Source organism: Coenobita brevimanus, chromosome 97 (assembly GCF_032717465.1).
Source record: "Coenobita brevimanus isolate Jiangsu-jjx chromosome 97, ASM3271746v2, whole genome shotgun sequence".
Lineage (NCBI taxonomy): Eukaryota > Metazoa > Arthropoda > Malacostraca > Decapoda > Coenobitidae > Coenobita > Coenobita brevimanus.
Window position 1 is genome coordinate 3127779 of NC_137050.1, and position 72089 is coordinate 3199867.

A 72089-nucleotide genomic window follows, 5' to 3' on the forward strand; every position below is an offset into this window, starting at 1 on the left:
GAGGTTAGAGATAAGGTCATAATGAGGTTCAGTATTTGGTCAGATAAAGTGATAGGTCATGTGGGAGTCAAAGGGCAAATGAAAGGTCAGATAAGGTTAACTTGATTAGAGACAGAATGTCATATCCTCTCTCTCTCTCTCTCTCTCTCTCTCTAACTATGTGACGTGAGTTAATTTTATTTATATCAAATATTAAGGTCGGTCCACTTAGAAAGGAAAGTAATATTTGCTTAGTTTGGGTGTCTCTTATCTACCTACCTACCTACCTATCTATCTACCTATCTATCTATCTGGCTATCTACCTATCTATCTAGCTATCTACCCTTGTACATATTTATCCATCTATCAATATCTATCTATCTATATCCATCATTATACGTTTATCAACCTATATCCCTATCTATCTATCTCCCTATCTATTTATCTATCTATCTATCTATCTGTCTACCTACTCACCTATCTACCTGTCCATCTCATCAACACGACACACATAAACAAAATCTCCCCATCTTCCCACACACTGTCACCCATCGACCTCTCCACGCAACCTCATCCTCCCGCTCCATCTCCTTGGCCGCTTCTCAAGACCTGGCCACGCTTCCTTATGAGATGCGGCGATTCTTCCTTATGAGATGCCGCGATGGTGTCATTTAGTGTGCTGATAAGGGGGGTGAGGGAGATATGGCGGTGTCAGAGGAGAGTCAGAAGGGTTATCAGTGTGTAGATGGCAGTGTATGAGGGGGCACTATGGAGGTTATTTAGGTGAGAGAGAGAGAGAGAGAGAAAGAGAGAGAGAGAGAGAGAGAGAGAGAGAGAGAGAGAGAACTAGATATGAATAAAGGCAGCGACAAGAGTGTAAAATCAGCACCAACACACACAGATAGATATAGAGACAGACAAACAGCTAGACAGACAGACAGACAGACCAACAGATGCACAGATAGAGAGACAGTATATGCTTCTATGATATACTCTAACAAGAAAAATGGCAGCAAGAAAAATACTCACAATATTAACAAAAAAAACACCAAAATTTTTACAGTTCTATCCGCACCACACTATGAAACCTGAGAGAGAAAATGAATAATAGGATAAGCTTAAGTTTTTTTCTGTAGCGCCTCCAGTTGTCATGGTAACGTATTCTCTTGTAACCTGAGAGAGAGAGAGAGAGAGAGAGAGAGAGAGAGAGAGAGAGAGAGAGAGAGAGAGAGAGAGAGAGAGAGAGACGCTACGATCGCTACACCGGGGTATCGGATAACGTGTGGGCATCGGATACCGGGGGGAGAAAAATGACCGTAATCTGAGTTGCTATTGCTGTTGTTGTTTTTGTTGTTGTTTAAGCCTTTGTTTGAGAGCTAGGATTGAAATACACACCACTACATACATGCGTATATACATGCAGTCATTCACTCATTTTTTACACGTCTTTGTTCATTTACACACACACACACACACACACACACACACGACAGGCGATATTACTGAGTTAAAAGTAAGTCATAGGAGCCAGAGATTGTTAATATCCACCTCGTTCTCGGTCTTTCCCTCCTCCTTCCTCCCTCTCCAACAACAATTAGTCTTGAATGAGCCAATTAATAAGGACGGAAGCAACTTTTTTCTCCTTTATTTAACTTTCATTTTCTCTTTCTTTATTGTTCTAACTTTTTAAATGATGGATAATATTATCCCTCTCCTCCTCCTCAGTCTTCTTCTTCTTCTTCATCTTCTTCTTCTTCTAAGTCTACTTCTTCTTCTGCTTCTTCATCATCTTCCTTTTCGTCGCTTCCTTCTCCTTATTTTTCTTTTTCTTTTACTTCTTCTTCTTCTCTTTCTTTTTCTTGTTGTTGCTGTTGTTGTTGTTGTTGTTGTTGTTGTTGTTCTTCTTCTTCATAGATCAATCACAAGAACACCTGTGCCAACTTGACAACGATCACAGCCACTTTTTCCCTCCTCTTTTTTTTTTTTTTCTTTTTTTTTTCACTTTCTTCTCCAGGCACACACTTGGAGCTTTCTTAATGAAGTCTCTTGTTACCTCCACCTCTCTCTCCACCTCCATCTCGGTCTGCCTCTTCTCCTCCTCCCACATGAGTTAATTTCACAAGGTCTAGGGAACTCTTTCTGTATCCTTTTTGTATTTTTTTTTATTTATTTTTTTTTTTTCAATTCTGACAAACTGTTAATGCCGTCTGTTTTATTTCCATCCCCCCCCACCTCGATCTAGGTCAACCTCTTCTTCGTAATGAGTTAATTTCAAAAGATCTCAATAGTTTTTTCTGTCTTTTTTTACTTTTATTTCCCACAGGCAAAAATGGAGCTTTGGTAATGGAGTCTGTTATCATTTTTTTTATTTTTTCATCTTCCTCCACCTCTCTCTAGGTCAATTTCAAACAATTTCTGCAACTTTTCTTTTTTTGTTTTTTGTTTTTGTTTTTTTTACTTTTTTCTTCCGCCAAATGTTGAAGCCTCGCTAATGAAGTCTGTTGTTCTCTTGTTATCTCCATCTCCCTCCACCTCGATCTCGGTCTACCTCTTCTCCCTCATAAGTAACCTTCAAAACATCTCAATAACTTCTTTTTTTCTCACGATTTCCTGCCGGCGAACTCTTGGAACTCTGCTAATGAAGTTTGTTGTTATCTTCACCTTCATTCCTCTCTCTTCACCCAATATTCTCGTCACCTATTTTATCCTCGTCTTTAGCTGATAGATTAGTTTTGTTTATTATAACCTTCTCTATACCAAAGAGCCACGAAAGGACCAACAGGTTTTTTGCTGTCTGCTTTCCTTTGTGCTCCCTCCTTGGTCTGCCTGCCTCCTCCTCCTCCTCCTTCCTCCTTGGTCTGCCGCTTCTTCTCTCCTTGGTCTGATCCCTTTCCTCCTCCTCCTTCTCCTTTTTGGGTGTTCCTCTTCTCCTTCTCCCTCTTTGGTCTGCTCCTAGCCCATCTCTCTCTCACTGGTCTGGTTCTTCTTCTTCCCCATGAGTCAACTTCTGAGGACTGTTGTAATTTTTTTCTTTTTTTCCCCTCTGCTGCAGTTTTGCTGATGAATGCAATTACCACCATCAGGTAATTGCATTCATCAGTAAATGTCTCACTCCAATCTCCAATGTCTCACTCCCAGCTGAACAAAATCGCCTGGTGTTAGCTGGGTTGGAAATACATGAGCTGTCCCGAGAATGAGAGAGTTATCGATGCCCGTATTAACACGTTCGGGCTCCTATCACTCACCCTCGGCTGAAAAAAGTCGTCTGTCTTTAGATGGAAAAAAACAAAAAACAAAACAAAAACACTAGACGTAACCATGACAAAATTTTATCCTCCTATCCTCCGCGTTCTCGGTCTACTCCTCCCTCTTCCTCTTACCCCTCTTCTTTGCCATCCTTGTCTTATTTCATTTATTTCTTTATTTATTTATTTTGTTTTATTTTTATGCGCTTTTTCAGACTTTTATGATCTCCCGGCAAACTGTTCGACCTATATTTATAAAGACACACACTCTTACCTTCGTCTTTCTCGGTCTACTTCTTCTTCCTCTCCACGACACGAACGATTAATATTATACCAGTCTCAGCAACGTAGCTTCTGAGTTTTCTTTTTTTCCCCAACTTTCATTTTCTGCCGCAAATTGTTGGAACTTTGCAAATGGTAGTTTTTTTTTTCATTTTCGTATCCCTGGACCTCATTCTCGGTCTCCCCTTCCTCTCCATCAAAAAAAAAGTCATTAAAAAACAAAAGATTGCTGCTTCCTTCTTGTTTTATATTTATTTAATTTTATATCTTTTATTTACAGCCAGCAAAGTGTCTATTAATAAGGACTGTTCTTACTCATACTCATTCTCGGCCTATCTCTTATCATCATCATCATCATCATCATCATCATCATCATCATCATCATCATCTTCTTCTTCTTCATCTTCTTCTTCTTCTTTCTCTTCTTCTTCAAATTAACTATTAAGTCAGTTTTTAAGAAGTCAATTTCCTCCTTACTCTTTACGTTTCTTTATTTTTCCAACCTCTGTTTTCTGCCAGCAAACTTTCTCACGCTTCTTAATGGCGACTGTTCTTACTCCTCCTCGTTCTCGCCCTACCTCTTCCTCCTCCTCCTCCTCCTCTTCTTCTTTTTCTTCTTCTTCGTCACACCAATTACTATGTCAATTTAAAAAAGATTACAGCAACATTCTCCTTGGTTTCCTTTTTTTTTTTCTTTCAAACTTTCTTTCTTCCTGGTAGCAAACTTTGTGAGGTGTATTAATGATGGCTGTTCTTACCTTCCTCGTTCTTGGTCTACCCCTCCTTCTTCCACGTGAGTCAATTTTCAAAGATCCAGATAACATTTTCTTCCCTAATTTTCGTTTCTATTGTTATTTTTTTTCATTTTCAAATTATTTTCCACTAGTAGACGGTAAGAGATGTAAAAATGAAGCCTCCTCCTCCTCCTCCTTCTCCTCCTCCTCCTCCACCTCCTTCTCCTTCTCCTCCTCCTCCTCCTTCTCCTCCTCCTCTGCTTCTTCTTCCTCGTCATCACAACAAACAAGTCAATAAGAAAAAGAAAAAGACAAGATCACTGCAACTTCTTCCCTATTTTCCGTCTTTATTTTCTCATCATTTATTTTCTGGCTGCAGCTCACATTATTATCATTATCATTATTATTATTATTATTATTATTATTATTATTATTATTATTACTGTATTGCTGTTACTGCTGTTCTTGCTGTTAGCAATATAATTATATATTTTTTTACTATTATTATTAGCATTATCTTTTTCTCTCCGCCTCATTCTCAGTCTACCTCTTCTTATTAGTACCGTACTGCTATTATTATTATTATTACCCTGCCCTAGGGTGCGAAAGGAGGTCAGGATAATGATGATGATGATGATGATGACTATTATTGTTATTATTATTATTATTATTATTATTATTATTATTATATTATCTCCCTCTCATTCTCAGTCTATCTCTTCTTCTCCATCAAAACAACTGTCAAAAAAAATACAGCCACTTCCTCCTTTTCATTTTCTTTTTCTTTTTTTTTTTCTTTTTTGTCTTGCTTTTATTTTCCGGGTGCAAACTGTGTCACGTTCGCAAATGGAGAGTGTTTTTACTTGTTCTCGTCCTCGGTCTACCTCTTCTTCTCTATCACATTAAGTAAGTCTATTTCTATCTATATTAAAGGGATCACAAAAAGCTTTCTCCCTGTTTTTTTTCCCTTTTATTTTTTCTCCAATTTTTATTTTCTGGGAGGGAAGTGTGTCAGGTGTGCTATAGAAAGCTGTTGTTTTTTATTATTATTATTATTATTATTATTATTATTATTTTTATTATTATTATTATTATTTCTCTCCACCTCATTCTCAGTCCATCTCTTCTTCATCACACCTAATTTTTAAAAAGACTACAGCAACTTTCTCCTCGTTTTCTGCTTTTGTTGTTCCACCTTTTTTTATTTTGCTATGTGGGAAGTGCGTGAAGAGTTTTAATGAAGATTTATTATCACTGTTTTCCTCTCTCACTCTAGCTCTCTCTCTCTCTCTCTCTCTCTCTCTCTCTCTTTCTCTCTCTCTCTCTCTCTTTCTCTCTCTCTCTCTCTCTCTCTCTCTGCACCTCATTCTCTGTCTATCTCTTCTCCTTCATCACAATTGTACTCATTTTTAAAAAAGATAACAGTAGCCTTCTCCTTGCTTTCTGTTTTTGATCTCATTTTACTTTGCTGTGTTGGAACTGTGAGGTGTGTTCACGAAGACATTATTATTATTATTATTATTATTATTACTATTATTATTATTATCGTCATCTTTTCTCTCCTCCTGCATCAAGTTAAACTATTTTTTAAAAGATCATAGTAACTTCCTCCTTGTTTTTCCTCCTCCACCTTTTATTTTCCTGTGTTGGGAGTGTGCAAGGTGTGCTAATGAAGGCTGTTCTTCTGCCAACTCGCCCCCAGAGCGGAAATCAATGGCACTGCAGCGGTCATTACCAAACTCATTAACCCGTTCACTGCGACCGCGCTCGTGTCTAATTTGCCCTGCCTATTTCCGGACGATTTACCACGGCTTAGACGATTTACTACGGCTTAGGAAGGAGACAGCTGGTATTTGAAGGTGTCTCAGTCTCCATTAGTTCATTCAACAATATAACATGCTGCATATTTCGTTCCTCTACCCACCTGATTAATGTCCTTTCTCTCTCTCTCTCTCTCTCTCTCTCTCTCTCTCTCTCTCTCTCTCTCTCCCAGGCTGGTAGTGAAGGGATGAGAAATAGTCTCCACTAACCCCTTCAGCACAAGGACGCTGGCTTATATTAAATTCTTGCTACCATTTAACTGAATAACAAACTGCATTCAGCTTGAGAGAGAGAGAGAGAGAGAGAGAGAGAGAGAGAGAGAGAGAGAGAGAGAGACCCCAGGTTGTACAGGGGATGAAAAAGCATTGTGACATTTGACTTTCCAGGTCAAAGATCTTGTCAGCAGGGCTCCTCGCATGTCACACACGGGACCCATCGACCACTTCAGTACGATTACAACTTTTACTTTTTATTCTTCCTACCGTCAGACGATTTTATTCAGCTTGGGAGACAACCCTTCCTGGTGAAAGGGTTAAGATCTCCAACTTCTTATTTCTCTACCAGTAAGTGAAATAAAGCGAGAATGTGTGAAAATAAAGCTAGGTAAATAAAGCTGATCCCTGCATAACTGTGAGTTGGTAATATCCCTGACGTACAGAAGTGAAACGTGGAGTGTATTAAAAGGGCGAAGTCAGTGTTAGGAAGGGTATTGCCTCGTCTTTTAAATATGAGGTATCTAAGTATTTCGAAATGAACGGGGCTTGAATATGTGGAGTTACCTTAGTAGTGTATGTGGGGTTACCTGAGGGATGCATGTGTAGCAGTGCATGCAGAGTTACCTAAGGAGTGCATGTGGGGCAGGGTATGTAGAGTTATTTGAAGAGTGCATGTGGAGAAGTGTGTGTACAGTTATTTGAGGTAGGCTAGTGGGGTAGTGTAGATGAGGGTACCGGAGGTGTGTATGAGAAGTTACCTTCGGACTGCAGATGGAGTTACCTTGTATATGAAGTTACCTAAGTGCATATGGAGTTACGTGAGTGAATGTAGTTACCTAAGTAGTGTATGTGGAGTTACCTGGTTGTCTGTGGAGTTACCTGAGGAGTGCATGTGGAGTTACCGTACCTGGGGAGTGCATGTGGAGTTACCTTGTATGTGAAATTACCTGAGTGCACGTGGAGTTACCTGAGGAGCATAACCTACGTCAAAATACACACAGCCAGCACTGCACACCCCTCGCTGCATCCACCACGACGCTAAATTAGAGAAAATCCACACAATGAGACACATCCCTGGCCACGCACACATAAGGCCTGGCTGGATCTTTCATTACTCTTACCCCCACTCCACACCGCCTCCAGACTCCTTCAAAACATCCCCCTCATTATATTCCACAGTCGTTCCTGCTTCCTCCTGCCCACGGACGTCGTTACACCCGCGCGTGGTAGTGCAGGTGAACATTTTTTGGTGGGGTCGTGTGTGTGTGTGTGTGTGTGTGTGTGTGTGTGTGTGTGTGTGTGTGTGTGTGTGTGTGTGTGCGTGTGCGTGCGTGCGTGCGTGCGTGTGTGTGTGTGTGTGTGTGTGTGTGTGTGTGTGAATCCTATAACTTTTATCCGATCTGAGTAAAACACGGTGGAAGAGTTGAAGGTCAGGCAAGGAAGAAATTATAACTCGCTTTCGCCAAAGGTCAAGGTCACAGGCGAAGGTCATACGTGCAGGTTATGGGCATTTCACTCTTAAAATCTGCTCATCATTTTAAATTTCTCTTTGCAACCAACAGAGGACTTTTTAATATCAATGAAGAAATTTGATTACGGTGGGGTTAACGGAAGCCCTGTCAAACCCCTCCAGTTCATGTCGACTCTCTGAGGCTGAAAAAAATCGTCTGACAGCAGCAAGAACTTAACAGAGACGCCATCGAAGGAAATTGTCTAAGAACTACTGCAATACCACAGCCATCTCCTTCATTCCACACCGCCCAGACTCCTTTCAGAAATATCTACCTAATTATCTTCCCCAGTCTTTCTCTTATCTATAATGAATAAAATCATTTGCAGGTAACCACGTACAGTCGCGGACAATATTATCGGTACACTTTTTAGTCGAACGATTGTGAAACTCGTACACAGTATCAGGAAAAGTCAACCGGGCTCCGAAGGTCGCATAGACTACCTGTTTTTCGACAGCCATTATTCAGTGTCTCGTTGATTATCGTACTGATGTGTATCGATATTTATGTTTGCGACTGTGCATGCTAAAAACCAAGACACCATTGTATAGAAACTGCTAAAAGTCAATGCATCACGCTTACTAGTTAATTATTTTACATGCATGCACGTTCCTCCATATAGAAATACGTAAAAACGAATATCAAGGTGTAAGTGGCAAAATAAATCGCTAACGGAAGAGTGCTAAGAAGCCTACTAAGAACCACCGCATTTCGCCAGCCACCTCCGCATCTCCCACCGACCCATTTCGAAAAATATGAACCTCATTATATTGCCCAATCACTCTTAATTGCAGTGGATAACTCCCTCTCTCTCTCTCTCTCTCTCTCTCTTCCCCCCCCCCTCGAGCTAAAGCCTCTTACAGCACTTGATCTCATTAGATTTAATTGCCCTCGCTAATAACCCAAGGATCTAATACTCCTACTGCGAAGATTAAAAAAGATCTGAGTATTCTTCCTCTTTGTTATCGCCCGCTTTTAGCAAGGCGAGGCGGTACAGTTTTGTGTGTGTGTGTGTGTGTGTGTGTGTGTGTGTGTGTGTGTGTGTGTGTGTGTGTGTGTGTGTGTGTTTGACCAAAATATCTCGAAAAGTTGTGGACGGATTTTCACCAAACCTTCAGGAAATAGCAACTATATGGACAGGCACATGTGAATAACTTCTGGTGAGAATTCGATCAAGAAGCCATATATTAAACTGCATTTTGGCCAATATCTTAGTAAAGGATAGATATGTTTTTTTTTTAATTTGGTTTGTAGACAGCCTGAGGCGGGCGATTAGCATTCGGCCCCAGAATACTTTTGCGTCCTCGTTTTTCTCTGCTTCTGTTTCCTTCATCTCTCTCTCTCTCTCTCTCTCCATTTACCTATATACCCACCTATCTACCAATCAATAAATCGATCTATCTATCAATTAAGCCATGAATTTCTTAATCTACCACCCAAATTTAAATCGCTCTGGCGTTCATGGGAGGCGATTAAAGATAACAATGTGTTTTTAATTTCAGACAATTTTTTCGAGTTGCTAAATTGTCAAAAATACCGAAAATAATTGGGAAAACACGGCATGAGGAGAATTTTTACTGTTATTGTCTTTAATGATCAATAAAAACAATACCACAACACGAGAAAGAAATGAACGACACAGGGAAAACGAAATATGTATCCCAGCACAATGGAAGCCAGAACAATAGTGCAATACTTTAAAATCAAACCAAAAGGGACGACACAAAACAAAAACAATATCTACCACAGCACTATAAAAAATAAAAAACAATAATAAAAACTACAAATAAAAATAAACGAATCAAAACAACAAAGCAAAAACAAAATCTATTAAGGCACAAAGCAAGAGGCAAAATAAATCTCACCACAACACAAATCAAGACAAACCTACACCAAATCAACACCAGCCACACATCAAATAACAAAAACTGCACTCAAACAACACCACCAGCCACCAATCAAAACAAAACTGCACCAGAACAACAGCCACAAATCAAAACAAAAAAACAAGCCACCCCCAGCAGGAGACAAAAGCCTATCGCGTGTGATAATTTTCCCGGTAATGTGTTAACTTTAGCACTTGTGAGGGGAGACTGACGTAAGATGGTGTGTTCTCTCCCACTCTTTTACTGGGCTGGAGGTTTACGGGTCGGTGGGGTGTGTGGGTGGGAAAGTGGGTGTGTGTGGGTGGGAAAATGGTGTGGGTGTGGGGGACGTGGTGTGTACTGGTGTGGGTGGGGAGAGGGAGAAATGGTGTCGGGATGCTGTGGGCATGATGGTGAGGATAAGGACTGGGTATGTGAAGGTGCTCTGGGGTGGATGTGTGTGGGTGTGCTAGTGTGGGGAGAGGAAGTGTGGGGGTGTGGTGGTGAAGGTGAGGAGATGGTGTCGGTGTGTGATGGTGTGAGGATAGAAAGTGGATGTGTGATGATGCATGTGTTGGTGCGGGGAGGATAGGTACCGTAGGAGTGTGTTTGGTGTGCAGGTAGGAAAGTTGGTGGGGTTTGGGGACAGGGAATAGCTGTGTGTGTGTGTGTGTGTGTGTGTGTGTGTGTGTGTGTGTGTGTGTGTGTGTGTGTGTGTGTGTGTGTGTGTGTGTGTGTGTGTGTGTGTGTGTGTGTGTGTGTGTGTGGTGCAACATGACAGGGCGTGGGAAGGTGTATTTTGGTGTTGTGGCCATGCGTGCGTTGATGTTTGAGACAGCTTGGAATGTATGTGTGTGTGTGTGTCAGTCTGGGGTGAGTGGGTGTGGAACGATGTGGAAATTGTGTGTGTGTGTGTGTGTGTGTGTGTGTGTGTGTGTGTGTGTGTGTGTGTGTGTGTGTGTGTGTGTGTGTGTGTGTTGCAGGGGTAAGTGAAGCAAGCAAGCTGGTGTTGCCTCTTCAGCCCTTTTACGAGACACCACTTTATGTGTTGGTGGGGGTAACCCTTCTGAAAGAGAAAAGTTGGTGCTGTGTGTGTGTGGTGGGGGAGCGGGGAAGGAGAGGGTCATTCTGGTGTGTGTGTGTGTGTGTGTGTGTGTGTGTGTGTGTGTGTGTGTGTGTGTGTGTGTGTGTGTGTGTGTGTGTGTGTGTGTGTGTGTGTGTGTGTTTTGAAGTGCTGTATGTGTGTGCTGTGTATGCTTTTCTGCAGCGTATGTGTATGTGTTAGTGTGTGCATTAGCATGCTGTGTGTATGTCCTGTGTATGGTGGTTTCTCTCTCTCTCTCTCTCTCTCTCTCTCTCTCTCTCTCTCTCTCTCTCTCTCTCTCTCTCTCTCTCATAACCCGTCTTTTCTCACTTTTTAAACACTGAATGAGGTTCTTTGGTTCCATTACACTGCTCTTCACTCTCTTAACAGCGCTCTCTCACTTTCTCATTCTCTCAATTTTGTCTTTTCTCATTTTTCCCTCCTAATTTTTCACTCTCTCACCTTCCCACCTTTTCCATTAGCACCATCATTAGCTTCATCATTATCTTCATCATTATCATCATCATCCATTATGCTGATTTCTATATTTTTCTCATCTCTCTCTTGGCAACTTTAATATCTCACTTCCACTTTCTCACTTTCATATGTGCTTCCTCTTGTATATCCTCGACCCAACTGCTCACTGTTCCACTCTCTTGCTTTCATTCATCCTTACTTTACCTCGACCGATTGCTCTCTCTCTCTCTCTCTCTCTCTCTCTCTCTCTCTCTCCTAAAGTTACACGAGGAGGGCGAGAGAGAGCAAAGTATTTTACCCTCACAAACTTTTAAATATTCTCTCTCTTTAAGGCGTAAGTTCGCTAAATGCAGCGGTCTTTAATACTTTCCCATTCTGGCTCACTTTTATATTTTCTCTCCTTCTCTCTCTCTCTCTCTCTCTCTCTCTCTCTCTCTCTCTCTCTCTCTCTCTCACACACACACACACACACACACACACACACACACACACACACACACACACACATTAAGGTAACACTGATATCTTTTATCGTACGGTAAGGTTGGGTGAATTCTGTGGTGTTGATTATCTCTCTCTCTCTCTCTCTCTCTCTCTCTCTCTCTCTCTCTCACAAGCGATAATGTCCCGTGTTTATTGTGGTGCAGGAGAGGATAAAACTTAAAGTGGCCGCTTAAAGGTGCTGCCAACAGCTGAGGCAGGGCTTAGGCAGGTGTGAGGCAGGTTAAGTGGAAGGAGGCAGGAAAAGTGGAGGAGTTTGGCACAGGTGAGGCAGGTTCAGTGGAAGGAGGCAGGAAAAGTGGAGGAGTTTGGCAGGGGTGAGGCAGGTAAAGTGGAAGGGCGAGGCTGGTGTGAGGTAGGAAAATCAGTGTCAGGCAGAAAAACTAGAGGAATGTGTCAGGTGAGGGAGGTGTGAGGTAGGTAAGGTGGAGGATATAGGTAGGTAGTTGGTTAGGTAGGCAGGAATGAGGTAGGAAAGAAGGTAGGTAATACGTTAAGTTGACGTAGGTAAGGCAAAGGTGAGTACAGGCGAGGTAATGAGGATGAAGCAGGCAGAAGTGAGCCAGGCCATGGAGAGGAGTACGGTAGGTAGGTAGGTAGGTAGGTAGGTACGTGAAAGAGGTAAGTAGGTTAGAAAGTTTGGTGAGGCAAGAAGGTGAGGAAGTTGGTTGGAGGAGGAAGTTAAGGTGAGAAAAGAAACTGGGTGAGGATAGTGGGTGGGGAGAAATGGATGTCACACCCTATCCAACTTAACCTCCTAAAAAAAAAAAAAAAAAAAAAAAAAAATGACTTTTTATCTCGTCACGTATTTATCTCTTTATGGATGTATTTATCTATCTATTTAATCTATTTATTTATCTGCTTATGCCATAAAATTCTATTAAGCTCAGAAAAAAAACAATGCTAATGTCAAAAACAGAACCAACCACAAAAGCAGAAAAATCCCATTTCTTTTCAGGACACCAAATTAAACAGCCACCCAAACTCAAAAACACAAAGCTCAAAAATAATCCTCAAAACTTTAAAAAGTCCCCCCCAAAAAATCCCAAAACTCAAATAAATCCCCCAAACAAAAATTCCCAAAACCCCCCAAAATCCCCAAAACTCAAAAAAATCCCCAAAACTCAAAAAAAATCCCCAAAATTCGAAAAAATCCCCCCCCCAAAAAAAAAATCGCTACACCCCAAAGGCCAAAACATTCATAAATCCCTCCCAGCCATCACTGAAGGTTGAGAATATGCTGTGTGAGATGGAAGGGAGAAAGACTTTGAATAGCCTGGATTTCTGAATGGTTGCCTGGTCGAGCTGGATGGTTGGCTACGAAATGGCTTCCTATGCTTTTGTGTGCTCCTTTGCCTGTGTCTGGGAATAGGGTTAATGGTGGTGGGGTGTGGTGGTGTGGTGTGGTGAGGTGTGGTGTGATGAAGTAAGGTGTGGTGTGGTGTGGTGGTGTGGTGTGGTGTGGTGTGGTGTGCTGTGGTGTGGTCTGGTGCGGTGATGTGTGGTGTGATGGTGACGATGACGAAAAGTTTAATCATAATAATAATAATAAATAATAATAATAATAATATCCGTAATAATAATAATAATAATAATAATAATACTGACGACTGAAAAAAAAATAATGACGGTATAATGATCACTGATGATGATGATGATGATGATGATGAGAGAAAATGCCAAAATAATGTTGCCAATGGATGAGTGAATGGCTGTGTGGCGCATTGCACTGGCTACCCCGAAAGGTCTTCCTCTGCTTCTGTGTCTTGCCTTTTCCTGTTCCTGGATCCTGCCCACCACATTAACAGTAGTGGGAATACGGTTGAGATGGTGGTGTGGCGTGGTGTGGTGTGGTGTGGTGTGATGTGGTTCGGTGCGGTGCGGTGCGGTGTGGTGGTGGTGGTGTGGTGTGGTGTGGTGGTGGTGGTGTGGTGTGGTGTGGTGTGGTGGTGTGGTGTGGTGTGGTGTGGTGTGGTGATATTCAAAAGCATGATGACTGTGATAACTGTTGATATATTCTGAATAATGATGATGATTAATTATAATACCAGTAATGATGATGATGACAAATATTTTTATTATTATTATTATTATTATAATTATTTTTATTATTATTATTATTATTATTATTATTATTATCATATTATTATTATTATTATTATTATTATTATTATAAATTAAGAAATTAATTATACTGATAGTCATGAAGAAAATAATGTAATTGAGAAGATTATACTGATGACTAATGATGAAAAATATCCTGAATAAAAATAAAAATTAATCTGAAAAGAGTCACGACACCAAAAGAAAAAAACCAAAAACACAAAAACCATTACAGACACATTTCAAAATGCCACAATACCAAAAAATAAATTGTAAAAATGTAAAAAAAAAAAATCCGACCCCATGTTTCAAAAATAAGTTTGGAGGTAATGGAGAGTGAGAGTGTATGAGAGTGGGGCGGCGGGCAGGGAGAGAGAGAGAGAGAAGGAGAGGAGGGGAGATGATGGAGGGGAGAAGGGGGAGGGGAGATGATGGAGGGGAGAAGGGGGAGGGGAGAAGAGGGAGGGGAGAAGAGGGAAGGGAGGGGAGAAGGAGAGGAGGGAAGGGAGGGGTGAAGAAGGAGAGGAGACGGGGGGGGGGAGAAAACAATTGGAGATGAGGGAAGGGAGAGGAAATGCGGGAGAAGAGGAAGGGGAGGAGAGAAAGGGGAGATGAAACGAAGAGAGAGGGAAGAAGAAGAGCGAGGGGAACAGAGGGAGGGGAGAAGAGGTAGGAGTGTGTGTAAGGGAGGGTGGTATCGTGGGAAGACGGGTCGTTACTGAGTAGGGAGGGAAATCTGAGGATCCCTGAGAGCAATACCCCTCACTAGATGCAAAGTTTGGGTAACAGATAGACAAATAGACAGACAGACAGGCTGATAGATGGTTACATGGATTAACAGAAACAGAGAGAAATTCACAAACTGGCAAAAGGAGAGAAAGATAAATAGATAGACAGAGATACACAAAAACACAGAAAAAAAAGTTAAGACAGAAGAGATACAATGTTAGACAGCTAGATATAAATACAGACAGACAGACAGATAGGTAACAGACAGACAGACAGATACACAGCAAGACAGTCCACAAATTCACACACACACACACACACACACACACACACACACACACACACACACACACACACACAATCCGTCCGTACTAAATTGGTGGCCCTTCTTATATTCTGAAAAATGTCCTCCTTCATTTAAACCTCACCACATTTTTCACTCACATCCCACATTTCTTCACTTAATTTGTATATTTTTTCATCTGAAGGTCTCTCTCTCTCTCTCCCTCTCTCTCTCTCTCTCTCTCTCTCTCTCTCTCTCTCTCTCTCTCTCTCCGTCTCTCGCTCTCTCTCTCTCTCTCTCTCCCTTGCATCTGGATTTTTCTTCTTTTTTCACCTTGAGTTGTTTTTCTTATTCATTTCTTTTTTTTTTTATATATTTCCACAGCACTTCTTCGTGACCAGCATTACATTAACTGGCAGGGAAGACAATGCTACGGCTCTACATCCTTTCCGCTGCACTTCTTCGTGACCAGCATTAGGTGGTAGAAAAAAGAAAATACTACGGCTCCACATCCTTTCCATAGCACTTCTTCGTTACTAGCACCACATTCCAGTCTCAACATACCGCAACAACTCAGCATTCAGGATGGAGAAATGGAAATTTTTGGCCAAGTTAAGGTGAAAAGCGTATTGTCAAGGGATTTATTTAATGTGATCCTCCGCTCAAAAAATAATACATAATCCCCTGAAAAATCTCATTAGGGAACGTTTTAGCGAAGTGAATTACAGCCAGGATTAGCCTTTGTGCTGACGTGGATTTATTTAACCACTTCAATACGATGATATTATTTGTTTTTGCTACTGTTATCTCCAGTTATTGTTTTTCGTTCTAAATGTTTTTATTTTTTCATTATATATATCCATGTGACTGAGTTTTAAGATTTATATTTTTTTGAAAACGAAAATATAATGACCTGTTAGTGGCGTCTCCTAAACTGAGAGAGAGGGAGAGAGAGAGAGAGAGAGAGAGAGAGAGAGAGAGAGAGAGAGAGAGAGAGAGAGAGAGAGAGAGAGAGAGAGAGAGAGAGTCTGGTGGCAGCAACTAAATAAGCAAATAAAAAAAAATAAACAATAAAAAAAGAAGCCACCGTAACCAAACATTTTAAACGGGACCAACAGGGAGGTCAAAAAGTATCGTAAAAAAAAAAAAAAAAAAAAAAAAAAGCTCCTTCCTTTCGTCCGACACAGGTGGCCGGCCAGGTGTATTTTACCAGGTGACACAAAAACAGGGATTAGGTGGAAAGGTCAGCCTGTTGTCCATTCATAAAGGTGAGGTGGGGGGAGGGGAGGGGGCCCTATGCTGATCCAACCCCTTCACCTAACCCCACAACTGAAAGAAATCGTCCCCCTAACACCTCCTCTTTCGCGATTTATTTCTAGCATCTATACACAAGGCCCTCCCTGGCGTTTCGTGAGCGGTACTAGGGATAAAACTGACGAATTATTTTATATTGATACGATAATTGTACGATTATTATTATTATTCCTTTCTCGTTTGATTTTCCTACACCAAGATTTTTTCACTCACTCCTAGAACGATTTTTAGACTAGGAAGGATAAGATACAGCCTAACTTAATCCTGTAAGTAAAATCCTGTATTAAAAATGGATTCTTAGAGGTTAATTTGGCTAGGAAAGTGAACAAGGTAGCTACGTTTACCTGCGATGGAATATAGAGCAGGTAAATGTGTCTCTCTCTTGGTTTATTGATGACATGTGGAAAATGTCGAGGAATGTGAGACACGCATTAGGTGAGGTGGGAATTTCGCTATCTATCGCCATGTGTCAGTATTTTTTGGACAATGCGAGGAAATTAGGAAAATGTGTGTGTGTGTGTGTGTGTGTGTGTGTGTGTGTGTGTGTGTGTGTGTGTGTATGAGAGAGAGAGAGAGAGAGAGAGACTAGTTACATGGGGTGGATGGCGTGCAGCAAGGAATAATGGACAAGTACCGGTATAAGGAGTAATACAGATTATATATATTACGTACAACAGGAAGGGGGTATATAACACACACACACAACACACACACACACACACACACACACACACACACACACACACACACACACACACACACACACACACACACACACACAGAAAAAACAGACATATATACACGCAAAATAAAAACACGAACAGAAAACTATTGATATGGCACCTTCCTGGAACCACTGTTTTTTTAACATCATGCTGACTCCCCCTCCACCACTCCCCTCCCCTCCCCCTCCCCCTCTCTTCCCCTCCCCTTCCCCCTCTCTTCCCCTTCCCCTCTCCCCTCCCCTATTCCCCGACTCTTCTCTCCCTTTCTCTCCCTCTCTCATCTCTTCCAGTTTCCTCCTTCTTCTCTCTTCTCTCTTCCCTCCCCCATTCTCCCCCTATCTCTTCTCCCCTCTCATTATCTACCTCCTTCTCCTTTCTTTCTCTTCCTCTCCCCCTCCCACTGCTCCTCAACCCTTTCAGTTCCCCTTCTCCTCTCACTTTCCTCTCCACTCTGTCTCATTCCCTTTAACTCCTTCTCTCAAAATCATCCTCATTATCCCTTCTTTTCTCTTCGCCTCCTTCTTTCCCTTCCCCCCCTTCTCTCTTCCTCTCTACCCTTCCCTTTTCCTTTCCCTTCGCTTATTTGGTCTCCCTTCCCTCCCTTTCCTTTTCCCTTTTTCCCTACTCTCACCAGTTCCCTCCCCTCAACCTCCTTTCACCTCCCCCTTTTCCCTCTTCTCACCCTTTCAGTCAACTCCTTCCCCTCTTTCCAGTACTCCTTCCCCTTCCCTCCTCTCATCCCTCCTTTCCTCCTTTCCCCTTCTTTCATCCCTCCTTCCCTCCTCTTCCTCCCCTCTCATTCCTCCTTCCCTCTTCTCCCCTCCTTCTCTCCCACATCCCCCTTCTCCCCGTCTCCCTTCCTGCTCCCTCACCCAAATCTCCCCTCCCTTTCCATTCCTTCTCCTCCATTCTTCTCTCCCGTTTCCCCTCCACTCCACGCATTTCCCCCTCCCTTCCCTCCACCCATCCTCCTTTCCTCTCCTCCCTCCCCCTTCCCCTTACTTCTCCCCTCCCTTCCCCTCCCCCCACCCTCCTCCGCTCCCTTCTCCTTCCCCCTCCCTCCTCCCCCCCTCCCTCCCTCCTAGCCTAATTAAGTCAACAAATGACATGGCTCCAGGCAGTCGGAGTTGTAGCGTACGTCTTAATTGACTTAGCCATAAATTATCTCACGCTAATTACTTTCAGGTACAACAATGAACTCAATCACAAGGGTTGATGTAGTGTGGGGAGCTGGTGTATGTCGCACCGTAGTATTGACGTACACAGATACACACAAAAAATCACACACACACGCACGTAAGCACCCACGCACTCTCTCTCTCTCTCTCTCTCTCTCTCTCTCTCTCTCTCTCTCTCTCTCACACACAAACACACACACACACACACACACACACAAATATTCTCATCTCAGCATTTCTTCCTCAGTTATGAAGAAACAAAATTCCTCTCAGTACCACCCGCATTGCAGTGAAGTAATGCTTTGGGCCAAGTATGTCTGTGTCTGTCTGTCCATCTGTCTGTCTGCCTGTCTGCCTGTCTGTCTGTATAAATGTATGTATGTATGTACGCATGTCCGGGCTCCATCTCTTAACCCTTCAAATCTAACAAGGCATTTTTGTTCTTTCCTTGCAAGATTTTTATTCAACTTACAAGAAAGATCTCCACCACTGAAGGAGCAAATGAGGACTTTATTTTTCTCCTCCAGCTCAAGAAATCCATTAATCTAAATAAAATAAATCTGAGCTAGTAAGAAGAAAGCGGAAAATACCTCACATGATGAAAAAGTTAAAAGCCCTGACCTGAAACCCGTCTTTTCCCAGAGGGTTTGTAGTCACTGATCACAGCAAGGCCAGACTCGAAGATGAAGGTCAGGGGTCAAAGGTCAAAGGAAGTGGAGGGGAAAAAATCTATCTCTTGCTGTCTTCTTGAGGATATACAGGTTCTCTTGGGGATATTTTTTGGTTTTCGTTTACTACTTTCAGACGATTTTATTCAACTATGGAAAAGATCCCCCGTTGAGAAAGGGGTTAGGGAAAAAAAATCTCAATATTCATCTAAAAATCTGAAGCCTAACAAAGTAAATAAAAGACAAACTCACAGGTGCCCAGACAGGTATGGAGAAGGTAAAGATCCGGGTCAAGTGTTGATAAGAAAGGAGAATTTCTTGGATAAGGTAAAAGATAAAAGGGAAGGTTATAATTAATCCATATAAAAGCTGTTAAGGATATGGGCTAGACACACAGGTAGATAATGAGGACTGAGAACAATATTAGGTGAAATGCGTAGACCTATACTATACTAGGTGGGGATGGAAAAAGCTAGAAACTAATAAGTCAGGGTGGAGAGAGCTAAGAGATGACTTTGAGCTACAATGGCACATGATGATGATGGTGATGATGATAATGATGATAACGAGAATGATGATAATGATGACGACTACGATGACGAAAATGATGATGACGATACTGGTGATAATAACAAGAATGGTGATAATGATGACGACTACGATGATGACGATGATGATGTTGACGATGATGCAGACGAAGACGATGACGAAGGTGATGGGAAGGAGGAGGATGCCCGAATTTTTAACGCCGTGGGAGGCAAAGATATAGACATGCCCCGAAATTTTGACGGGCCATTTTTCGAACACCTGCGCGATCTTAAGATGTATTGTGCCTTACCCTTACAGCACACTAAGACGAGAGAGAGAGAGAGAGAGAGAGAGAGAGAGAGAGAGAGAGAGAGAGAGAGAGAGAGACCATTAGTTCCTTTTCTTATTTATTTATTCCTCTTCAGTTGCCCAATATCGTTTGACGGAATAATAATAATAATATTAATATTAATAATAATAATAATAGTAATAATAATAATAATAATATTATTATTATTATAGTAGTAGTAGTAGTAATAATAATAAATAACCACCACCACAACCACCACCAACAACAACAACAATAACAATAATAATAACATAATAATAATAATAATAATAATAATAATAATAATAATAAAAATAATAATCTCAGGATGGAGGTAATATTTTCCTTTGACCCGCTCTGATAATTCACCAGCACAATAAACAAACAAATAAATAAATAAATAAATATTCTCGTGCTGAAGGGGTCAATCTTATGTGGCAGAGGACGTCCTTTAACAATTTATTTCCTTTGGCAATTTATTTCGTCCTTTAGCAATTTATTTCGTCCTTTGGTAATTTATTTCGTCCTTTAGCAATTTATTTCGTCCTTTAGCAATTTATTTCGTCCTTTGGCAATTTATTTCGTCCCTTGGCATTTTATTTCGTCCTTTAGCAATTTATTTCGTCCTTTAGCAATTTATTTCGTAATTTAGCAATTTATTTCGTCCTTTAGCAATTTATTTCGTCCTTTAGCAATTTATTTCGTAATTTATTTTGGCTATCAATATACGTCCACTCCGCCGCTGTGGAGAACCGGCCGCTAATTGAGGCTGCCAGGGAGAAAGCTGAGAGAGAGAGAGAGAGAGAGAGAGAGAGAGAGAGAGAGAGAGATCTGGCGATAATGATGGCAATGAGTCTTATAACCCCTAGATCCTTTCACTCATTATCGCGATATAATTACGCTCAACGAAGATAATTTTTACTTACCCACGAGATAATGAGTAAAAAGACACAATTTCGTTCTTACCAGACACTCACTTCCAAAGCAGGGGAGAGGTGTGTTAGTGATGGAGGGTAATGGGGAGTGAGTGGGGAGGCGAGGGGATGAATGGGGGCAATAGGGAGTGAGTGGCGAGGCGAGGGGATGACTGGGAGTAATTGGGAGTGAGTGGGGAGGCGAAGGGATGAATGGGGGTAATTGGGAGGGAGTGGGAAGGCGAGGGGATGAATGGGGGTAATAGGGAGTGAATGGGGAGGCGAGGGGATGAATGGGGGTAATAGGGAGTGAGTGGGGAGGCGAGGGGATGAATGGGGGTAATTGGGAGTGAGTGGGGAGGCGACGGGGTAAACGGAGGTAATTGGAAGTGAGTGGGGAGGCGAGTGGGGTAAACAGAGGCAGTGAGTGGGTAGGCGAGGAGGTGAACACAATCAACGCCCTACCTGTGTGTGTGGCAGGTGATGGGCTTGGCCAGGTGAGGACCCCTTAGTGAGGCTCTCGGCTATTGTCCACTCTAATTTGTGTTAACTCCCAGGATTACTTGATGCCTTTTCCTTAGTGATTTATTTTGTGTGCTGCATCTTACTATCCTTTTGTATGCTCGTTACGTCTTTTGAATAGCGTTGTAATTTTCAGGGGTCAAAATAACATGCAAGAAAAGATTTAATTGTTTGCAGATTACAATAGGCATCTGTATTCTCTTGGGCTCTGTATTCTGTTCGTTTTACCTTTCCTGTGGCGATTTATTTTTCATGTTACGCCATAAATATCTGCGTCTATGTTTCTGGTGTAAAGAGTGTCGATATGATTAGGAGATTAATAACATAAAAGAGAATATTAATGTTCCGTGTGGCGAAATAAATAGGAGGGGAAGATGGGCTTGGCAGAAACTCTCTCTCTCTCTCTCTCTCTCTCTCTCTCTCTCTCTCTCTCTCTCTCTCTCTCTCTCTCTCATAAACTCCTCCATCTCGCCTCACACCCTCGTTCTAGGTCTCGTTCTCATTCTCTCACATTCCTCACTTCTCTCCGTTCTTTACCTGCATACGAAATGTCATTAAGGTGAGAGAGGAAAGGAAGGAAGTTTTACAGACGTCTCTCTCTCTCTCTCTTTCTCTCTCTCTCTTCAATGTATGTATATATGATTGTCTATGTGCTTGTTTGTATGTATGCACGTATGTATGTATGATTGTTATCCATCAATCTATATCTATCCATCTAACTTCACCCAAGTACATATCTATCAAGCCATATTTCTATCAATTCATCTATCTATATCGACGTCTATTTTACTAACATTCTCTCTCTCTCTCTCTCTCTCTCTCTCTCTCTCTCTCACACACACACACACACACACACACACACACACACACACACACACACACACACACACCCTCCTCTTTCTCAACGAGGTGGTGTCACAGAGTTGGCATTTGTTTACATTGTCTCCCATTCATAAACCACAACCCTCGACATGAATGAATGGATCAGCTGTGTGTGTAAACAGAGTTGTGAAGGCCAGCTGCTTTCATTCATCAGAGCACGTACGCATGTCAACACGCATAATAAACACCCACCCTCCCACCCACACCCACCCTCCCACCCACACCCACACACACACCCACACACACACACACACGCGCAAATCATAAGTTATTCGGCAATCTGAATAAGAATGAGTCACCTTGGTTACTAGTCAAAACAACCTTCCAACCTGATTACACCTGGCCATCACCTGAGCTGAAACGGGTGAGGGATCTTTGTCACGTCAGAACAAAAGCGCTATAGTGTGTGTGTGTGTTCGTGTGTGTGTGTGTGTGTGTGTGTGTGTGTGTGTGTGTGTGTGTGTGTGTGTGTGTGTGTGTGTGTGTGTGTGTGTGTGTGTGTGTGTGTGTGAGCGACCTTGTACACACACACACACACACACACTCTCCATCTTTCAACCTCCCACGCACACAAACACGCTCTTAATTATCCTGTCAAACACACACACACACACACACACACACACACACACACACACACACACACACACAAACACACACACGTATATACTTAATCAAACGATAAGAAAAAAACACATACAAATAATAAATAATTCCACTGAACGATCACACACACACACACAAACACACACACACACAATAAGACCGTGTGTGTTCATACTAAGATAAACGAGTGTACAGGGCCTTTGTACACAAACACCTGAGCAATACCAGACCAAACACACATATCAGGAAGTGGACATTCATCTCTCTCTCTCTCTCTCTCTCTCTGACACACACACACTCACACATATGCTTTGTTATCCTCCTCTTAATCCTCTGTAATTACAAGGCAAACGTTTGTATCGCTATTATAAACGTGTGTATCAGGATTATAAACGTTTGTATTAATATCAGCCTAATGGAAGTGCACTTAGGTGAGCACCGTAAGTCTGGGTGACGCATGTGGCTCTCTCTCTCTCTCTCTCTCTCTCTCTCTCTCTCTCTCTCTCTCTCTCTCTCTCTCTCTCTCTCTCTCTCCTTTAATTAGAGAACAAAAGTTTGTGTTAAAATTTAGGACCAACCCACTCAGAAAAAAGGACAGGAAGATGTGTGTGTGTGTATGTGTAACTCGTCTCTCTCTCTCTCTACCTACCTACCTACCTACCTACCTATCTGTGTTTATTATACGAGTATATGGGGTCTGTATATCAAGATCTATGTAATTTCTCTCTCTCTCTCTCTCTCTCTCTCTCTCGTTTTTCTCCCCGGTAATGACTCTCTCCCTGTGGCTACCGAGCTGTAATTGGCCAAGACCCAGAGGGGCTGGCTTCCTCGACGTCCTCATTCCACGTAATTTGTTGTGAGAGGTGAACTTGTCTATCTATCTGCCAATTTACCTGTTTCTGTGTGTGTTTGAACTGTTACATCACTACCTACCTACCTACCTACTTACCTAACTATATTTACCTCTTTACCTATCTTCCTACCTACCTACCTACCTGCTATCTATCCATTTATTTATCTATTAACCCCTCCCCACCCTCTCATTTCTCTTGATTAGTTGTGAGATGTGGAACTTTTTGGCAATTTATCTTTTTCCTGTCTTCCGGCCTACCTGTTAATTACTCCAACTACTATATATGGGTTTATCTATCTATCTATCTATCTATCTAAGCACACTATTAATGGGTTTACCTAGTTATCTGCCTAGAAATCCAACTGTCTATCTATCTGCCTATCAAACCACATTAAGGATTTATCTTGTTATCTATCTATTTATCCAACTCTATCAATCTATCTATCGACTGTCTATCTAACCACACTACTTACGGGTTTATCTGGCTCTCTGTCTATTTATCCAACTCTCCATATATCTATCTATCTATACTTATCTACTGATCTAACCACACGATTTATGAGTATATCTGGTTATCTATCAATCAGTTTATCTATCTATCTATCCATCTGAATACTGATCTACATTTTTAAATCTATATATTCTATCTTTCTCTTATCTATCAAGTTATATATCTTTGCCTATACAGAGCTATTTACCAGTCAATTAAAGTTGCCCATTTCTCTGTATCTATCTATCTATCTATCTGTCTGTCTATCTATCTATCTGCCTGGCTAATTATCATCTATTCTTATATGTCTAACTCTATATACAGGTATCTGGCAGTCAACAAACGCTCTGCATCTCACTTTCATCTCTCTCACTGTCGCTTTTTTCGGCTGGTCACTTTACATTTCATATTAATTTCAGGCCCACTTTCATTTCCGCCACCGGTCACTTTCATTTCCATTCCCTTATTGTCATATCAATTTTAACCGCACTCAAAAACTATCTATCTATCTATCGCCAGACGCCTTAATCCCATAAGGGTTGACCACAAACAAATCGCCTCCATGTCTCCCTGTCCCAAGCCATTTCATTGCCCTGCTCCCAACTCACCCCCCTCCCTCTCTCCTGTACCTCTCAAACATCCATCAGTAATTTAGACATATTCACATCATTCACTCTCACTACGGTCACCTTCATTTTCGTCATTTTCAGTTCTGTTCACCCTCTCTTGCTCACTTTCGCACTGGATAATTCTTAACTATATTTTTAAATGTTTCTTTCATTTGGGGTGGGTGGGGGCGACCAACACAATCAACGCACTCTTATTCTCTCTCTCTCTCTCTCTCTCTCTCTCTCTCTCTCTTTCATTTTCACAACTTGCTTCCTCATGCCTACCCATTTCTCAGCCTGACACCGCTCTCCCCTTTCCCTACCTAACTTTTTCCTCTCTCTCTCTCTCTCTCTCTCTCTCTCTCTCCACTATTCCCTCAAGCCTGCCAATTTCTCTTTTTGACACCCCGATCCTCTTTCCCTATCTCACTTTTTCTTTATTCTCTCTCTCTCTCTCTCTCTCTCTCTCTTTTCCAATACCTCTTCCTACCAACTCTTTTCCCCCTTTCTATTTCAAATATTTCATCTCTCTCTCTCTCTCTCTCTCTCTCTCTCTCCCCCCCCCTCTCTCTCTCTCTAATATAAGAAAGTGGGACAGGGGAGCGGCGACCCTCTCTCCCCTGGGGTCACTTTCATAGGCCAGGGTAAACTCGTTCCCAATGTCTGCGAGAGAGAGAGAGAGAGAGAGAGAGAGAGAGATTCTACACACACACACACACACACACTTATCATTCCTCAAAATATACTGAATAGCGTATGAAAAAACAGACAGACAGACCGACAGACAGAGAGACAGACTGACAGAAGTTTCGACATTACACTGAATATATTTTTCTCCATATCTTTTTCAGTAAATTTGATGAAAGATAACTCAGTGTGGGTGGACTGTCTCTCTCTCTCTCTCTCTCTCTCTCTCTCTCTCTCTCTCTCTCTCTCTCTCTCTCTCTCTTTCTCTCTCTCTTTTGATTTATTTTCCAATACCTCTTCCTACCAACTCTTTCCCCCCTTTCCCTTTTGTCTCTCTCTCTCTCTGGAAATGTGACTGATTTCTGGATATGATAAAATTTTACCCATATCAGAAACGCCAGGAATTCCCTCAAAAATAATCTATTATATTTTTCAAGGTCAGTTTTTCGTTTTTTTTTTTTTAGTACTGCGCGTTTTTTTTCTCCTTTATTTTTTTTATCGTTCCAATTAGCATTTTTATTTTTTCCCGGCTCGTATTATAATTTTTTTTGCTGCCGTTATTATTTTTGTTATTATTATTTTTATTGTCATTATTATTATTATTATTATTATTATTATTATCATACTCAACACACCATAACCCACACCTAAAACTTGGAGAGAGAGAGAGAGAGAGAGAGAGAGTTACACAGATACACACGCTACACAGACTTCGAGGTCTTTACGCAGTGCTCCAGCCTTAATTAAGTTTATAGAATGACTTTATCCATACTTGCTAATTGCAGAAGTTGAAAATTAGAGAGAGAGAGAGAGAGAGAGAGAGAGAGAGAGAGAGAGAAATATTAATCCTGGTGCAGTGACTTTTGTTGTTTTTAATGTTGTTGTTATTGTTGTTGTTGTTGGTTTTGTTATCCTTGTTACTGCTAGTGCTATTACTTTTATAATTATGCTATTATTACTATTATTATTATTATAATTATTATTATTATTATTATTATTTATTATTTTTACTATTATTATTATTATTATTATTATTATTATTATCATTACTATTATCATTATTATTTACTACAACTTACTACAACTTCTACTACTACTACTACTACTACTGCTACCACTACCACCACCACTACTGGCTACTACTATCACCGCTGCTACTGTTGCCTTTGTTATATCACTAGCTATTGATGTTTTTGTTTTTCGATGACGCTGTTGTTTTTCTGTGTTTTTGCTGTTGCTGTTCCCGCATCCATCCGCTTGAGGTCGTTGGTGCAGAAATATACGAAGCGATTCTCACAGCGGTGGTCGGCAGGCGTGAAAAACATTGGAATCACTGTACCGTACCGTCGCTATCCGCCTGCCTTGGTACGTAAAGAGAGGGGTTAGGTGAGGTTAGGAGGGGTTAGGCTTGGGTGGGGTGGAGTTGGACAGGATTGGATTAGATTTAGTTGGGTTGGGTTAGGCTGGGTTGGGTCTAGTTGGATTAGAAATGGTTGGGTTAGGCTAGGGTGGGTTGGACTGGTTTGGCAAGATTTGGTTTGGGGTGGGTTATATTGGGTTGGATTAGGTTAGGTTGGGTCTGGCTAGGTTGGAATACATCAAATTTAGGACAGACTGGCTAGGTTAGGTTAGACTGGCATTGCTTAGATTAGGGTAGGTTTAGATAGGCTTTGTTAGATCCGTTTTCGTTGGTTTAGCTTAGATTAGCTGTGGTTAGTTTAAAATAGGTTAGATCAGGTTAAGACGGGATGGATTAGATGGGGATGTATGTGGTCTGGTTAGGTTGGATACTCTCTCTCTCTCTCTCTCTCTCTCTCTCTCTCTCTCTCTCTCTCTCTCTCTCTCTCAGTGAAATGCCAAAGTTTCACCACGTTATAAAAATTGCAACGAGACCTTTTGTGAACATAGTGAAGTTCCCAAGACTTTACCAAAACTATTACATTACAAATTACTTCAAAATTATCAATAAATATTTTCCCCTACTCAACATTTAGCGTTTCCCGAAATTGAGAAATTAATGACATATATTTTAGAGCTGATATGTTAAGAGAGAAAAACAGAGACAAAAAGATACACTGAGAAAGAGGGAAAGAAATAAAATATGCAAGTCTTGGAATGAACGACAGAAAGAACAATATTTTATCCATCCACGATTTAGTATTCAAGGTGTGAGAGTTGGCCAGTTCCGTCAGCTGAAAACAAACTATAGTAAACAAGGAGACTCAATGCCACCTTATAACTTAGTATCCCCATTTCTTCAGGTAAAAACAGACTAACAATACTTTCTGGTTTACCTCATCTTCCTGTCTCTGAGGTACCCATCCTTCTATACTCTTACTCTAACTTGGTCTAAAAATGCCATCCCTGTATCTTGAATCCTGAGCTGTAACAGGAGACGGACACTAGACTATGGCGCTAGTCACGAAGAAGTGCTATGCAGAGGCGTGGTACTGTCTTATTCAGCCACTGAGCTACATGAAATAAGCTGAAAAAACGACGAAAATCTGGGCCAAGTAAAGACACACGAGGTACAGGATCCTGATGTTTTTCCCTGATCACACTTCCTCAACGACTCTTGTTTTTTCTTTGATTGCCATTGCCCTGCGGTCGATGGGTCCTACTCACTGGCTTTTGGAGACAGCGTAACACCTTTTCCTTAGCGATTTATCAGCACATTACCTCTCATTATCTATTAGTGCTACAAATTATGCCCATTAAAGCGATATTAATAGACTACAAGGGAATGTTAAAGAGATATGTGGACAATAATAATAATAATAATAATAATAATAATAATAATAATAATACAGCGTATAAGACAGCTACTACCGAAATTCTCTCTCTCTCTCTCTTCCCAATATAAGACAGCTACTGCCGAAATTTGCCATTCCATTTTACCCAGCTACAGACGATTTTATTCAGCTGGGGAGAGACATCTGGGGGTGAAGGGGGGGTTGGAAAAGAAGTCCATTAACCCCTGTGCTAAAAAAAAAAAAATCTCCCCTATAGTAAAGGAAATCGTCTGAAGGTAGGAAAAATAAAAATCAGTAAAAAAATGACGTCAATATTCCCGAAGATCAAAAAAAATCGTCTGGAGGGAGCAAAAATAAAGCAAATAAAAATGGCTAAAAATTATTTTTGTAATTTTTCCCTTAAATAAAAAATCGTCTGGAAGGACCAAAAATAAAGCAAAAAAAAAGAAAAAAAGTAAAAATGACGTAAATTTTCCCTTAAAGAAAAAAAATCGTCTGGAGGGAGCGAAAATAAAGCAAAAAATGAGGTGTATTTTCCCTTAAATAAAAAATATCGTCTGCAGGTAACAAAAATCTATCTATCTATCTATAGCCCGACGCCCTAATCCCGCAAAGGGTGGCCGCAGACAAAACGCCTCAATAAATATAACTAAAAATGCCGTCAATCTCCCCCCAAAATCGTCTGGACAGAGCTGGGATAAAGAAAAAAAAAAATCATTAAAAAAAATAAGGTCAATGTCCCCAATAAAGAAAAAAATCGCCACGAGGAAGCAAAAATAAAATATCAGTAAAGATGCGTAAATATAGCGTCATCGGTGTGAAGGGTCCAAAGCCAATACCTGGGAGTCATTATATACCAGGTGTGGGGAGGGGGTTGGGTAGGGTAGGTGGATGGGTGAGTGGGAATGAAGGTTGTGTGGGGTGGGAGTGGGGAGAGAAGAGGGTTGAGTGGTGTGGGTGGATGGGTAGGTGGGTGAGAGGGTTGTGTGGGATGGAAGTTGGGAGAAGAGAGGGTTGAGTGGAGTGGGTGGATGGGTAGGTGGGTGAGAGGGTTGTGTGGGGTGGGAGTGGGGAGAAGAGAGGGCTGAGTGGGTTACGGGGTGAATGGGGTGGGAGAGGGGGTTGAGTGTGTTACGGGGGTGAGTGAGTGGGGGTTGAGTGGGGTAGGACTGAGAAGAAGAGTTGGAGGAGTGATGGTGAGTGGGAGGAAAGAAAAGGGTTAAGTGGGGTGGGAGGGGGGGTTCAGGTTTAAAGTGGGAGTGGGGGTGAGAGAATAAAGTTAAGGGGAGAGAGGGAGAAGGGGGAGGTGGCTGAGGGGGTTGGGGTGGTAGGGGGGAAGAGATTTAAGAGGATGGGGACATTAGCCTGGGAAGGGGGTGAAGGGATGCAAATGGGATGGGAGGTGGGAGAGGGGTACGGGGGGTTGGGTAGGGTGTAGGAGGGCAGGGAGGAGGCTAAGGGAGGTGGGGGAGGGGGCAAAAGGAGGGGGGGAAGAGGTAGGGGTGAGGTAGGGGGGCCTGTCGCAATATCGGGAGAGAGAGGGTCGTAAAAATTGGTAAAGCCGAGAGAGGAGGCATTTTTGTCCACGCCACCCGGGATGAACTCGCGAATTAGGTGCTCCCGATAGAGACAGGGGTAGACAGATAAATAGATAAGTAGGCAGACAGGTAGACAGATAGATAGATAGACCTGCAGACAGATAGATGGATAGGTAGATGGGTAAAAGGTATGCAGGCAGACAGACATACGAAAACAGGCACAGGCAGACAAACACACATAAACAGGAAAATCAGATATACAGACAGATCCCGTATACTGATTACATGATTGGCCAATATACACATATAACACGCAGAACAATTTTATCAGACCAATCCGTGAAACAGCCGGATCACACATCAATTCTGTCAACAATCAAGCCTTCGGAATAAAAAAAAAAGAAATAAAAGTACATGACAAAGTTTAAAAGGAAAGGATCATTCAGTGTTATAGGTCACACTTCCACACACACACACACACACACACACACACACACACACACACACGAGAATACTGAGGTGTAATATGCAGAAAAAAACGCTAAGGAAGAAGTGCTAGGACATCTGGAGAAGCCACTAGTAATGTGACCTTAAAAAAAAAAAAAAAAAAAGCTCCCTCGGGCTTACTTATACGCCATTAACCACTTCACTACGAGGACACGCTAAGCTCAAAATAAAGAACGCAGCAGAAATAAAATAAAATAATAGCCAAGAGTACCAGCAAATAAAGGAAAATAATAAAAGTCGTGGCCTTGATTATGAAAATTATACAAACATATATACATACACACATACATAAACACATACATACACACACAGATACGCACACACACATACATACATACTAATAAATAATACGACAATAAAATCAGTATCAGTGTCTTTTCAGGAGGTGTTTGGTGTGTAAGGTAACAGGTAACAGTTCCTTGGAGTCACCTTGCAAGCCATCTGCCCCTTCACTACGAGGCGTCCTACCGTAACCATAGCAACCATCGCCTGGCTGGGGTAGCGTCAAGAAAGGTTTTTTTTTTTTTTGTACTACAGGTGTCGTATAAGATGAAGAAAATCGTCTGAAGGTGGTGAGAAAATGACAAGAAAAAGATGCGGTAGTGGAGATGAGAGAGAGAGAGAGAGAGAAACTTCAATATTCAACAACATCTTATTACATCCTTAAGTGGGAATAAGGATTTGGATGATGATGATGACGATGATGATGATGATGACTATGTATGTATATGCCTGTGTTTATGAATGTATGCATGTGAGTGTGAAAGTATATATGTGTGTAGGCTATGTGTGCAGCATGTTTTTCTGTGTGTACTGGTATGTGTGCAATTTTGTATGTATATGTAGGCAACTGTGTGTGTGTGTGTGTGTGTGTGTGTGTGTGTGTGTGTGTGCAATAGGTCCCTGGGGGGGCTCACACGCCATTACGGGCTAAGGGAATGGGACGGTATATTAGCCCGACATTTTTTGTGGCGTTGGGAAAGTGTGAAAAGGATTTTGTGGGTGGGAAAAAGGGAATGATTGCGTGGGAGGGAGGGAGGGAGGGAGACAAGAGGAGGGAGGGAAAGAAGGAGCAAGAGGAACGAAGGGAGATCAGAGGATGGAAGGAAATAAATGGGAGGAAATGAGAGGAGGAAGATGAGGACGGAAGAAGAGAAAGGGAGGAAGAGGGGGAGTGGTGAGAAGGAGGGAAGAAAGGAGCCTGTGTGAGGGAAAGAAGGAAGGACTCTGAGGGAGGGAAGGAGGGAAGAAGGGGAGGATTCTATTGGAGGGAGGGAAGGGAGAGGGGAGAGAGAGAAGGACTGTGCAAGAGAGGATGGAAATTTAGAGAAGGAAAGAGAGGGAGGAAGAACGAAAATAGGGCCGAGTGAAAATGAAGGAGGGGGAGAAATGGAGAGAAATGAGGATGGTGTGTGAGGGAGGGAAGAACAGAAGAGGGAAGGGAGAGGGAGGAAGATAAAAGATGAGGAGAAGAGAAAGGGAGGAAAAGGGAGGGAGGGAGAGGAAGGAAGGGTCCATGAAAGAGGCTGTAATTTTTTCTTTCTGTAGGTCTGAGGTGGTGAAAGGAGGCAATGCGTGGGTGAGAGAGAGAGAGAGAGAGAGAGAGAGAGAGAGAGAGAGAGAGAGAGAGAGAGAGAGAGAGAGAGAGGATGGAAGACGAAGGAGGGAGGAAAGGGAGAAGTGGGGAGGAGGAGGAAGGGAGAGAAAGAGTGGAGGGAGAATGAGGCTATTTATTAGGGGTGATATTTTTGTAGGGAATAGAGGAGGGAGGGAGGGAAGGAAGGGAGGAGGGAGATGGAGGAGGAAGGAAAGGAAGGAGGGAGGAAGATGGAGAGGAGGAAGGATGGAGGTGGATGGAAGAGGGAAGGAAGGAAGGAAGGAGAGAGATGGGGATGGAGGATGAGAAGGGAGGAAGTGGAAGGAAAGGGGGTTGATGGAGGAGGAAGGAAAGGAAAGAGGGAAGGAGATGGAGAGGGGGAAGGATGGAGGTGGATGGAGGAGGGAGGGAAGGGAGGAACGATGGAGAGAGATGGAGAAGGAGTGGAGGAAGAGGAGAGTGGAAGGGGGTAGATGGGGGAGGGAGGGAAGGAAGGAAGATGGAGGAGGAAGGAAGAGGGGAAAAGTAGGAGGCGGTAGGAAGAGGAGTGGAGAGATGGAGGAGGAGGAGGAGGGAAGGAGAGAACAGAGGAGATAAATTAGATGATTCTTTGTAGGTTCGAATATCTATTAGGGAATGAAGGAGGGAAGGACAGAGGGAGGGAAGGAGGAAGGAATGGTGTAGGAGGACGAAGGAAGGAAGGAAGGTGGAAGATGGCTTGATGGATGGATGGATGGATGGATGGAAGGATGGAAGAAAGGAAGATATAGTAAGGAAGGAAGGAGAAGGGAGGAGAAGGAAGGTCAGAGTAAGAGAGAATTATGTAAAAAAGACTGAATGTGAGGAGAGAGAGAGAGAGAGAGAGAGAGAGAGAGAGAGAGAGAGAGAGAGAGAGAGAGAGAGAGAGAGAGAGAGAGGCTGTACATTAGCGTTGATTTTTTGTAAGTCCACCGAATATCTGTCAGGGAAGGAGAGATGGAGGAAAGGAGGGAGGGGAGGAAGGAGGGAGGAAGGAAGGAGGAGAGGACGGAGAGATAAGCAGGAGGGAGAGGAGGGAAGGAGAAAGGAAGGAGAAGAAGGAAGAGGGAAGGAAAGAGAGAAACAGGGAAGAGGGAGTGAAGGAATGAAGAAGAGAATAGAAGGAAGGATGGAAGAAAAGAATGGAAGGAAGGAAGGAAAGAAGGAGAGAAGGGAGCAGGGATGAAGGGAGAAGGAAGAAAGGAAGGACTGTGGGTGAAAAAAAATGAGGGGAGAAAATACAGAGGGAAGGAGTCTGGATGGAGAGAGAGAGAGAGAGAGAGAGAGAGAGAGAGAGAGAGAGAGAGAGAGAGAGAGAGGGGGGGGCGGTATATTAAAGCCTATTTTATTTGTTCCTAAGTCGGCTAAGACACCAAAGTATCTGTTAGGAGGGGAGGGAGGGAGGAACAGAACGATGGAGAAAGGGAGGAAGGGAAGTAAGGAGGGAGGGAGAGAGTGGGATGTGAGGGGGAGGTAAAGAATGGGAGGCAGGGAGGAAAGAGCTGGGGAGGAAGGGAGAGAGGAAGAAAGATGGGTCGAGTGGCAGGGAGAAGGAAGAGAAAGAATAAGTGAAGGATGGAAAGAGGGAGGGAAGGAAGGAAGGGGGAAAGATAGAAAGAAAAGGAGAGAGGAGAGGAAGGGAAAAATGAAAGAAAACGGGGAAATATTGAGAGACGAAAGAAAGGGAAAGAAAGAAAAGAGAATAAGGACAAAAGGGAAAAGGAAGTAAAGAAGGTAAGGAACTGAAGAGGAATAAAGAGGAGAGAGAGAGAGAAAGAAAGAAAGACAGACAGGAAGGAAGGAAGGAAGGAGGGAGGGGGGGCGAGGGAAGGCTGGTCAACTCGGTAGTGGAGAGGCAATGGACTGTTCCCAATATTGCTTAAACTCTCTCTCTCTCTCTCATATATTCTTGCTACCTTCAGACGATTTCTTTTTCGGATTTAACGGGATACTTAAGATTATAAAATTGGAAGGTTCGAAAAATCCATCCTGAGTAAAATCGTCTGGTGGATAAAGGAATAATGAGAGAGAGAGAGAGAGAGAGAGAGAGAGAGGAAACAGCTCAGCAAAACTAGATGGAGGAAGACAGTTAAATTTTTCGTTATCATAAGTAGGACTCTCTCTCTCTCTCTCTCTCTCTCTCTCTCTCTCTCTCTCTCTCTCTCTCTCTCTCCCCAGAAGATGAAAATTCTAGTTTACGAGAAGCGAGAGAGAGCGAGAGAGAAGGATAGTGATGTTTTTATCATAAGTTGGCCCCCTCTCTCCCAGTCTATCTATCTATCTATCTATCTATCTATCTATCTACCTATCTGTCTATCTATTCCATGTATCTGTCTATATGTCTACCAGTCTAAGTATATATGTATGTATTTATGTATGTACGTATATTAATTCACCTACGTATTTGTCTTCTTTCTATCTATCTATCCATCTATCTATTAAATATTTCAAAAACGGCGCCCCTGTACAGCACGAAGGAAACAGAATGAGAAGAAATATACTGTTTATGCTGAGCGCTGAGCATGGCGTTGAAGAAATATATATGCTGAGCGCTGAGCATGGAGTTGAAGAAATATATATGCTGAGCGCTGAGCATAGAGTTGAAGAAATATATATGCTGAGCGCTGAGCATGGCGTTGAATAAATATTTATGCTGAGCGTTGAGCATGGCGCTGAAGAAATATATATGCTGAGCGCTGAGCACGGGGTTGAAGAAATATATATGCTGAGCGCTGAGCATGGCGTTGAAGAAATATATATGCTGAGCGCTGAGCATGGCGTTGAAGAAATATTTATCCTGAGCGCTGAGCATGGCGTTGAAGAAATATATATGCTGAGCGCTGAGCATGGCGTTAAAGAAATATATATGCTGAGCGCTGAGCATGGGGTTGAAGAAATATTTATGCTGAGCGCTGAGCATGGCGTTGAAGAAATATTTATGCTGAGCGCTGAGCATGGCGTTGAAGAAATATTTATGCTGAGCGCTGAGCATGGCGTTGAAGAAATATATATGCTGAGCGCTGAGCATGGCGTTGAAGAAATATATATGCTGAGCGCTGAGCATGGCGTTGAAGAAATATATATGCTGAGCGCTGAGCATGGCGTTGAAGAAATATATATGCTGAGCGCTGAGCATGGCGTCTTCTGTGTCTGGGCATATCATATTCTGTGCATTAAATTTTCTTGCCTGGCCTCCCTATCTGCGTTTCAATGCCTCTCGACCCTCGTAAAGTGGCATTTTCATATTTGAGAGAGAGAGAGAGAGAGAGAGAGAGAGAGAGAGAGGAACGGTCAGACACAATCTCCTCAAATCTCTTTAATACAGTGACCTCCTTTTACCACATATTTTACTCCTGTTCTGGATTCGAATCCGGCCGAGGCAAGCATTTAAATTACATGCTGTTAAAATGCTGCAATATCCTAAGGTAGTCTGTGTCGCCCCGTGTCATTTAATCTCCCTGATATATGAAGACCTGACACACACTCCCTTGACACATAAGACACCAGATATTCAGTGTTTTGGCTGTTAGAGGTTATTCAGTATATTCTTCCTTCCGACACTCTCTTTTATTTAGTCCAATATCCCAAGGAAATGAATAAAAAAATCCATTATTATATCCAGACTTGAGGCATGATGGTTTACATTTGCAACCTGTTTAGTGCACGTCATATCCAGTTCTGCAATAGGATGAGGAATTTATATGCATTCAATCTTGCAATTGGACGGTCTATAATCGTCCAGTCTTGCAACAGGACGAGGTATTTATAATCTCACAATCTTGCAATATTCGTCTATATTTTCTAATCTTGCAATATGATGGTCTGTACGTTTTCAATCCTGCAAAATGAAGATCTTTATACTCTTCCAATCTTGCAGTATGATGAGGTCTTTCTACTCCTCCAGTCTTGCAACGTGATGAAGTGTGATTATTTTTACGCCCCGTCACACTGTTTTCCTAAGCGTGACAGACAAATGGCCTCCTTATCTCTTATCTATCCAACCGTGAACTACGTTGGTCTTTATCACGTTACTCCACTTACCATCACTCTTGTATTTAACTTTGGTTTTCTGTGGCAAAGGAGACAGGCCTGTTCAACGCATCCAAACTTTAAATATGAAACTTTCTATTTTATTTTTTATATCTGCCGCCTTGAGATTAGTTTCCTCAGCGTTATAACTCAGTACAAAGTAAACTGGAGTGCTGAGTGCCTGGGCTATTTTGTTCATTATATCCACTCACCTGATGTAGTGCTGCCTACATCTTCCTTCACCTTTATCATTCTTTTTCTGTGTCTGCCCTCCTCTTTTCCTATTTCTCCCATCTTTCCTGTCACTTTCTATTGTTGTTCTTTCCTGTTCAGGTGGCTTTACATTGACTGACAAGCATAACAGTTTCCTGTAAGCCAGGAAACCATTTACAGCGCTGGGTGGTAACCATATAACCAACCCACAAGCGTTCCCTACGTGTTAATTAGTGGGTTGGCGGAGGGTTAGTGCCCCTCCCTGTAAATCAGCCACCTCAGACAAATGGCCACCCCTTACGAGATTATGGCGTCTGGCTACAGCCCTACAGAGATAGATAGATATTCTTATTATAGACAGATTTTTACAATGAAATGGACAGACGTGCTGTGTGCTGAGGTTTCCATATCCAAAGTGTTATTGCTACTGAAAGCCTCTTATGCCATTAAAATAAAGAGACAGAAAACAGACTTTGCTGAATGCTTAGGTAATTTTATCAAACTTTTTCTCGCTATCGCCAGCCTACAGCAAACTAGACAGGCCTGCTGAGCGTACATCACCCACGAGCCGTGAATTCATGAGCTCAGCACCAGCAGGAAGGAGGAAGAAGAAGGTCCTGGGGGGTGGGGGCCGCGACAAGGAAATATTACACCATATGCACAGAAACTCCCCCATGCATTTCCAATACGGCGGGGATTTGTGGGACTCAGCCACTGGATCATCTCGTGAGGCGTCTACATGTGTCTTTCTGGCACAGGGCGACTGGGGGTTATGGTCTGAGGGGTTTGGGGTGTGTAGATTAAGAGGTTGATTAAAGGAGACTGTAAAAGTACGGTACAGAGGTTGGAGGAGAACTGGATGCACACACACACACACACACACACACACACACACACACACACACATTTTCTCCACAGTCGCTCCACTTTAATACACTCTGCTCCTTCCCATCGTAGCCCACACAGGTCTGCAGGTCTTTGATAACACCTGGCTTACCTCCTAGTCTCCTTCCGTCTTTCCTAGCATCCCTCATACCTGAACCTTATCCCAGCACCCTTATACCTGACCCTTATCCCAGCACCCTTATACCTGACCCTTATCCCAACACCCTTATATCTACCTCTGACCAGCACGTCCATTAAAAAAAAAAAAAAAGGAAAAAAAAGAAAAAACCGCGACATAACTCATCTCTGACACAAACCCAATTTTTCCTCAAACCATTCACCCTCCTTTTTTTCTTTTTTTTTTTTTGTATCTGCACACACATGAGAGAGAGAGAGAGAGAGAGAGAGAGAGAGAGAGAGAGAGAGAGAGAGATCAAACGAATACACCCAACGCACAGGAGCGAAAGATTTTAATAGAGATAAATTTCATCCCCCTGACCAAAAAAAAAAAAAAAAAAAAAAAAAATCCACCCTCTCTTTTACCTTGGCTCAAATTTCACGTAGTCCAATTATCGCCCTTTGGTGGTATATTTTCACGTACTTTAGTTATCGCCCATTTTGTAGCTAATAATGATAATACCGTAATAATAATAAATAATAATAATAATAATGTGATGATAATAATAATAACAATAACAGTAATAATAATAATAATAATAATAAAAATAATAGTAGTAGTAGTAGTTGTAGTAATAATAATAATAATAATAAAAATAATAGTAGTAGTAGTAGTTGTAGTAATAATAATAATAATAATAATAATAATAATAATAATAATCCACCTGCAGAGCATAACCCTAGTATTATCGCCAAATTTCGAACTTATTTCATACCCCCCCACTCCAAAAAAAATCAAGCGCTTTTTTTTTTTTCTTTCCCGGCAGTTGCAACGAGCCATTTGTAACTATAATAAACTTTCCCATTAAAAATCTGATGCAAACCACCTGGCTGTGACGGGCCGACGCGTGCAGGGAGGAAATGGAGAGAGTGAGAGGGAGAGAAAGTAGAGAGAGAGGGGGGAAGGAAAAGGAGAAGGGGCATGGAGGGAGAGCGAGAGCGGGGGAACAAATGAGGAAAGGGGTAATGGTGAGAGTGAGAGAGAGAGAGAGAGAGAGAGCAACAGACTCTGACAAACAAGCAGGCAGACAGACAGACAGAAAGACAGACAGGCAAGGAGACAGAGACACAGACAAATCAAGCCTGAAAGTTAGGGTGGATGAGAGACGAGGAAATGACAGGAAAATGAGGCAGGAAGAGGAAATGGAGAGGAAGGCAGAGGTAAAGGATAGGATATAGATAACAGAGAGAGAGAGAGAGAGAGAGAGAGAGAGAGAGAGAGAGAGAGAGAGAGAGAGAGAGAGAGAGAGGCCAAAGATTAAGAAAATGAACGACAGAAGATAAAACACACACACACACACACACACACACACACACACACACACACACACACACACAGAATCCAAGAACAGAGAAAAAAAGAAAGAAAGCAAAGAGAAGAAGGGAATGACAGGAGAGACAGAGGCACAGACAAAAAGACCGAGACAGACAAACGCCAAGAATTAAGGGATTAACAAAAAGGAAGAGAAAAGAGAAACAGGAAGAAAAAGAGACGACATGAGACAGAAAGAGAAGAGAGGAATGAAAAAGGAGAAGAAGAGACAGACAGACAGAAAGAAGTCACGAAATAAGAGTTAACAAAAGGGGAGGGGAAAGACAGACAGGAAGAGGATAAGAGGAAATGAGAGGGGAAGGAAGGGGAGGGGAAGGGGAGGAGGGGAGGACCAAAGACAGAGCAATTACGGGACGGGAAATAAGTCGACTCTGAAGGAAGATTCTCACATATCAAAAGAATCACACAAAAGAGAGTAAGACGGCTGGCAGGGAGGGAGGAAGAAAAAGAGTTGGGGAGAGAAAAAGAATCAGTCATCTTTATTGTCATCATTATTATTTTTTACTATCAACATCCTCATCATCATCATCATTACAGGAACAAACTTAAGCAAGAAAAATGCAAGTCTTACTGAAGAATTACGACCATTAGCACCTTAATCATCGTCGGACGGGGAATTAATCACGTCTGAAGGAAGATCCACACAAATAATCACGAGAGAGAGAGAGAGAGAGAGAGAGAGAGAGAGAGAGAGAGAGATGGCTGGAGGGAGGAAGAAAGGAGCCAGGTCGGAAAAAGCAATTACCACCAATATGATCGTCATTTCCTTACTCATTTAACTTTAACTTGGCCTAAAATTGCCGTCTCTCCATCATGAAGGCTGTTATAACAATAAATTAACAGTGGAATAAGCTGCTAGTCACGAAGAAGTGCTAGGGAATGGATGTCGAGTCGTAGTATAGTCTAACAGTACATGAGTAAAACAACTTAACACTACAGTATGCTAGTCACGAAGCAGTGCTATGGAAAGGATGCTGAAAAATAATATTATCTTCTGCCACAGAGTTAAGGGAAATAAACTGCAAATGGACGAAAATCTGGGCCAAGTTAAAGTGACAGGACTAGAGCGACCAGAGAATATTATAGATACAGATAAGAGATATATATAGATAGGAGATACAGATGGGAGATAAAGACAGGAGAAGAGATAAAGACAGGAGATAAAGATAAGATACATAGAGAGGAAGTCTAGACAGGAGATAAAGATAGGAGATATAGATAGGGGTTAAAGATATGAGATAAATTTAGGGGATTATGGATGGGAGATAACGTGTGGAGAGCTCAACCGTCTTATCAACCCTCTCAGTCTCCTATGACCCACTCTCAGCTGAATAAAATCGTCAGGAGAGAGAGAGAGAGAGAGAGAGAGAGAGAGAGAGAGAGAGAGAATGTTTATCGATCAAAGGGTAGACTGTGTGTGTGTGTGTGTGTGTGTGTGTGTGTGTGTGTGGACAGTACGGTCACACACAGAGATGTGACTAGGATGTTGAAAAAGGTTAGGCTTGTGTGTGGGAGGAGAAGGAGGAGGAGGAGGAGGAGGAGGAGGAGGAGATAGTTTATTATGCTAAACTGACTCCTTAAAACAAAAAATCCTTAACCTCTTCCTTGACCAAATGCTGCCATATTGGAGGATTCATTTGACTGGTAACCAAGCAGACTCATTCGCACCTCGTTAAAGCTCATCGAATTTCAAGGGAGTGACCCCGTTCCGTTAGATGAAAACAAACTAGCTATGGGGGTATGTGGAAGATGACGAAATAAAAATGACGATACAAAAAGATAAACAGAGGAAGTGACGAAAGACTGAAATGGCAGGACGAAGAACGATAGGAACATTAGATCCACATTTTAGTCGAATAATTATGAAACGCTTACTTAATATTCTGAAAAGTTTGCCGTGCTCCTAAGATCGCATCACTGGGTTCCAAAAATCATCGCTCACTGACTCACAATTGATCGTTATGGGGTGGATCAGTATTTATGTCCGCTGCTGTACATGACAAGAATCCGAACAAAACGACCCACTAGAAACCCCCACAGTGGTATTTGTGTTGTGGGGGCGGCTCAGTCTGCTGGTGTGGGGGCAGTGGGAGTGGGAAGTGAATAAATGACGCAGGGTGGATACTGATAACGTTAACTGAGCCGTAGTAGCAACACACAAGAACAGCCCGGCGCAGTGGAAGAGGGGCGCTATGTATGAACCACCCTGTATTTCAACGCAGTAATCAACGCAACGGGTCTACCTCACAGGCGTTTCGAGAGCTACTTAGTCTGATGCAGGTTTCGCTTCTGTAGAGAGGAGACAGAATATCAAAAGCTTGCCTTGGGAGGGAACAGATGCACTCATAGATTTCACTTCCCTGGGCAGCCTACTGTATTTTGACCTGTGATTTGTAGGTACACTGTATTTGTGACTTCGTGTACATGTGCCTACTCTTGTTCCTCCAGTTCCAATATAGAAGAAAAAGAAAATGAAGAAGAAAAAGAAATGAGAAGCGAGATAATGACAATGATACGATAATGACGACAATGATGATCAAAATAATAATCAAGGCGGTAATGATGCTGATGATTTAGACGATAATGTCCACAATTAAGAAAACAATAAGGATGAAAATGAGTCAAAATGAAAACGAAGACGAGGACGACATCGTGGATGAAGATGAAAATGAAAATAAAGACGAGGACGAGGATGAAGATGACGAAAACGAAAACAAAGACGAGGACGAGGACGAGGATGAAGATGACGAAAATGAAAACAAAGACGAGGACGACGACGAGGATGAAGATGACGAAAATGAAAATGAAGATGAGGAAGACGATGAGGATGAAGATGAAAATGAGGACGATATCATTCCTCTCGTGATTTAACACGCTGTCAACTTTAACTTGGTCTAAAACTACCCTCTCTCCATCTTGACTACTCAGCTGTAACAAGAGATTAACACTAGAATATGGTGCTAGTCACGAAGAAGTGCTATGGAAAGGCACTGTAGAGCGGTAGTAGTATCTTTTTTGGCCACTGAGCTAAAACTAGAGATTAACACTAGAATATGGTGCTAGTCACGAAGAAGTGCTATGGAAAGAACGTAGAGTCGCAATACTGTCTCACTGTGTCACGGGAATTTAACGAGAGTAGCACTAGAATATGATGCTAGTCACGAAGAAGAGCAACAGAAAGGCTGTCGAACTGAAATAATCCCGTATCTTATCCTGCCACTGAGCCATGTGAAATGAGCTCCAAAAGGACGAAAAAATCTGAAAAACGCCACAAACTTATGAAGAATAAACTACTCGAATTTCTCTGATGGCTGAGGCTGTGTTTTTGAGAGAGAGAGAGAGAGAGAGAGAGAGAGAGAGACAGACAGACAGACAGAGAGAGAGAGACAGACAGACAGACAGAGAGACAGAGACAGAGAGACAGAGACAGAGAGACAGACAGACAGACAGTGACAGACAGACAGACAGACAGACAGACACAAGAAAGATGGTAACCTAACTACATGAAAAATATTTGGAGAAACGAAAAAAAAAGAATTCAAGAAAACTGAAGTAACGAGACAAGGAACTCCAATTGGACTCTCCTTCAAAAAAAGAAAAAGATGCAAATTCAATCAGAGAAAGAGGAAATGGAATAAGATATTGGGCGAGAGTACGATTATATATATATATATATATATAAAAAAAGGAACACGTGGAAAAATCTGAGAAAAAAAGGGGGGAAGGAGATCTGGACGAAAAAATTGAGGTAGGAAGGAAAAAATGTAACAAACTTGGAAAAATGAAGATAAATGGAAAGGAGATTAAAAAATGAGAAAATGGATGGAGAACAATAAAAAGGAGAAAAAAAGGTATCCGAATTAAAATGCTTGAATGAGAAATAATTAGCCTACACTAAAAAAAACAAACTCAAACTGGGTACCTGATAAAAATAAAAAATAATAAATTCCATCAAAGGAAGAACAGGTGAGAGGAGATATTCGGGAAAGCAATGGCATAAAAAAAGAGGAAATACTTTAAAAGCAAGAAGGAAAATTGTGAAAAGAATGGATAAACTCTGGGGGCAAGAAAAAACTGAATAAAAAATGAAAATAAAAAAAAAGATTAACACAGTAGGAAAGGAGAAAACTGAGGAAAATATTTCAAAATAAGGAAAATGGTTGAGATGCAATGGGAGAAAACACTAAAGAAAATACGAGAGAGAGAGAGAGAGAGAGAGAGAGAGAGAAAGAGAGAGAGAGGGGTAGTGGGAGAGCAGGGAGGAAATCCGAGTAAAGAACTGAAAAAAAATATCAAACAATACAAAAGAATGACGCATGCAACTGGGGAAAGAAAATACGAAAGAACTAAAAAGTATGAAACAAAAAAAAAAGGCGAACAACAAACAGGGAGAAAATTGAGAAGCGAAGTAACAAAAATCTTGGAAAAATGAGAGGCATTACCGAGGAAATGGAGAGGGCTAAGAAGGAAGGGCAGGGAAATAGAGGAAATAATCATTGAGTCGGAAAATTGGAAGAAATAAGTATAAAATGGGTAGAAAAATGTAGGAAATAATCATGAAATAGGTAGAAGAGTGGAGGAAATAATCATAAAATAGTGAGGACAAAGGAAGATGTATTAATAGGGGTAAATTGAGGCTATAATCATAAAACTGGTAGGAAAACGAAGGAAAAAAAAATGACTGGGATAATGAAGGAAATAATCGTAAAATGGGTAGGAAAATGAATGAAATAATCGCAAAATGGGTAGGAAAATGAAGGAAATAATCGTAAAATGGGTAGGAAAATGAATGAAATAATCGTAAAATGGGTAGGAAAATGAATGAAATAATCGTAAAATGGGTAGGAAAATGAATGAAATAATCGTAAAATGGGTAGGAAAATGAATGAAATAATCGTAAAATGGGTAGGAAAATGAATGAAATAATCGTAAAATGGGTAGGAAAATGAATGAAATAATCGTAAAATGGGTAGGAAAATGAATGAAATAATCGTAAAATGGGTAGGAAAATGAAATAATCGTAAAATGGGTAGGAAAATGAATGAAATAATCGTAAAATGGGAAGGAAAATGGAGTAATCATAAAATGGGTAGGAAAATGGGAGAAGTAAAAAAGAGGGGTACGAATTTTGAAGATATAGGCATAAAACTATGAGGAAAACAGAAGAAATAGTCACTAAATGGGAACGAAAATTGGAGATAATAATCATAAATTGGAAAGACCTATTGAGGATGTGAAGAAAATTAATAAGGAAAAGGGAAATGCAAAGAATTTCACAAAAACAGAAACGAGAAGAAACTAGGAAGGAAAATGAAGATATGGTATAGAGAAATTGAAGTTGGAAAAATGGAAGAAGAAACTGAGTGATAATGGAAAAACTTATTTGTGTGTGTGTGTGTGTGTGTGTGTGTGTGTGTGTGTGTGTGTGTGTGTGTGTGAAAGCGGGAATGAGAAACTGAAGAAAACAGTAAGAATTTCGAAAGGAATCGGCCAACAGATATATAAGGAATTTTTGAGATATTGCAGAAACTTGCGAGACCTGAGTAAAACATACGATACTGAGAATTAGGTGAAAATATATACCATTTTGGCAGATGCAAAACTATGGGAAACTAGGAAATATATATAGGAAAAGTGATATTGGGAAAATGGGGGAAAACTGAAAAAAAAAAAAAACTGAAATTAGAAAAGAAACTGGGAAGAGATAAGAAACCGAAAGTAGGATGAACTGATTAAAAGAAAAAAAAAAAAAAAAGGAGGGCGAAATATTTAAAAAGCAAAAATCCAGAAAGACAGATAAGAAACTCGAGATAAATTGGAAAAAGAGATGAGCAAGCAACTACGAATTTTTGCGAAATAATTGCGGAACTGGAAACTGCGAGAGAGAGAGAGAGAGATGGGGGGGAGGGAGGGAGGGAGAGAGGAAATATGAGTATTCTAGAGGGAGTGGCTGAACGAACTCAGGAAAACAGGCGACATGATATTATAGAGTATGGACGAAAATTGAAAAAAATAATAATAATAATAATAATCTACCACCGGTACATGAACGGTGGAGGGAAACTTAATATTAAAGAAAAAAAAAATGCTGGAGGAAACTTGAATAAACAATAAAGGAAAACAAGAAAATAAAAATCAAATGCTAAAGGAAACGGACAAAAAAATGAAAAAAATAAATATTGGAGGAAACTTGGAAAAATGATAAAGACAAATAAATTAAATGCAACTTAACCCATTCACTGCGAGTAGTCTGTCACGCTGTATAAAACAAATCTAGTGGAAGCCAGGATAACAAGACAGTGCTCTAAAGAGGCTTTGTGGAGACAGGCTACCTTCAAACACTTTTACGTGAACCATGTCACCTACCAAATATACAGAGACGAAAAAATAAATAAGTACATAAAAGACATATATACATACAAATACATTCATACACACAACATACTGTACATAGACAAATCCATACATACATACACGAATAATCTAATGGGAACGGGGATGAAAAAAAAAGCCATGTTAGTAAAGAAACGCCTTCAATTGACGTATTTTGCATTCAATTCTCGCTACGACCAAAGTATTTAATCCATCATCTTTTCTTACAGGAAGGAGTATATAAACCCCTACTTAACCCCTTCACTGCTACACATCCTGAAAACTGAATAAAATCGTCTGGAGGTAGCAAGAATACCCCCTCAAACAAAAAAAAAATCCTTGTGCAAAATAGGTTAATGATTTTTTCGGGTGATTGGCTGTGTGGTCTATTTCACTGAGTAGCCTATCGGGACTTTGATGATATATACTTCTAATATATATTTTTTTTCTGTTTCTGAGTCCCTGTCCGCGCCATATATATAGTAATACAGGTAAGGGGAAATATGGCTAGGATGATGATGATGATGATGATGATGATGATGTGGAGGAGGAGGAGGAGGAGGAGTTATTTATCTACTCTCTTTCTGTCCGCTTATCTATCTATCTATCCATGTCCTTTTTTTTATGGAAGAAAAAATACTGGAGGAGTCTGCAGAACTTGTACCTGCCAAAGAAACTTGAACAAAAGAAAGCCAAAATTAAGATTCTCTCTCTCTCTCTCCCTCTCTCTCTCTCCAATACTGATCGAGATAATGAACCCTAAAGTGAGCCCTAATAATTTCGAAACCCCTCTATAAGCAGAATAAAACCGTCTGGAGGTGGTAAGAAATTAATTAAAAGGTGACACTGTACTGAAGGGATTAAACGTTAGATACTACAAATCATCTTAAATCCTATCCATTTAAGTAAGCGTATTCCCTTTAAGGTTAATCCCAATAAATCCGTCACGGAGGAAAAGCCGTCTGACATTGCGATTTTACGGAAAGCCCGATTTACATTTCGCGTATTCAGTTTTTTGAAAGGTTATATACGGGAGGCATTAGGTTAGGTCAGGTCAGGATTAAACCGGAAATAGGCTCGCTTATGAGTCCAAATTTCAAAATATAACTCTATCGCCACATAACATTTCGAAAAATATAATCCGGGAAATGTAAATCCTGAAATCCGTAAAATCACAATACCGAAATCTGTCACGAGGGAGGCAAGGATAAACTACGAACCGCGTCAAGGTAAAGAAGGGATTAGAGGGGATTATTTCTCGCCCTCTAAGTGCAAGGGGGCCCTCTTAAGCTTGAAAAAATATAGTAGTAGCGAGGATAAACTTTAAAAGGAAGTCATGATACTGAAGGGAATAATGAGGACAATTTCAAACTCCTTTACAATCAGTCGTCTCTCCTGTCAGCAAAAGTAAATAAATAAATACGATAAATAAAAAATAAGCTAATGCCGTATAACTAGAGAAGCAATATTTACATTTCCCGTGATTTCTTTCAACATTATAAATACCAATAATTAGTTGTACTTTTAATTCGTATGGAGAAAACGAAACACGGGACGAACGCATCAAAGGACTCGTTCGAATCCGCCTCACTCCGTACCGTGTCAGCTTTGGATATTGCAGTGGCTTTAACCCGGTGCTTCGTTTCATCCTGTCGATCACGTCTGAAGTAAGTTTGGCCGACACACGAGAGAGAGAGAGAGAGAGAGAGAGAGAGAGAGAGAGAGAGAGAGACAGACAGACAGACAGACAGACAGAGAATAATATGATCCTCTCGGTGGTTATGACTTTCTATAATCTGCCAACACTAACCCAGGTCTCTCCCATAATCGATAAATCTAATGTTAACAAGAACTGAATACTTAACATGTTGGCGTGGAGAGAGAGAGAGAGAGAGAGAGAGAGAGAGAGAGAGAGAGAGAGACTAATATGATCCCCTCGGTGGTTATGACTTTCTATAATCTGCCAACACTAACCCAGGTCTCTCCCATAATCGATAAATCTAATGTTAACAAGAACTGAATACTTAACATGTTGGCGTGGAGAGAGAGAGAGAGAGAAAGAGAGAGATTTTTCTAACCTTTACAAGTCAGTCTAAATCCGCAGTGTTTGCAAGACTTTGAAAAAAAAAAAAAAAAATCCAGCACCAAAAAGATTATGATTTTATTTCCTAACATCAACACGATCACAACTCCCAAGATAAAATAATCTATGGTACCAGACAAAAAAAAAAAAGGGGGGGGGAAAAGAAGCTCATCGTACTGAAGGGATAAATAGCTGCCATACATCACCAACCTGTCGATATCCTATTTTTTCCTACCATTTTCGTGAGCAAAAAAAAAGAAAAAGAAAAAAGAAAAAGGTTGGTTGTCGCTATGGAGTTTCCGAGGACAGGGAAGGTCGAATATACTGTGAAAAAATATGGGACTTTGACACTTACGGTCTTAACTTGGATATCCTAACCCCTTCAGTCCGAGAATGTCTTAAATATTCTTCTATTTTCAGGCTTTTCAGCTTAAGACTTTCCTCGTAGTGAAGGGGTTAATGAAGGCAATATCAACGTCTTAAAGTGAGAAAAGTCTATTAAAAAACTGAATATAATCTAGAAATAGCAGGGATGATGATGATGATGATGATGATGACAAAATACAAAGGCCGAACACCATGAAAAAGGCTACAGTAATTTGGCATCTACGGCTGAGGGCATGATGATGATGATGATGATGATGATGATGACGGAGGCTGTGGTTAATATTAGGCCTAATGAAGATAAAAAATATATATGAAAATTATGGTAAATGATACAGGAATTTTAAGTCAATATTTTTGGCTAGCGGTAAGTGGTGATGATGATGATGATGATGATGATGATGATGATGATGATGATACGTATTACAGAAATTCAAGATAAATGATGCAGGAAATTCATCACCTACGGCAGAGATGATAATGATGATGATGATGATTTTTTTCGTTACACTGCTACAGAAGATACAAAAAGACAAGAGCCAGAATAGATACATAGATAAATAATAAACAGGAATTCAGTACTTACGATTGAGAGCATGAGGAGTGACGCTGGTGGTGATGATGGGGATGTTAATGGTGCAAGTCAGTCCTCTCCACCACATTTTCACCACCAATTTGACACCACTAATCACCACCAACCACCAATTAGCTCACTCAATCACTATTTCCTCAATTAAACGCACCACTGTACTCACAATACTGTATGCCCTTAGCTATGTGTTTTAGTTTCCCCTATTCCCGTTTTCTTTCGTTGACTGAGTTACAAAGTTGCCTACTGTTATTTACTAGTACCTCCTGCCATTTTTTTTTTTTTTTAATTCACGATCTGTAATGTTTTTTCAATCATTCAAGATCACTTATTTTTTTATCTTCAATTTTGTCTCCTAATACGGCGAATGAAGTAAATTTATTCTGTCCACAGCTCCAAAATTGCCAAGAGGAAATCGGAAAAATATACAAAAAAACAAATTCGCTCCGACGGAATGAGAGGAAGCGAAGTACACCCTCCTCAGCGGTCAGGGGAGAACTGGCACTGCTCCGTTGCTCCCACCCCTACTACCCTCCCTGCCTCCAGCCCTCCCATCCCTCCTCCCTTCCCTTTCCTCCCGGATCAGCTTAGACGCAGCACGCAGACGCACCCCTGCATCGCCAGTTCGAGCCCCGGACACGGAAAGATAACGCTAATTCTCGCTGGCATGGTAGACTTCGTTGCACCCCTTTCTCAGCGATTTATTTTGCATATCACATCTTAATTAGCTACGTGTATCTCTTGTAATTTTAATATTGTTTGTGTATAAAGAGAAAATTAAGATGTAACAAGCAATTTCTATGCGACAATAACCCTCAAAAAACAGGGAAAAATTTAAAGCGAAAAAAAAAAAAATCACGTCACGTCCACCACACGCATATTTCTGTCAGAGTTTGGTCTTGTGATAACTTGAACAATTTTATCTAATTTTAGCCAGACTTGGTGTACTGGTTGAGGGGCAGACCATGTCGAATCCTACCAATTTTTTAGAATAGGTAAAAGGTCAAGATCACAGGGCAAGGTCAAAGTTCGAGCCCCGTGTGTGTGTGTGTGTGTGTGTGTGTGTGTGTGTGTGTGTGTGTGTGTGTGTGTGTGTGTGTGTGTGTGTGACCTAAGTCGGCCTCTATCCCTTCACACTTCATACCTTGTACAGATTTCTTGCTGCTATTTCTCAAACTTTTTCAGGTGTCTGTGCATTTTCTCATAATTTGCAATCCACAGCAATTGATATCCTGCCTCCTTATCAACCGTGAATAAAATCTACTGAGGGATTCCTTGGCAGTGAGAATTACACCATATCTCTCACCTTTCAAAATTTAAGGCAGTATGGAAATGTAGGGTGAGAGAGAGGCATAGGAAGGAGATTGAACTCTTTATTTTTTCTGTTTCACGTTACACAGGACAGATTATTAGTTTTTTTTTCTGTCTAGCCCGAAAAGTTAGAGAAAATGAAAGAGCTGAATCCTTAATCTGTCTCTCTCCCACCCAACATTTCCACTTGTAATGGATCTACTTAAGACGTTTTCAATATCCTTCAAAAGTGCATCACGTTCACCTCAGATTCCCTGCTTGTTGATGAGAGATTGTGGGGACGACAGAGAAAAAATAGCGCATCGTAGGGCAGTAGTGTGGTAAGGAAGTGTATATGGGAGTGGTGATGGTGTGGTGAGAGGCGAGGCAGTGATAGGAGTCCGGTGAACGAATATGTGATGAACGAAGGCGTGGTGGAGAAGTGTGTGGTGACGAGAAAGTGGTGAAAATGGACTGAAAGGTAGAGAAGAGGGCGAGGAGAGCCGCGGTACTTCCCTAGCACATTAGAACGAAGAGGGGAAGGGGCGGACCGGATGAAAGGAGACTCAGTGTGTGCTTAACAAGTGCTAGGGCCTGCTCTGTAATCACCAACACACTGTTTAATTAAAGCCTCAGTTAAAACGCTAAGGAACTGAAGGACTGGTGCGCTAAGGAGGCTCTCTTCTACCTCTCCCTTACCCATCAAGCCTTCAATGATCGGCATAACTCTAGTATTTACCCAGACTTAGATCAAACGATGTATTTATATCCGTACATTTTGCTTCATTACAGTGGCCTCTTTCTCCTCCTTAGTTTTTAATTTCTGAAATTTTCCTTGGTGCTCCATGGTTAAAGAAACATCCCTTACCTCCCTCCCTATCCCTGCGAAAGGTAAATGCTGGACCCTAAGAAAATTACAACTCCATCCTGCAGTCCACCGGGTTCACGTGAAGATTAGCCTTTGGTTGCAACTATTACAACTACTACTATTACAACACCACTAGATATATAGATAGATAGATACCGTAGATAGATATTATTGTGTATCATTGTATTTCACGAAAGACATTCCCCTGGTATAATAACATGCCAAGTGGATTTCCTGGTGTATCGGGGAGTGATGGGGTGGGGGTGCGGTGGGTGGGGTGGGTGGGGGGAGGACAGTGGTCATGCGGGAGACCACAGTGATTTATGGCATGCACGGCTTGGATCACAGCTGGGGGAGAAGGCTAGCAATACATACATACATACACACATACACACACACATACATACAAGCACACACAGACAAAAATAAAAAGGCAAATAAACAGACACTTATGTGGTATACGTGAACAACAATCATTACCTTATACCATACTTACTGAAATTTGTACCATCATCAGACCACAAATCCGCAACGACAAATATAAAGACAGTTTGAAAGGGTTACAAAAATACAGAAATCAGAAGACTATGAAAAGATTAATGTAAAATTAATCTTCGTATTGGTAGGATAGAAAAACAGATATCAGAAGTATATGAAAGACAGAGAGACAGAGACAGATAGACAGATATAAATAAATAGACAGATATAAATAAATAGACAGATAGACAGACAGATAAAAAACAGATAGATAGATAGATAGACCAATATATAGTCTCAAAGGGTTATAAAAATATAGAAAACTGAAGCATATGAAAAAACATTTAGTCTTCGTCATAGCAGGTTAGAAAAATATAGATATTAGAAGTGTATAAAATGCCTCTTAAGATGAAAAATATACGTAAGATTAAATCCTTTCGTTGGAGGCATAAAAATTCTCTTAATGGGGGCTGGACCCTTCACTACTAAGAGAAGTGGCAAGATTTTAAAAATATATGTACAGAAAAAAAAAGGGAAAATATGGATGATAAATAAACCGTAGAGATTTACAGATTTTAGAAATAGAGCTAAAAATGAAAGAGAGAGAGAGAGAGAGAGAGAGAGAGAGAGAGAGAGAGAGAGAGAGAGAGAGAGAGAGAGAGATTCCCCTAAAAATCTGACCACTACTCCTTAAAGTCTCTATCAACCTCTCTACCTACCTACCTACCTAATCAAATGAACCAGGTAAGTACTCAGGTAACCAAAATTTTACTGATCAAGAGAGGCACTTATGGTTCGCCTTCATCCTCGCCACCACCATAACCATCCAGAAATATTCCCTCAGCTGAAGAATGAAACAGAAATAAAGCAATAAAGATGCGAGAACGAGATGAAATAAAGAAGTGAGAATGAGATGAAATAAAGAAGTGACAATGAAATGAAATAAAGAAGTGAGAATGAAATGAAATAAAGAAAGGAGAATGAAATGACGAGGTGAGAATGAAATGATAAAGAAGTGAGAATGAAATGAAACAAAGAAGTGAGAAGAACTGAGAATGAGATGAAATAAAGTGAGAATGAAATAAAAGGGACGGCATCGTACTAAAGGAGTTTAATTTTTCATTCGTTTTTTACTTTAATTTCTTCGAAGGTTTCAATAATTTCGTGATTGTGGCTCTAAGTTGATCTAAAACGTGAACCCAGTGGACTGTAAGCTGAAGGTGTCTCTCATTCAGCCCGCCATCCTCCTATCGAGAAACAGGGACTTGAAGGACTTTACCTAACCGGGCAGTGGAGCCGCCTTGTTATACCGGTGCCACCACGCAAATTAAAAAAGTTAAAAATAATGAAAATGAGACGAAAATGATCTGAGAGAGAGAAGAGAATAATGAGATTTGGTGGTAAAGAAGGCGTTTGGTGACCTTTACCCTTTTTACTCTAACTTGACCTAAAAATACCACCTCTCCAACTTCAATGCTAAGTTGCAACATAAGATTAACGCTAGACTATGGTGCTAGTCACGAAAAAGTGCAAAGGAGAGGATGCAGAGCCGTCGTATTGTCTTTTTCTGCCACTGTGCTACTTAAAAGAAGCTGCAAAATGGACAAAATCCTGGGCCAAGTTAGAGTAATAAGGTATAGTGGTTTGCATGCCCCGATCGGAGTGGCGGCCGCGCATAGATTCGATCCCCAAAGAGGAGACTGTGTTTTATTATTTTTTTTTTTTTATTTTTTTTTAGTTTATAATGCCATCAGGGGAAGTAGTCTGGTCATCTACCCTTATTTGTACTTCATTTCGATAGCCTAGCCTCGGGACCCTACACCTCTCTCTCTCTCTCTCTCTCTCTCTCTCTCTCTCTCTCACTTTTGTCAGCCCCATTCTGTTACCACGCCCTGACTTACATAAAGGCTATAAGACGCCCCCGCGCTGAGAGAGAGAGAGAGAGAGAGAGAGAGAGAGAGAGAGAGAGAGAGAGAGAGAGAGAGAGAGAGAGAAGGAATTGAGTGTTTATGTACGTGTGAGAAAAAGACTGATAAATACAAAGATACATACGCACACACATATTCTGCATACATAGATAGAGCGAGACAGACAGATAGACAGACAGATAGATCGCGTGACAAGAAAACGTCCCGACAACAATATATGTGTGTGTGGGAGAGAAGAGTTAATGCAAGAGAGAGAGAGAGAGAGAGAGAGAGAGAGAGAGAGAGAGAGAGAGAGAGAGAGAGAGAGAGAGCGTGTGGGTGTGACAATTAAAGAATGAACGCGTGTGTTATTGAAATCTTGTGAAAAATTGGTTGGAACACAGAAAGCGTGTAAATGTAATAGACAGACAGATAGACAAATAGATAGACAGACAGACAGATGGATAGGTAGGTAGATAGATAGACAATAAGGAAAGAGACAGGAAGGCTGACAAGCAATATTATAGCTACTGACAGAGAGGTATAGATTGATACAGACACACATATAGGCATAGATATATACTGCATACCAATGGAGAGAGAGAGAGAGAGAGAGAGAGAGAGAGAGAGAGAGAGAGAGAGATTCACACACATGGAGAAACGAAGAAAGAGGACGAGAAAGGAAATAACTAAACGGCTTAGGAACGAAAAATACAAGGCTAAGACAAACAAGGAAAGAAAGAAAGAAAACAAGAAAGGGAGGAAGTGAGCTAGTTCTAAGGCTCCACACACCACTCCCACACCCCAATATGTGCTGACAAGAGAGAGAGAGAGAGAGAGAGAGAGAGAGAGAGAGCTAGTTCTAAACCTCCCAAGATGAGCTGACAACAGGATTCTCGTAATTTTGTGACAGTCTTGTGAGAGTCGGCTTAAGATCCCCCCTCCCCTTTCCCCCCCTAGCTCTCTTTCTCCCAAGGTTGTAGCAAAGAGAGGGAGAGGGGGAGGGGGGGAGAGAGAGAGAGAGAGAGAGAGAGAGAGCACCCGTCCCCCTAGGGCCAGTTCAGCCCTGTGTCTGGGAGGCAGTGAGCAATGGCATTATTATTTTCTACATTTACATATTCCCCCTCCTCTCTCTCTCTCTCTCTCTCTCTCTCTCTCTCTCTGTGTGTGGCTGTCCGTCTGTCGGCGTGTCTTTCTGTCTCACTATCTGGCTGTCTGCCTCAGTCTGTTCATCTGTCAATCTATTTATTTCAACTTATATCCTTTTATTTCTGGGTTGGTCTCTCTATTTTTCTTTCTGTTCATTTATCTATTAATCTATCTATCTTTCCATCTACCAATATCCCTCTATCTGTCATTCTGTCTATATCTGTCTTTCTACCATCAGTCTATCAGTCGTATATCTAACTCTCTCTCTATCTTCCTTATCTGTCAGTTTGTTTATGTGCTCCTCATTATATTAGTCAAAATTTGTCAAGCTTTGTGTCTGTCCATTTCTATTCGCCTGTTTACGTCTCTCTCTCTCTCTCTCTCTCTCTCTCTCTCTCTCTCTCTCTCTCGATCTCGACATAGGTGGGTGTGAGTGATATGCAAGGAGTTTGGTGGTATCTTAGAACACGACTTGCAACCTTGGGATTTAAGTTAGCAATATCTCGCTTCCCCGTGCAATTGCAATCATCTATAAATCTCCTTGGTTGCTGTTTCTCTTGCTAAGGTTGGGTCTTGACTATGAGACTGAGGGATAATGATGATGATGATGATGATGATGATGATGATGAAGGTGGTGGTGATGGTGGTGGTGGGATAGAGGGTTATGATGATGATGATGATGATGATGATGATGATGATGAAGGTGGTGGTGGTGGTGGTGGTGGGATAGAGGGTTATGATGATGATGATGATGATGATGATGATGATGATGATGATGAGGAGGAGGAGGAGGAGGAGGAGGATGGATGATAACGATGATAAAAACGATGATGGTAATAATGAGAATAACGACGACGGCGACGACGATGATGATGATAATGACGATAGCAATGATGATGATGATGATGATGATGATGATGATTGCTGAAGGCCTGAACGCGGCTCATTTTAGAGAGTAGATTCTGACAACAGTTTCTCCTGCTTTTGTTTTCATTTCCCTGCTTCTGCATCGTACCCAACCCATTAACAATATTGATGGGGTGACTGTTATGATGATGATGATGGTTGTAGTAGTAGTAGTAGTAGTAGTAGTAGTAGTTGTTGTAGTAGTAGTAGCAGTAGTAGTAGTAGTAGCAGTGGCAGTGGCAGTAGCAGTAGGAGTAGTAGTAGTAGTAGTAGTAGTAGTAGTAGTAATAATAATAATAATAATAATAAGAAGAAGAAGAAGAAGAAGGAGAAGAAGAAGAAGAAGAAGAACAAAACAACAACAACAACAACAACAACAATAATAATAATAATAATAATAATAAATAATAATAATAATAATAACAATAATGATGATAATTGTCGAAGACCATAATAGCGAAGTAAATGGATGAACCCAATTCTCCCTGTTTCAGGATCTTACATCCAACCCATTAGCAATATTGCACGATCAATGATGCAAAGTGAGGCTTGCAATAATAGCTCAACCTCTCCTTGCAACAACAGCTCACTCTCTCCTTGCAACAACAGCTCACTCTCTCCTTGCAACAATAGCTCAACCTCTCCTTGCAACAAAAGCTCAACCTCTCCATGCAACAAAAGCTCAATCTCTCCTTGCAACAAAAGCTCAATCTCTCCTTGCAACAAAAGCTCAATCTCTCCTTGCAACAAAAGCTCAATCTCTCCTTGCAACAGTAGCTCAATCTCTCCTTGCAACAAAGGCTCAACCTCTCCTTGCAACAGTAGCTCAATCTCTCATGTGCATTTAAATTCAGAGAAGCAATTAATTCCACTCCCTAAGTAATCGGTTCAGCTGGAAATTGTTGAACGCTAATGCAGTCTGTGTTGCAGGCTTTGTTGTGCTACCTCGATTAAGTGCAATTGCAAATATGTGTCATGTTTTATCTCACTAAATTTCTTGGCCTTTTATCCCGCTGACAGAGAGAGAGAGAGAGAGAGAGAGAGAACGCGTGAGTTAGCTCCCTTACTTTAAAATGAGGCCTTTTATAATTCACTCTTTAATTTATTCCAATTAAGTAAAAATCAGTCTTTATGAAGGAACTAGAGGGAGGGAATTAATTAAACCTCTTATATCAATGTTATTTTCATCTAAGGGAACTGGGCAATTTTTTACCCAATAAGTCCTGGCTGCATAGAAAACGATGTGCCTGAGTTATTGGGTTGGAATGAGTCTCCTTGGTTACTAGTAGAATTCAGGCTAGGAAGGACTACAATATGTTTTTTTCTTCACCTGACAAAGACTCCCTAACCCCTTTTAACTCATGTGATGGCCAGGTGTAGTCAGACTGAAGGGTTAATTTGACTAGTAACCAAGGAGACTTCTTCCTGCCTCATAAGCTAACTCACGCTCAAACCCAACGACAGTATTGCCATAGTTTATTTCAGTGATGTACAAGTGAATAAAACAAGGCATATTAATTTAAAAAAAATCGCTTAACAGAAGGTGTAACGAACGGTCCAAAGTTACACGGAAAACAAATCCACGAAGAAAAGGGGATTTAGGATTCGAATCGACGACCCAGCAGCCACTGACCTTTACCCCAATCAGATTTCGAAATAAGGTAAATACGAAATACGCGAACGGGGTACGGATTTCATCACCGAATTTCATTTGCATATTCTCGCATCAAAATCAGGCGCTATGGTTAGAGTTTGTATTATTATTATTATTATTATTATTATTATTACCGGTATTACGGTATTAGTAGTAGTAGTAGTAGTAGTAATAGGAGGAGGAGGAGGAGGAGGAGATCATTACTTTTGAGCACAAGGGCTCTCTCTCTATCTCTCTGTTTTTCACTGCTTGCTTCCTCCAGCCTACCAATTTCTCGCCCTGTCACCCCTATCCCCTTCCCCTATCTCACTTTTTCTCTACTCTCTCTCTCTCTCTCTCTCCCTCCCTCCCTCCCTCTCTCTCTCTCTCTCTCTCTCTCTCTCTCTCTCTCTCTCTCCTGGCTGATCAGAGGGAAACTAAATTAATTTCAAAACAGCTCTCCATTTACCGAGAACGAAGTTGGGAGGGGGAGGGAAGGGAGGAAGATAAGAGGAAGAGGGAGGGGGAGGAAGATCAGAGGGAGGTGGAGGCAGGAGATAAGGAGGGAGGGGGAGGGAGATCAGGAGGGATGGGAAGATAATGAGGGAGGGGGAGGAAGATAACTGAGGGAAGGGGAGGGGGAAGAAGACAGGGAGGGGGAGGAAGATAAGAAGGGGGAGGAGGAGGGTGTATGAGGGAGGGTGGTGTGTGGTGGGGGGATGGGTCGTTACTGAACAGGGACAATATAGGTCTATTATAACTCGTTCATCTTAACTTTAGCGGAAATTTTCGTCCCTTTGCAGCTAATTTTCCGGAGAGACTAGCGGGATGGCTTTATATCCTTTCCTTTGCACTTCTTCGTGACTAGCGCCATATTCTAGTGTTGATGTCTCAATGCAACCCAGTGACAGAATAAGCCACCACTTAAGCTTTACACCTTTTTCCTCAGCACTTCTTCGTGACTAGCATCATAGTCTTGTGTACCGGTATATATTCTGTTACAAAGAACATGCTGAGAAAGTCAATACTACAGATTTTCCATTTTTTCAACAGCACTTCTCCGTGACTAGCATCATTCTATTTTTTTCACATCCTTTCCACAGCACTTCTTCGTGACTAGTATAACTTAGTGTTAATCTCTTCTTACACTCAGTGGCAGAATGACAATACTACGGCTCTCCATCCTTTCCATAGCACTTCTTCGTGACTAGGCTAACACCGTATGCTAATGTTAATCTCCTGTCGCAGTTGAGAATTCAAGATGGAGGGATGGCAATTTTAGGCCAAGTTAAAGTGAACAGAGTGTAGTCGAAGGGCAAAATAAGGAAATACTGTATATGAAGGAGAGTGGCGTGTGGTGGGATGGGAGTTCTTTACTGAGTAGGGACAAGATATTCCTTTGGATGTTTTGGTGCAGGAAGGGCAAAATGGTGGAATTATGAGGGAGGGTGACGTGTCCTGAGAAGGGTCGTTCTTGAGTAGGGACAAAAATAGCTAGTGATCTCTGTTCGTGATTTAGCTTCAATAGATAGGCAGTCAGAATGGCAGGCACAGAGATAGATGAGATAGATATACAGGTAGATACACTGACTGACTGATAGACAGCTGGATGGATACAGGTAGATAGGTACGTAGACAGGTATACAGACAGTCAGATACACAGGTAGGAAGTTAGGTAGAAAAGTGTAAACAGCAGCTGAAGACAAGTTCTGTTATTTGATTCCGAGCCAAATTCCAGCCTCTCTCTCTCTCTCTCTCTCTCTCTCTCTCTCTCTCTCCAGGGTATCGCTCCACAAGTTTGCCATTCAGTCCAAGTTTGTTTTGATGTCTTGAAGGGACCTAGATCTTCTCAACTTCCAAGCTACAAGATACCTGAGAGCCTGCAGTTACTTTCCTATAAACCTGAGTAGTATGTATGAATGTGTGTATGCATGTGTGCTTAGTTGATGTGTGTATTTATGTATGGTTATGTGCAGTATTTAGTGTACGTATATATGTGTGTATGTTAGCATTTATGAATATATGGACAGAATACATGTATGTATGGCTATGTATAGTGTGCATGTAAGGTACGGTATGTATGAATGGATGGATGGCTACGTATTGTACAACATAGGCCTATATGTCTTTATGTATCGTTATTCAGAGTATGTATGCATGTATATATGATTGTTGTACGTGTGTATGATTCGTTTCGTTTCGTTTATAAAGGCTCCAACATGCTTGCATGCGTCGGCCTCGGTCACCTAACGGCGGCTCTCCATGCTGCTCGATCTCTGGCAGCTTCCCTATTCAGTCCCTTATCCCTGAGGTCACCTAATGTACAGTACTTATGTATGTACGTATATATGTATGTATGGCAATGTATAGTACATTTATGTTTGTATGAATGTACCAAGTGTGGGAGGTGGGTCATGGAATCTACCCTCTATAAACCTAAATCCAGTCATTATCTGCACTGATGACCCTTGTGCACTCGACAGCCATAATTATATTGCATCCAGGTAATTAACTTTTCGTATGTACGTATGTGTGGATGAATCGGTGTGTATGTATGTATGTATGTATGTACGTATGTATGTATGTATGGATGGATGTGTATGTATGTATGTATGTAGGTATGTATATGTATGTGTCAAAGAGCAATGGTTTCCCCCGTCCACAAAACCCTCCACCTGAAATTAACAAGAAAGCAAAAAAAGAGCACTGTGAACTGAAAAACAAAATGGTAGGGAAATTTTGTAAGAAAGGACGAAAGGAAAAAATATGCCCTATTGCAGTACATGAATACATATAAAAAAAAAGTACTATTAATTATTATGTGAATGCCTGAGTAACTGGCTTGAGGTCTATGCCCGAAGAATATCTAGCCTATTCATGAGTCTCTAGGAGTCTTGGAAGGCTGGGTTGGCAGAGTGAGTGTCTAGAAGTCCTCCTAACCTGGGTTCAGTCCTATCGGGGGGCGGACATTTAAGAGGATGCAGTAGTATGTCCTTTCATGTGTTTTCCTATGTTTTCATCCTGTCTACGGTCCTTCGGTGATACAGACTCCCTCACTCACCAACACAGCAACTCTATCAAAACTCCCACATGCACTCCTCACCCAACACTCCCTAAGTCTTCCACATTTATACTCGTAGGTCAAACACTGGGTAGGGGAGGGTGATTTCCCCAGTGTCAGAGAGTTGTGTTCCTCGCCCTTATAGATCAGTTGCCCTTCACGGTCCCCCAGAACAAGGACTGAACGTGTATAGTACAGTTCTCCGTCCAGGCGTGTGCAAACCGGCCGCTTAAATCAGTGAAATTATTTGGCTAAGTGCCTGGAAGAAGGGAGTTAAGGTACGGGGCTTTGCATTTCGGTTAGGGGTCACAACTGGAATGGTGAAGTAACGGAAAAACCAGCTAGGCGAGAGAGAGAGAGAGAGAGAGAGAGAGAGAGAGAGAGAGAGAGAGAGAGAGCAGGTGGATAGTTCCTCGTACAGTCACCCCTCCTCACAACAACGTGTGTGTGTGTGTGTGTGTGTGTGTGTGTGTGTGTGTGTGTGTGTGTGTGTGTGTGTGTGTGTGTGTGTGTGTGTGTGTGTGTGTGTGTGTGTGTGTGCTTCAACAGGTTAAAAATATATATATATATAAAACCGACACAGAGTCAGACAAATTTTTTTTTTTTCCAGTGGTATTAAAAAATATATCGAGATGTAAAACCCGCAGCTGAGAGAGAGAGAGAGAGAGAGAGAGAGAGAGAGAGAGAGAGAGAGAGAGCAAGGATGACCGTCTACCTGCGTCTCTCTAAGTCAAGGAAGGGAAGAAGAAAGACCTGGAATTCTCTAAGGTTAACTTCTTCATTCCCATAACGTTATTTTATTCTTGCTACTTCGAGATGGATTTATTTGGCTGAGGCGAGACTTTCAGACCTGAAGGAGTTATATATAGCCTTAAGTAACTCATCATCATCATCATCATATCATCATCATCATCCTCTTCCTCCTCCTTCCCCTCCTCCTTTTCCTATTATTACTACTACTACTATTACCACCACCATCACCACCACCACCACTACTACTACTACTACTACTATTGATTTATATTTCACTCTACCTCCAGACGCTTTTTATTCCTCCTGAGAGTGATGACGGGGGGACTGAAGAAGTTAATGATTAATAATTCCAAGGAACTGTTGGTGAGAAGGAATGTGATCGATCGCCATATTGAAAGCATAATGGAGGGGGGTCAACTGTTTATCTCTCCGTCTATCCACCTGCCTGACTGTCTATCTGCCTGTCTGTCTATCTATCTGTCTGACTGTCTATCTGTCTGTCTATCTACCTAGAGGAGTTAAGGGTAAATATCTGATCCTGCTTCGGAAAACATACGGTGTAAAACTGGATATACCCCGGGAAAACAATGAACCTCTTACCTTCTATCTATCTATCTATCTATCTATCTATAGCCAGATGCCTTAATCCAGGAAGGGGTGGCCACAAACTAATCGGCTCCATGTCGCCCTGTCCCCTGCCATTTCGCTGCTCTCCCCCCAGCTTATACTTCTGCGGTTACGGCTGCTACTCTTACTTCTGATTTACTCTTACTCCTGACTTACTCTTACTCCTGACTTACTCCTACTCCTGACTTACTCTTACTCCTGACTTACTCTTACTCCTGACTTACTCTTACTTCTAACTCACTCTTACTTCTGACATACTCATACTTCTGACTTACTCTTACTCCTGACTTACTCTTACTTCTGGCTTACTCTTACTTCTGACTCTTACTTCTTACTCTTACTTCTGATTTACTCTTCTGACTTACTCTTACTTCTGACTTACTCTTACTTCTGACCTACTCTTCAGGCTTCCGTGACATGCCAACTTCAATATGAGACATTCACTACATTTCGCGCGTCTTTACACCTGATTTTCGTATTCCTAGCATAGTCTTACCCTCAGAACCACTCAGAACTCAAGCAGCAACAAAATAAACATTAACAACACAAAAAGTATTGTGCTCATATTCACCAAAACAAACTAAAAAAAAATAGATGCCACTCAAGCAACACAGAATCCTCCTAAACCCACGTAAGCAACAGAGAAGCACACACAATACATACAATCCACAAACACACTCAAACAAGAAAAGGCACAAACAACAGATACACTACACAAACACGATCAAACATGAAGAATAAAGTCCTCAAAAAAACACCTAATTGGCCTGCAAACCCACTCCAACAAAAGTTCCAGTAACCCACAAACTCACTCCAACTCTCTCATCCGACAGTAACACAGCCATGGCAAAGCACGAGATGAATTTGTAAACAGCATCTCTATCTCCATCCTCACTCATCATGCAGGCACCATAAACTCTGCTACTAAAAATGTCATGCACTTTAGTCTGATGATTCTGGTATGTGTAATTGTGATGAAAGATAGCGATGGCAGCTGTAGAAAATGTGGAATGGGGAGAGAGAGAGAGAGAGAGAGAGAGAGAGAGAGAGAGAGAGAGAGGCTTAGACATTTAATAAACAAACAGAAAAGCTACACCGACAGAGCTCTCATCTCACATGTAAACAAACAAAAATATAGAAAACGGGCAGACAAGGGAAAACTAACGCAAAACTCGCAGTCTACAAACCAAAACACAAAAAGGAACAAATAGCTTTTCTTTTGCTGCCATTTTTACGATACGCAGAGCAGACAAAAGGAAAAGAAATTAGAAAGACTGATATTTAGACACAGACAGACGGATATAAAGACTGAAGAATAGACAGATGTAAAAATAGAACTCTGTCAAAATCCAAGAGAATTAAACAGAATGGACAGAAAAGCTATCCAGACAGACACAATTACCACCCTATTAACAAAAACGCTTAATTTATAGACAGACTGATAGATAGCCTCGACAGAGACAGATAAATAGGTACACACACAGACGGATATATAGTTAGGTAAAGACAGAAATCAAGACAAGAAATTAAAATGGACAAACACACACACACACACACACACACACACACACACACACACCACCACCACCACCACCACCACCATCAGACACAGTTCCTATTTTCACAGTACAGACCGACAGACAGACAAACCGACATTTAGACAGACAGACAGACAGACAGGCATAAACAGACAGAAAAAGAGAAGACAGAAACCTACACCCGAAATTAACAAAAATTCCAGAAACTCTAGACACAAAGACAGAAAGCCAAAACTCCCAGCATACAAAAAAAAAAAAAAAAAAAAAAAAATGAATACAGCTTGACTTTCTTTTTCTTTGGCGCCATTTTTGCGATCCGGGCCACTACCCCCCCCCCCTTTTTTTCTCTCTCTGTCGTAAAAAATGGTGCAGTGTTTAGGCTGGAGATTTAGTGACCAATAAAGTCTTCCCTCCATGTTGTCTCACTGCCCTGCGAGAGAGAGAGAGAGAGAGAGAGAGAGAGAGAGAGAGAGAGAGAGAGAGAGAGAATCAAAGTGGAGCGCTTGGAGGGAAGAGCAGAGAGAAGCCAAAGACTAGGTGGAGGAATTAGAGAAAATAAGAGGGAGGATGACGACTTTATTCAGATCTTATTGTGAAAGGGTAGATTTTTTTAGGTATCTAGTTTTTTTTTTTTAATCGTAATTCTCTCTACGGTGATGTCCTTGAAAATTCCGTTTTTGTATTTACAAACAGTTCTTGTGGCCAATAAACACGTCCCTCCATGTTGTCTCAATGGCTTGCGAGACACACACACACACACACACACACACACACACACACACACACACACACTCTCTCTCTCTCTCTCTCTCTCTCTCTCTCTCTCTCTCTCTCTCTGGGTAAGTCCAGGGAGTGTCAGAAAAATACCAAACAAAAATTTTGGCGCTCGCGTGCGATGCGACGGCGTGAAATTGGAAACCACGACACGCAAAAATATGATGCGAAAACAATTTTTTCGAATGTCTGGTTAGAGATGATCATTGTGGGCTCAACAGCGTTATGAAAAAGAAAGATAATGGTATATGCAAACATTTTGTGATGCAAAGGCTATTAGTCGGTCCTACAAATTTTGCGGGCAAGCGCTAGTACATACAGTATATATATATATATATATATATATATATATATATATATATATAACAGACAGACAGACAGGTACAAATGGATACATAGATATAGATATAGCGTACCGGTACATATTTAAAATATGTTCCATGCCATTTCCCCTCAAATCACGCCGCCTCCACACGGTTAGTAACCAAATCTTTGTCAGATTTGCAACTTGTAAATATTGGAACTGTATCCTCTCAAATCTGTCTTGCCGTCTCCCTGTCATCTCCATTCCCCCCCCCCCCTTTTCGCAACGCATCTAGACATCCATGAATTAATGGATCTTCATTTTGGATTTCTTTCGTTGAATATATACTGTCTAGAAATTAAATTTTTATCTTCAAAATTTCAACCTCTTTTTATTTCTCCTAACAGTAACTCTTCCTGCAGAAATAAATATCAATTAATGAAGTAAATATCGCGCACTCTCCATTCCCAGTCCATCCTGCAGAAATAAATCCTGGTTATGCACTCTCCTCTCCCCTCTCCTTCCTGGAAAACGCACACACACACACACACACACACACACACACACACACACACACACACACACACACACACACACACACATCTCAATTACTCCAGGGAATCGGCCGTAAGTTTGTTTTCCCTGGCCTGGTGTAGTGGTATTAGCGGCGGTGTTTTTGTGGTATTAGTGGCAGTGGTTTTACGAGTTGTTGGTGTGGTTTTACTTCCCCTAATGGGAGAGGGTCCACGTGAGCGATGTTTACCTTTGTCTAGTAAGGACTGGGTGATAGACAGGTACGGTAAGTAGTTAGGTAGGTAGGTAGGTTGGTAGGTAGGTGGTGGGTACGTACAGCAAGAGAGAGAGAGAGAGAGAGAGAGAGAGAGAGAGAGAGAGAGAGACAGACAGACAGACAGACAGACAGACAGACAGACAGACAGACAGAGAGACAGAGACAGAGAGACAGACAGACAGAGGACGGTTGCATCCATAGACAGCGTAATTCAAATACACATAGACAGATACCATACCTTTGATACGGTACAGATATAGGCTATATAGACAGATGGACAATATATATGTGGATAGACAGATACTTATATAGACAGACAGACAGACAGATATAAATAGCCTAGACAGACAAACATTTAGGTAGATAGACAGATACATAAACAGATAGAAACAAGTCATTTTAGCCAGCCTGCGATCGCCTCACAAACACTCAAAAATTCAGTTAACCTTCTCGTGCATCTTACTTGCCCTTCCCCTACCAGACGTGTGTGTGTGTGTGTGTGTGTGTGTGTGTGTGTGCCTACGTATTTAAGCTCCTGTCTGTTAACTTGCTGACAATCTGTGTGCCCAATCCAAGCAAACTTCTTGAACTTTAAAGTTTTTTTTTTCTTCAAATACCAGGGACGGGAATGGGGATGACAAGTGGTAGGATGCTGAACTGCTGTCTAGATGGACTTGACAACGATTCCAGGCTGGGGCAGGAGACAGACAGACATACAGACAGATAGACAGATTGATAGACAGATAGATACACCGGTATGGATAAATTGGTACCGTGTGTGTGTGGTGTGTGTGTGTGTGTGTGTGTGTGTGTGTGTAATAGACAAGACACTTTTTCCACGAAATTGGTTCTTGTCTGACATTTAAAAATTTCTCAGAAGTCACTGTTATTTTGCCTCATCTTAAAACACCTGCCCTTAGTGGGGAATGGCGCCTTCGCGTGGTGGTACCGATATAATTGAGCGGTTCCACTGTTCGGTTATACGAACGTCCCTTACCTCCTTCCCTATCCCCCGAAAGGTACATGGTGGAGTGCATGAAAAGGGTATCTTCAGCCTGCGGTCCACTGTGTTCACATCGAGATTAAACTGAAGAAATAACGACAAAGAAATCATCTGCAACCTGAATACGATCGATGGTCATACTGTTTTCATTTCTTGCCTTACCCTTCTTCGCGTGTGTGTGTGTGTGTGTGTGTGTGTGTGTGTGTGTGTGTGTGTGTGTGTGTGTGTCCCCAGCCTACACACTCCCCCTTCAAGCCATTACTGCTAATCACAGTCCAGACGACCTTGTTTGGCTTGGGTTTGGTGTGTGTGTGTGTGTGTGTGTGTGTGTGTGTGTGTGAGAGAGAGAGAGAGAGAGAGAGAGAGAGAGAGAGAGAGAGAGAGAGACGCCGCATCCTATGACAGGTGGCCTCGACAAGACAACCTCCAGGTATTTACGTCCCTAATTTCTGTCCCTACTCATGAACGACCCCCTTCCCACGACATCACCCTCCTTATTTTCTCTGATTCCTCCACCGTGTCCTCGGCTTCTCTCTCCTCTTTCTTCCAAGCGGTCCACTTTGATCTCTCTCTCTCTCTCTCTCTCTCTCTCTCTCTCTCGCTCTCTCTCTCTCTCTCTCTCTCTCTCTTAAATGCCGAAGTATCTCACATTGCTGCCTCCTGTTCTCTTACTTCGTTTCTTTTTCTTTAAGCTTCGGACTCTAAAATTTTCTTAGTTAAATTAAACCTTGAGCTATTAATCTGTAAAAAAAAAAAATCTATATCAATAAATGTCAGGTTTTATTTTGATCATTTTTTTCAGTAACTTGCCTTTATATTCTTACCGTAAGTACCGGTATGATCACTGCACTTCACACATACGATTAATTTAAAGTTTCAGTCAGGCAAATCTGAGTGTTAAGGACAAAATACTTATCTTTCAACAATGAATGTTCTCTCTAATACAGTTTGGTTAAGTTTAGGTCAGGTAAGGTTAGACTGCGTTGGACTGGATTTGACTGGACTGGGTTGGGTTGGGATGGCTTGGGTTAGGTTAGATAAGATTGGACTGGGTTAGGTTATGCTAGGTTTGATCAGGTTATCTTATGTTAGGTAAAGTAAAAATAGATTAGGTAAGCTGAGGTTAGATACGACTGGGTTAGGTTAGGCTGGGTAGGGTTAATTATGCTTAGATTATGTTAGTTTATGGTAGGTGAGGAGAGGTTATGTTAGATTCGGCTGATGATCTGATAGTGGGGTTAGTCCTTGCTAGACTGGTAAGCTGAACAATACGTCCTCATCTCCTCCAGAATGTCAACAACCCACCCATCTCTATTTCACGTGACATTTGAAGACAGTGCGTGACTTCATGATATTTAAGACAAAGTGTGACATCATGATATTTAAGACAGGGTGTGACTTCATGATATTTAAGACAGTGTGAGATTTCATGATACTTAAGACAGTGTGACCATGATATTTAAGGGTGTATAACGTCATGATATTACTGTGTGACGTCATGATCAGCAATATTACGATCAGAGTCGGGACCAGCCCAAAAGGAAGGGTACTGGAGAGGGACGCCTTCACCCGGTGACATGAAGGTGACGAGGTGGCTCCACTGCCCGGTTAACAACAACAACAACAGCCTTCCATATCACATAAAGTCTTACTCTATTTATCTCTCTATCTATCTAGAGAAGAAGTCCTGGTATTTAGCCCAAAAGGCGGCATTTCAGAATCAGCATTAACCATTCCAATGACCTCAGCTCCAGTTAACACCATCTATCAACGATTAAAGGAGAGTAAGACTGCCAGTAGGATGAGGAATAAGTCTTACCCCCTTCACTGCTGATTTATTTATTTATCTATTTATTTATTCTCGTTACTTCCAGAGAGACTTACTCGGTTTATGGGAGATTTTTCAAGATTTTTCGAACTGGAGGATTTAGTTATAGCCTTTATCAACTCCTTCACTACAAGTCATTCAGCTTAACTTGGCCCACATTTTCGTCCTTCTGGCAGCTTATTTCACGTGGCACAGTGGCTGAAAAAGACAGTACCACAGCTCTACTCGTACATCCTTCCCACAGCATTTCTTCATGACTAGCACCATATTCAAGTGCCTATCTCGTGTTACAGCTCATCATTCAAGGTGGAAGGGATGGCAGTTTTAGGCCAAGTTAAAGCGAACGGAGCAGAGAACTTACGAAATTTGAGTACCGGCGTCTGGAGGTAAGAAAAATAAATGAGTTACGGTAATTCGGTCACAGTAATGAAGGGGTTAATCACATGGAGGAAATCACATGCCAGGGATCTTCATAAGCTTGAATTTTTAAGAGGAAAACAGAAAATACCTGACTATTTATACAAACGTGTTATTTAGCACAAGACATCTAGTTCAAGCATCATCTCCAAAGAAACTACGCCTCTCTCTCTCTCTCTCTCTCTCTCTCTCTCTCATTATACATAGGACACGCATTATTAATCTCCCCAGTGCATTTCATATCTGAGGGAGGTTAATCTTGGTAATGCGTGTGCGTGCGTTTGTGTGTGTGTGTGTATGTGTGTGTGTGTGTGTGTGTGTGTGTGTGTGTGTGTGTGTGTGTGTGTGTGTGTGTGTGTGTGTGTGTGTGTGTGCGCGCGCAACTGGGCAAGTGGCTGGATATGAATTATGTATACAGGTATAATATCGTGAATCCTTGTGTGTGTGTGTGTGTGTGTGTGTGTGTGTGTGTGTGTGTGTGTGTGTGTGTGTGTGTGTGTGTGTGTGTGTGTGTGAGAGAGAGAGAGAGAGAGAGAGAGAGAGAGAGAGAGAGAGAGAGAAATGATAAAATGGGAGGATATATGAGAGAGGGTATTGTGTCGTGGGAACAAGGGTCGTTACTGAGTAGGGATCTAAAATATCTGGACACCCTTTTGTGAAGCCTAACATTATGACGTCGAGCGATAGATAAAATGACGAATAGACAGAGATAGACAAACCAACAGATCGCAATAGATACGCAAAAAGGTAGTTGCAGTTGATGGGAAGCTATTTACAGACTGACAGATTGGTATATAGATATTTAGTTAGCCAGAAATACAAGCCGACAGAAAGGCAGACAAAAACACAGGCAGACAGACAGATAGATAGTGTTGAAATTAGCCTAACAAAAATAGACAGAACGAGAAATAGATTCAGACAGATAGACAGCCCGATAAATAGATATAAATATTGCTTGATTCCCTAAACGCTTTGCAAATTCAGATTAATTGCATTCTCTCTGGCGTCGATACTCGTTGCAACCATTTATTTTTTCTTTTATTTCAACTCTGATCACGCTGAATGTAATACCGGACACACACACACACACACACACACACACACACACGCACCCACCACCCACACCCCATTCACCCCACCACCACCACCACCACACACACGCACCTCCCACTCATCCCACCACCACCATCCCACACACGCACACGCGCACGCAATATTGGCCATGAATATTTCCTTTGAGTATCCAGGTATGCTGAATATCCGGCTGTTCCTCTGAAGTCAATATTTCAGTGCGCTTTCAGAATAATATCTTTCACGGCACATAGCTCTGTGAATTCCCCCTTGCTCTTGCTTTGATGTCTGCTGATTTGGTCCTGCTGGGTTTATTATTATTATTATTATTAGTATTATTATAATTATTATTATTATTATCTTCCTTTCAGGGTGTTTCCACTCCACTTTTTTAGGCAGGAAAAAGCCATGATGATGATGATGTGATGATGGTTTGTACTACTACTACTACTACTACTACAATTACTACCACCTCTATACTACTACTACCACTACAACTATACATTCCGTATTACCGTACAACTAGTAATAAACTTGTTTTAAAATGTTACCTCTATTAACTCTTTCACCGCAATGAACTCACTTAATAATGTTACTCTGGCTACTAACAGGCTAATTTCTTCAGCTGAAAGGATCCTGGTTGTTAAAAAATGTATTACGAGCTCAATTAATCTTTTTCGTTGTCATGGACCAACTTAGCATTAAAATTCAAATAACAGTAAGTGATTATCTTCAATCATGAAAGAAAGTCATGGCAGACTTTTCGAAGTAAGGGAGTTAGTTACAGCCTTAGCCACCTCCTCCAGCACTACATAAATAAATTCGTGTAGTGGTCGAATTACTAATATGAAAAATACGTCATCGGACTGAAGGGAGCTTTTCCTACGCTGGCGTATCTTTCATGTTGGTTGTCACCAAACGATTTTACGCTTATCCTGAGAGACTTTTCCAACTGGCGTAATGAGATGTAGCTTTCATTAACCCTTTCAGTACGAGATCGGAAATTGAAATCCTCCAATAGTAAAAAAAAAATTTTAAAGGCAATCGTCACACACACATTATATATATATATATATATATATATATATATATATATATATATATTTATATATATTATAGTCAAATATATTTTGTTTTCTACCCTACACCCTTTTCTTTTCAGGTTTTGGGGATGCGATTATGCTATGCAACACGCTAAGTAATTTCCAGTATATTATGCAATAAAAGGACAGGAGGACAAATAACTGACAGTAATAATTAAATGGCCGAGGCCAAGAAGCCAAAATAATGACTAAGCGACAGAGTACAATTTAAATGGCCGCGTCCACTTCCTGTAAACAAACCCCGGAACACTCACCTCTCGCCGAGATGCATCCATGGCGACCAAACACCGTCTCCTTGGCATGCACAAGATTATATCCAACACAGACCCACCACACGATGCTAAAGTCACCATCAGCAGGGAGAAAGTCGTAACAGAAAGGAACCAAGGATGTAAAATCCAGAAGAACGAAAAAATCTCACACACTTTCCAACTCGTGGGAACACACTGAGGCTGGCATGCTGGACGGTACGTCTGGCAAGGATGTTCCAAGCACAAATCTTAACATAATTCCGGTATTTTCGTAGCTTAAGTTAACATACAGCAATCTGACTCAACAATAGCAACCTAAATGACACGATAAGAATATAAATGCTTTGAAGAATAAACGAAATCCTCATATTCAACACCGCAACAATCGGCAGCTTTAAACTGCACCGGGCACCAAACGGAAAAGATATCGTACTGTACAATAACAAAGAATTATAGCTGCGGAATCTAACTTATTGTGCCTCTGAAGATCCTTAATATATACATATTAAATTACTGTCACTACTTTTCTATCTTTCTATTTCCAAAAGTTTCTATTTCCCGTAAGGAAAATCAGTATTAGAGTAGAGGTTTGTGCTGGATCCTATTTAACCCGCTCCAGTAACACTTAATAAAATAAATCACTGGAGGTAATTATGATAGAAAGGGAGAAAATACATAATTAATAAGTGCTAGAAAGAGCCTTGTGGACAGATAGATGGATGGTGGATGGATGGAGATTCACCCACGAAACTGAAGCTTTTTGTAATCATTCTTTCTCTCTCTCTCTCTCTCTCTCTCTCTCTCTCCTGGGACGGCGGTGGAATGTTCGCCCCAGGTTTACTGAAGAAAAAATAGAATTGATATCAGTGCCAGAGTTCATAGCATTGCAGGAGAATTTACAGTCAGAATTTACACGGCTCTGGGAGAATTTACAGCGGTGGATTTTACAGTATCGTGGGAGTTACATTTACAGTATTTACAGCAGTATGGATGATGCTGATGGTGGTGGTGGTCGTGGTGGTAGTGACAACGAAAACGATGATGGTGATGATGGGAGAATTTACAGGGATGCGGCAGAATTTACAAAAGAATCCACTTTTTTCATTTCAGTGATGGTAACATCGGAAAAAAAAAATGCAGAACTATAAGATCATTTACAGAGCATTGAAAGATTTACAACTTCTCGAGGGAATTTACACTGGCAGAATTTACAACACTAAAATTTACAGCACCAGAATTTACACCTCTGTGGAAGAATTTACACCTCTGTGGAAGAATTTACAAGTATGTGGACGAATTTACATGTATGTGGAAGAATTTACGCCTCTGTGGGAGAACAAACAGAGCTCAATTAATTTACAGAACTAACATTTACACGCCTAAAGAAGAATTTACACCCCCTGTGGACGATTTTACAGCAGGGTGGGAGAATTTACAGCTGGGTGGGAGAATTTACAGCTGGGACGCGTGTAAAATTTGACGCATCATGGCAATAGCGAGCCTGAAGTCTGAAATCACGAGGAGAATCCGGCCCATTACAGTGACAGACGCCCCCTGCCAGCTGGTTCCCCCCCCCCTTCCTCTTTGTAGCCCCCTTCTCCCTGTAGCCCCTTGAGTAGCCCCCCAACAGTCCCTCCTCCTCACCTCTCTGTAGCCTCCCTCCCTAGCCCCCTCTGGTAGCCCCCTCATCCTCATTCTTAGTCTCCCACGATCCTACTCTTGAATTCTTTCTCACCGTTTCGTAGTCCCCAGCTTGAGACGCAATTCCTCTCTCTCTTTCTCTCTCTCTCTCTCTCTCTCTCTCTCTCTCAACACACACACACACACACACCAGCCCACCTTTCCCCCCCTCCCAGTACCCTCAACTCCCTCCCTAGATCTTTGTCCCTCCTCCATATTCAAACTCCCCATTTCTAGCATTCTCCAACCTCCCCCTTTTCTAGGCTACTCTCCCACCCTCTCTATCTCCCCTCGCCCCCTCTGAAGCCCCCCTTTGAAGCCTCCTCCCGCTCTCTAGCCTCTTCTGGCATTCCTTTCTAGCATTTTTTTATTCTCTAACTTCTCACACTAGCTTTCTCTCGCTCTCTGGTCTCTTCTTTCACTCCTCTCTCTCTCTCTAACACCAAAGGATTTAAACAATTCTCCACTAACCTACTAACCTTTTCTTGTCCCCATAGAGTTTCAGTTAGTCTCTCTCTCTCTCTCTTAAAGTTACAGGCGTGGTATCCATTAGTGACTGGAATCCGGAGTCAGTAGGCTGTTTTATAAATACCTTACGACAGATTTTTTCACGACTATATTTTTTACTTAGGCCCGAATCTGTGAGCGACTTATACATGTCTTACGAACGAATTCTTAGTTAAGGTGGGATGCGTTTGTGGATGGCAGATGTGACGGGATAGGTGAGTGGAGGAGGGGTCAGATTCTGTTTAGTTTAGGTGATGCAAATGTTAGGTCACGTCGTTTGATTTTATTACGTTAGTCCAGGTTAGGTTAGGTTAGAATGAATTTGCTAAGGCTAGATTTGTCAAGATTATTATACTTGGCTATGTTATGTAAGGTTAGATGTTAAACAAATTTATGATAGGTCTGGGAAGGTTGGTTCTTGTTACGCTGGGAGGTTAGGCCATGTTAGGTCAAGCTTGAATGATAAATTAAATCAGGGCAGGGCATGTCAGGCCAACTGGTTACGTCACTGTGAACTTTTCTATATTGACCCTGTGCTCCCC